Source organism: Carassius auratus, chromosome 38, assembly GCF_003368295.1.
Source record: "Carassius auratus strain Wakin chromosome 38, ASM336829v1, whole genome shotgun sequence".
Taxonomy (NCBI): Eukaryota; Metazoa; Chordata; class Actinopteri; order Cypriniformes; family Cyprinidae; genus Carassius; species Carassius auratus.
The window spans coordinates 1,108,338-1,173,045 of record NC_039280.1 but is presented as its reverse complement, the minus strand read 5'-3'; the positions used below and the strand labels follow the sequence as shown (position 1 = coordinate 1,173,045).

The 64,708-nt window shown below is 40.8% G+C and overlaps 2 protein-coding genes across 3 annotated transcripts; one reads left to right on the top strand and one right to left on the bottom strand.

The window, feature by feature from the left end:
- Window positions 1-3,536: 3,536 nt before the first annotated feature.
- LOC113056602 (protein yippee-like 5) lies at window positions 3,537-6,917 on the bottom strand. The gene is made up of 3 exons (XM_026223363.1): window positions 6,807-6,917; window positions 5,888-6,043; window positions 3,537-3,836 (listed from the first exon to the last, which is right to left on the bottom strand). Exons 2-3 carry the CDS (start codon window positions 6,026-6,028, stop codon window positions 3,612-3,614), a joined length of 366 nt encoding a protein of 121 aa, XP_026079148.1. The 5' UTR covers window positions 6,029-6,043; window positions 6,807-6,917; the 3' UTR covers window positions 3,537-3,611.
- Window positions 6,918-23,210: 16,293 nt separating this feature from the next.
- Window positions 23,211-40,098, top strand: LOC113056599 (kelch domain-containing protein 3). Of its 2 annotated transcripts, none has more exons than XM_026223359.1 (11): window positions 23,211-23,344; window positions 29,126-29,339; window positions 30,089-30,265; window positions 32,413-32,528; window positions 32,609-32,680; window positions 33,217-33,430; window positions 34,307-34,393; window positions 35,321-35,429; window positions 37,945-38,018; window positions 38,710-38,788; window positions 38,989-40,098. In XM_026223359.1, the coding sequence occupies exons 2-11, from the start codon at window positions 29,186-29,188 to the stop codon at window positions 39,053-39,055; spliced, it is 1,149 nt and encodes a 382-aa protein (XP_026079144.1). In that variant the 5' UTR covers window positions 23,211-23,344; window positions 29,126-29,185; the 3' UTR covers window positions 39,056-40,098. The 2 variants fall into 2 exon arrangements, with proteins under 2 accessions (XP_026079144.1, XP_026079145.1); XM_026223360.1 differs by having other exon boundaries at window positions 23,251-23,344; window positions 29,093-29,339.
- Window positions 40,099-64,708: the final 24,610 nt, after the last annotated feature.

Sequence of the window (64,708 nt, the reverse complement as noted above, 5' to 3'; positions counted from 1 at the left end):
AACTACAGATAGATTACTAACGACACTACAAGTCTCCAGCTGCTTAATTACACGAAGAATGGTAGGTTACATCAATAAATACAATTAAAATATTACTAAATAAATAAATAGGTCTCACTTTATATGTGACCCTAGAACACAATACCAGTCATAATGGTCAGTTTCTTAAATTGATATTTATCATCATTCACATAAATGTAAAACAAACACAAATCTGTATTTCAGATGTTTTCTTCCTGTAGTCTGAAAGAAGAGACGATATGGAGCAGAACACAGCAGAGCATGTGAAGCAGTGGTTGTGTGTTGGTTTGAGTGAGTGTGTGTGTGTGTGTATGTATGTGTGTGCGTATGTGAGTCTGTGTGTGAGTGCGCGTGTGTGTGTGTGTATGTATGTGTGTGTGTGTGTGTGTGAGTGTGCGTGTGTGTGTGAGTCTGTGTGTGCGTGCGTGCGTGTGTGTGTGTGTGTGTGTTCAGAGCTCTGTTCTGCTGTATGTGATCAGGGTTGGGATGACGGTCAGTGTAAGAGGAGATCTTTCGGTCAAACACAGAAGATGACCAGTGTCCCCCCCGAGAGACAGATCCACACTCAGCTTTACTCCCGTCTGCTGGAGCTCTATGAGATCAGTGCAGTCAACACATCTGTTACTGTATTTACTAATCTTTGTTAGTTAATAAAAATACATCTGTCCATTGCTAGCTCATGTCAGCTCAGCTAAATGTGACTCTGGAGCACAAGACCAGTCTAAAGGGTCACGTTTTTGAAATTGAGATGTATACATCATCTGAAATCTGAGGGAGCAAAAAAAATATTATAATTGTGACTCATACAATGTATTGTTGTCTATTTCTACAAATATCCCTGTGCTACTGATGACTGCTTCTGTGCTGCAGGGACACATGTAATATTAATAAAAACAGCTTTGGACTTTAATAAGGTATTACTAAATGCACAAAAGTTAACATTAAAATGAATGAATACTTCTGAAGTGTTTTGAAGTGAAGCTCATGGTAAAGTGTTACTGATTTCTTGAAATACTGGGAAGGAAGAAAAATTCCACTTTAGGCAATGATTTATTCTTCAAGTCAGACATCAAATATAACACAGTGAACCTCATGAATACAATAATGAACAGAAGCGGCTTCAATCAAACGACAGAGAGAAGAAGAAGAAACGCTCTTGCTGGTACTTCAGAAGCAAACACCGAACACAAACGAGAGGAGTTTGAGAGGAATTAGCTCAGAGAAACCATACAATAAAGTTCAGCAGAACTGAGGAGAAATAAAGACCCAAAGAATCCACAAAGTCTTGAAGAAATCACCAACACAAGAATAAGATTACTGCCACACTCCTCTCCAACAGAACACAGGAAGATAGTTTCTAAAAGTGTAGAAATACAAGAGTAGAGTGATCTAATACACACTGTGTGTGAAGAAAACAGATCGAGTGAACATGTGCTAAAGTCTGCTCCAACACAAACACCAGCTCTTCAGTCTGAAACCCTGAATCTGTGTGAACCTTTGTGAACCTGTGTGAATCTGTGTGAACTCTGTGTGAACTCTGTGTGAACCTGTGTGAATCTGTGAGAACCTGTGCGAACCTGTGTGAATCTGTGAGAACCTGTGTGAATCTGTGTGAACTCTGTGTGAACTCTGTGTGAACCTGTGTGAATCTGTGAGAACCTGTGCGAACCTGTGTGAATCTGTGTGAACCTGTGTGAACCTGTGAGAACCTGTGCGAACCTGTGTGAATCTGTGTGAACCTGTGAGAACCTGTGTGAACCTGTGTGAATCTGTGTGAACCTGTGTGAATCTGTGTGAACCTGTGAGAACCTGTGAGAACCTGTGTGAATCTGTGTGAATCTGTGTGAACCTGTGAGAACCTCTGTGTGAACCTGTGTGAATCTGTGTGAATCTGTGTGAATCTGTGTGAATCTGTGTGAACCTGTGAGAACCTCTGTGTGAACCTGTGTGAATCTGTGTGAATCTGTGTGAACTCTGTGTGAACCTGTGTGAATCTGTGTGAATCTGTGTGAACCTGTGTGAATCTGTGAGAACCTCTGTGTGAACCTGTGTGAATCTGTGTGAATCTGTGTGAACCTGTGAGAACCTGTGTGTGAACCTGTGTGAATCTGTGTGAATCTGTGTGAACCTGTGTGAACCTGTGTGAACCTGTGTGAATCTGTGTGAACTCTGTGTGAACCTGTGTGAATCTGTGTGAACCTGTGTGAACCTGTGAGAACCTCTGTGTGAACCTGTGTGAACCTGTGTGAATCTGTGTGAACCTGTGTGAACCTGTGTGAACCTGTGTGAATCTGTGTGAACTCTGTGTGAACCTGTGTGAACCTGTGTGAATCTGTGTGAACCTGTGTGAACCTGTGAGAACCTCTGTGTGAACCTGTGTGAACCTGTGTGAATCTGTGTGAATCTGTGTGAACCTGTGTGAACCTGTGTGAATCTGTGTGAACCTGTGTGAACCTGTGTGAATCTGTGTGAACCTGTGTGAACCTGTGTGAACCTGTGTGAATCTGTGTGAACCTGTGTGAACCTGTGTGAATCTGTGTGAACCTGTGTGAACCTGTGTGAACCTGTGTGAATCTGTGTGAACTCTGTGTGAACCTGTGTGAATCTGTGTGAACCTGTGTGAACCTGTGTGAACCTGTGTGAACCTCTGTGTGAACCTGTGTGAACCTGTGTGAACCTCTGTGTGAACCTGTGAGAACCTGTGTGAACCTGTGTGAATCTGTGTGAACCTCTGTGTGAACCTGTGTGAATCTGTGTGAATCTGTGTGAACCTCTGTGTGAATCTGGGTGAACCTGTGTGAATCTCTGTGAACCTCTGTGTGAATCTGTGTGAACCTGTGTGAATCTGTGTGAATCTGTGTGAATCTGTGAGGTCACACGACTGAAACCACAGATGACTAACGGAGGATAGAGAAGGGATCACAACTCTCCTCAACATTTAAGGAAACAAACAGAGAAATCTACGTCATTTCATCAGGTGCATTCATTAACCCTTGGTCTCCCGGTGAAGATGGAGATCTTATGTATGGAGTTAGATTAGTGCAGAAGTCATGGATCCTTCATGATGTGTGTCTGTCTGCTGCTGGTGATGTGGTTTAGTGTCCGTTCTTCAGTTCAATGCTGTGCCTTACATTCTGTAATATCCAGATAAACACACAGAATTAGCTTTTCCCAAAAAGAGTTTTCTAAAACTTGTGCAGCAATCAATCTATAGTCATCATCATAATATTCAGAGTTTTAGAAACATGTTGATAAACTTATTATTGAGCCAGTTCTGTTTATTTATATGGATATCCAAAGAGAACTGAGAGCACAGACTTCTGAAGTACGGACAAAAACAACAGCATTAACAGCTGACCTCCACAAAGCAGTCTACACTTCTGGCACAAACAGAACTCCATACTTACAGAGGAAACATGTCAAACACGGGAAAGAAGCCATGAACATATGCATTTCTGTCAAATAATCTGAACTGCCATCCGCTGGTGTGCAGATGATCTGGTCGTTACGTGCCGTGTTTGTTTGTTTGTGCATCTGAAGCTCTCGTCCTGCTGTGCGTGTTCATTAGTGAATCTCTGACGTGAGAGAGATTAGGAGGCGTCTGACGGGACGTGCTCCTCGAAGCCCTCGCTCTCTCGCACCAGCGCTCGCTCCAGGATCACACGACCCTCCTTGTAGCGCTGGCTGTCCTCGGTGGCGAACTCGTAGATCCAGCCCAGCTTGCTGTTGCAGTTCTTACAGCTGACGTCTCGCACCATGTGTCTGCCGGTCAGCATCACACGGTCCTGCACCTCGCTGTACTGCAGATTCACCACCTGAGACACATCACAGACCCCAGCATCAGCACCAGACCCTCACCAACACACTACACCTCCTGCGTTTCTGAGACGGTCTTACTGTGGTCAAGTGTTCCATATTCTTTTATAAAGTCTTCTTTTCAGTCAAATTCTTACATTTAATCCATGAATTACAATCATACGACATTTGGGCCGTTAGCAAGCAAATGAAATCAGCAACAACTAAATTCATCATCAAGTGATATTTAGATGTTTACACACTGTTTAATGAAGGACAGGAATGTATTTGACCTGCAGTTACATATGCATTACTACTGTTTTGATATATTAAACAAAACGTGAATACTGATATTTATTTAATTAAAAGATCCATGTACATTTATTCTTTTTGCAGACACTTCTATGGTGAGGTGATCTGCCTCCAGCCGCACAAACACTGTGTGACTTCATCCTGATCTGAGCTGATCTCTGACTGGTGCGACTGGTTTCTGAGTGTGTGTGTGTGTGTGTGTGTAAGAGACGAGTGTGTCCTGAGGCTGTGGGACGTGTGTCCCTCGTGAGGGTGTATCACAGCTAAAGACACGGTCCTAAACCCCGAGCCCTGTCCCTCACCGCACCTGAGCCACAACACAACCTTCACCATTTCATCTCTGACACTGCAACAACACTAAAAGAGGGAAATAAACCATTGTCCATTATTTTACAATTAGTAATAAACACGCCACTAAATGGACACTGGCATACATCTGCACTATACACACTCCTGCACAGTGTTCAGTTCACACACACACACACACACACACACTGAAACACACACACATCCTAACCGTATATCTGCTCTGAGCCAACTCTCATGTGCACAAGCACTTTATTATTAAACTAGAACATTTCTTACATTCCTACAATTTGACATTTCCACCTCATGTATCTCGTCTGCCTTGTTATATTTAATCCGCTCTTGAATCTGATCCTGAATATACTTGATCTTCTGTATACGGTGTATGTGGAAGAACTTTAACCAGAGGCCTATTCATTGTGTAATATCTAAATGTTTTAAATAATGTTCAGTGAGATGTAAGCTCATTTAATCATTTATTATCCGTGCATGAGTTGTGCAGTAATGAGCTATGATTAATGTTGAGCTTTGACTTTACATCTCTATGATCTGCTCGTACAGAGTTGGTTTCTTGATGAAATCACACAGTGTATGCCCGGCCTTACATGAACCACTTTAAATGTGAAATGAAAGCATCCAGCAGGTGGCAGCAAACCACTGTTAATTAGTGAGTCATTGTGATTGAACTGAATCATTTAAACAGTTGATTCATTCAGGAACAAATCACGTCATGTTGTTGCAAAAACAGGCAATGTTTCATCTAAAACATAAGTCTCTTAATATGAATTGTTGTTTATTGGAGTGTTGTATAAAATCAATATCACATTTGTAATCATGCTGGGTTAGGATGAGTATTTATAGAATAAATAAACCGAGTCTTGTTTCCTGACTCCGCCCACCAGTTGATGACGTCAGCTCCAGTGGTGCAGAGGTCCTTGAGATTGACCCCGGGTTCAAATCATTCAAATCTGCCTTTTGGCAAACTTTTGTTTGGGCTCTTCAAATACCAAAATCACATCAGAAAAGCATTTATTTTCAATGAAACTCAAGGAAATAACCAGAAAGCTGAAAATACAGAATTTGGTAGGGTTAGAAAGAGGATAAGGTGTCATACATTTAATAATCTGAAATAAAATTAAAAATGTACACTCAAGTTATTGTATACTGTTTTATAATGTACTACAATACTGAGGAGCAGATAATTGCCACTATTTGCACTAAGTAGTATAAAAAGCAGAAACCCCTGGTATTTTAACAGTATAGACAGAATCTATTTGTGCTTCCACGTATACATTTTCTGCCCCATATCTTGTATTCTGTGATCTTTCTAAATGTATTTTAATAAACTGAATCGTACAGTGAAAGAACGAGTGCACTCTGTAGGGTGTTTAGTAATAAAGACCTAATCTCACATCGTTGAAAGAACAGTTTGTCTATCACGGATGATATAGACCTTGTTGAAGAGGAAGGCTCGTCCGGTGGCTCCGGTGAAGCGTGTGGAGATCAGCTCGGAGCGGTTCGTCAGGATTGTGTCACAGTTAGCACAGGAGAAGAGACGCGTCCCGCCGATGTGATCCAAGAAGATACGGCCCATGATACACACACACACCTGAGAGAGAGAGAGAGAGAGACACCTGTGAGAGACACACACACCTGTGAGAGAGAGACACACACACACACACACACACCTGAGAGAGAGAGAGAGAGAGAGACACCTGAGTGATGGAGAGACACCTGTGAGAGACACACAAACACACACACACACACACGTGAGAGAGACACACACACACACACACACACACCTGAGAGAGAGAGAGAGAGACACCTGTGAGAGACACAGACACACACACACACAGATGTGAGAGACAGACACACACACACACACACACACACACTCTCTCTCTCTCTCTCTCTCTCACACACACACACACACACACACACACACTCTCTCTCTCTCTCTCACACACACACACACACACACACAAACACACACACACACACACACACACACACACACACACACTCTCTCTCTCTCTCTCTCTCTCTCTCACACACACACACACACACACACACACACTCTCTCTCTCTCTCTCTCTCTCTCTCTCTCTCTCTCACACACACACACACACACACACACACACACACTCTCTCTCTCTCTCTCTCTCTCTCACACACACACACACACACACACACACACACACTCTCTCTCTCTCTCTCTCTCTCTCTCTCTCTCTCACACACACACACACACTCTCTCTCTCTCTCTCTCACACACACACACACACACACACATCTTGTAAAGCGCTCATGACAAATGAAGGTCGAATCGAAGCAAAGCTCGGTTAACCGGTCAGTATAAGATCAACTCTTACCAGTCGCTTCCGATCGACTGTTTGTTTATTTCTGTTCAGCTCGAGCTCGCGCTGCTGTGTTTTCTTCCTGCACTTCCTCCAGACTTTATATCAACATCCGGCCCGGTGACGTGCGCGAGGACGCCCGTGCGTGCTAGTGCAGGTGTCCTGACAACCATAGGTCCGTACGTTTTGTAAATACCACAGAGAGTTCTACATATCATCTGAATCTAATGTTTTGCTACATTTTTATTTATTTTTTTAAATCGAGGAATCAGAGTTTTAAATGTTTTCATTTCCGGTTAATAATCTCTGCTGCTGCTGTTACACTCACAGTCACGAACAGCTTGAATCATCTGGACTTTTTGAGTCAAATATTTTGGCAAAATTATTTTTATTTTATATTATTTCTTAACATATCAGACAATATCTGCCTTCATTTTGCATGCATCTTGTTTTTACTCTAGCTTATAAACTATTTGTTGCTCTTTTTGTTGTGTTGTTTTTTATCCTCATTTGTAAGTCGCTTTGGATAAAAGCGTCTGCTAAATGAATAAATGTAAATGTAAACTTATCAAATTATGGCTTCGTTTCCTTACATGAATATAGAAATATTCAAATAAACACCTGTATGATGCAGTATTAGTATTAGAATTTAATTTGGGGTCCTGAAATACCCTGAACACTGCACAGAGGTTAAGATGACCATTGCTAAAAAAATAAAATAAAAATTGAAACTCATCCTATTTTGTTTTAATTTTCCCTTAATAATTATACAGTTACTGATGCTATGGACTGTGGGATTACTAACAGACTATTAAAAAAAACCTCTCTAAAAAAACTGTCTCTTAACCTCTTTTCTCTTTATTAAAAGTTGATCTAGACAAGTACATGATAGAATCAAATGTTTTTAAAATCCACTCGAAAGGCCTGATCTCAAATGAAACGCGCTTCGGAGTCCCGATCTGAATCAAGTCTTTTGTGCTTTCCAGGTTTGCGTGGAAAAGTTGCGGAGGCGTTAAATCACGCGTCAAAACAAAAGTTTGTGGTGCAGAGCAGTACGTCGAGATGGTGACTTATATTAAAAGCTTATCGGCAACTATAGACATTAATCAAATTTATTTGTATTGTTAGATGTATCAAATCAAATGTTGTACATTATACATTTAATGTAGCACATGGTAGCAGTTATGCTAACAGTCGAGCAGGTTAGTGAAGCGGTGTTTTTATACTTTTGCCATCACCCTTTTATACTGCTCTCTTTCTGGCTTAAGTCACACTAAATTAACAAAGACATTTAAAGTTATCAATAAAATCCACAACAATGTAGGAAATACGAGCAGTTGAACAAATCTGTTGTTCAAGCAGAATTCAAATTATTTTATAATGGTTTGTAGGTTATTTAACTTTGAATTGATGTTCTACTGGTATATTATTGCATAAATGTGATAGTAACTTTCCAAATGAATGAGTTGTTTTTATTAAAGTGTTATGTTTAACACAAAATAATACATGTATTGTTGTTTGCTTTATGTTAATTAAGTGCTCTTGCTGAGCAGTGGCATAGCCACAGGTGTGCCAGGGTGTGCCTGTGCCACCCACAGTGGCAGCTGGCACACCTAAAAATAGATGCAGAATTATTTTTTATAGTCTCAATAAAAAATGTTTACTAAACTTGGGCTATTGTTGTTTACTTAGAATATATATATATTTTTTGTTAGCGACTCGGTTGATTCAGATCGGCACTTCGGAGCATGTTCGGGACTCGGTTGATTCAGATCGGGACTTCGGAGGCTGTTCGCTACTTGGATGATTCAGATCGGCACTTCGGAGCATGTTCGCGACTCGGTTGATTCAGATCGGCACTTCGGAGCATGTTCGCGACTCGGTTGATTCAGATCGGCACTTCGGAGCATGTTCGCGACTCGGTTGATTCAGATCGGCACTTCGGAGCATGTTCGCGACTCGGTTGATTCAGATCGGCACTTCGGAGCGTGTTCGCGACTCGGTTGATTCAGATCGGCACTTCGGAGAATGTTTGAGATTTTTTTAAATTCAGATCTGGACATCGAAGCAGGAAGTGTTTGTCAAACAGTTAATTGGTGATAAATGAATATTTGGACTTGAGGCTTTTTTTTACCTGTCGATTCAGCATGTACATGGACCCACACACAAAGGTGGACACACTCTAGACGGGTGCGCGCACAGCGTTTGAGCCCAATACATGCGTCCCACAAATTGAGACTGTGTCACGCATAATCAATGCTTGCTCAAAGAGAGTTGGTCGCTATATCCGGAGTCACCAACCCGTCGATCGCGGTCGACAAGTCGATCTTGGAAGCATTTTAAGTCGATCGCGAAGATTTTTCAAAATCTGAGAAAAAAAGGTGCGAGTCTCCGGTGCGAGCCTCCGCTGACTGCGCGCGCACCTCCCGAAACAGATGAAACATTTATACTTGACACAACTGTTTTAGACTGAAAACCAGACCATAGGCCTACAACTGATTAGACGCGGGTGCCGGTGTGATGAGATGTACTAATATCCGTATGTTCGGGGATGATTGTTTTAGGCCTGTAATTGATTGATTATTGAGGTAAGCAAGGTTCGCTGAAAAAAACCCAAACCGTTCGGTTCACCACACAAGGTTCGGCACGCGCTTCAACTTAAATCTGACGAAGCATCTGTAATATCATCTGTAATATGGCTTGCTATAAATGGCACGTAATAAATGTTTCTGTTGATGCATGCGCATTCTGGCTTCCCAGACATTACAAAAACATAAAAAAAACCCCTGGACAAATCATTCACTCTTGTTCAACGAGAATGCTGTATATGAGCAGTAATTTATTCCGTCATCACCTGGGTGCTGATATCTGTGTTTAAACTAAACTCATTTAAGCTTTGTCAGTTGTGGGGAAGTCGTGGTCTAATGGTTAGAGGGTTGGACTCCCAATCGAAGGGTTGTGGGTTCTAGTCTCGGGCCGGACGGAATTGTGGGTGGGGGGAGTGCATGAACAGTTCTCTCTCCATCTTCAATACCACGACTTGGGTGCCCTTGAGCAAGGCATCGAACCCCCAACTGCTCCCCGGGCGCCGCAGCATAAATGGCTGCCCACTGCTCTGGGTGTGTGCTCACAGTGTGTGTGTGTTCACTGCTCTGTGTGTGTGCATTTCGGATGGGTTAAATGCAGAGCACAAATTCTGAGTATGGGTCACCATACTTGGCTGAATGTCACTTTCACTTCACTTAAACATTTAAGAGGCAGCAAGTTCGCGCGTGCAGTGAGAAAATTTGTGCATGCGCTCATCCGAAGCGCGCAAACCTGCGCCTCGGCACGCGCGCAAATATAAGATCTATATTGAGCAACTACAATTCATTTTAATCCTATAAATATATATTATAATTTATTTAAAGTGAATAAATTTTAATGAAAAATAAACAAAATGAAAAAGCTAAAGTTCAAAATTATCTTATTTGGAAGAAAATTATAACATTTAACACTAACTACATTTTGACACAACCTGCAAATTAACACTATAAGAGTATGGTTGGACGGAAGCAGTGTGACAAAAATACAATCCCATAATTTTGCACAGTAATCTGACAATAAATGTGGCACACCCAGATTTTCATATGCACACCCAGAGTCTCTTTTCTGGCTACACTACTGTTGCTGTGTCATGGGAAAAATAAAGGAGCTGGAAAAAACACCTGCCAGTGACATCAGCATCATCTACACACATGCTAGTGACATCTGTATCATCTACACACATGCTAGTGACGTCAGCATCATCTACTCACCTGCTAGTGACGTCAGCATCATCTACTCACCTGCTAGTGACATCAGCATCATCTACACACATGCCAGTGACGTCAGCATCATCTACACACCTGCTAGTGACATCAGCATCATCTACACACATGCCAGTGACGTCAGCATCATCTACACACCTGCTAGTGACATCAGCATCATCTACACACATGCCAGTGACGTCAGCATCATCTACACACCTGCTAGTGACATCAGCATCATCTACTCACCTGCTAGTGACATCAGCATCATCTACTCACCTGCTAGTGACATCAGCATCATCTACACACCTGCTAGTGACGTCAGCATCATCTACACACCTGCTAGTGACATCAGCATCATCTACACACATGCCAGTGACGTCAGCATCATCTACACACCTGCTAGTGACATCAGCATCATCTACTCACCTGCTAGTGACATCAGCATCATCTACACACCTGCTAGTGACATCAGCATCATCTACACACCTGCTGGTGACATCAGCATCATCTACACACCTGCTAGTGACATCAGCATCATCTACACACCTGCTAGTGACATCAGCATCATCTACACATGCTAGTGACATCTGAATCATCTACTCACCTGCTAGTGACATCAGCGTCATCTACACACCTGCTAGTGACATCAGCATCATCTACACACCTGCTAGTGACGTCAGCATCATCTACTCACCTGCTAGTGACATCAGCATCATCTACACACCTGCTAGTGACGTCAGCATCATCTACACACCTGCTGGTGACATCAGCATCATCTACACACCTGCTAGTGACATCAGCATCATCTACACACCTGCTAGTGACATCAGCATCATCTACACATGCTAGTGACATCTGAATCATCTACTCACCTGCTAGTGACATCAGCGTCATCTACACACCTGCTAGTGACATCAGCATCATCTACACACCTGCTAGTGACGTCAGCATCATCTACTCACCTGCTAGTGACATCAGCATCATCTACACACCTGCTAGTGACATCAGCATCATCTACTCACCTGCTAGTGACATCAGCATCATCTACACACCTGCTAGTGACATCAGCATCATCTACTCACCTGCTAGTGACATCAGCATCATCTACTCACCTGCTAGTGACATCATGCTCCTCGTCACCTTCTAGTGACATCAGCATCATCTACACATGCTAGTGACATCTGCATCATCTACTCACCTGCTAGTGACGTCAGCATCATCTACTCACCTGCTAGTGACATCAGCATCATCTACACACCTGCTAGTGACATCAGCATCATCTACACATGCTAGTGACATCAGCATCATCTACTCACCTGCTAGTGACATCAGCATCATCTACACACCTGCTAGTGACATCTGCATCATCTACTCACCTGCTAGTGACATCAGCATCATCTACTCACCTGCTAGTGACATCAGCATCATCTACTCACCTGCTAGTGACATCAGCATCATCTACACATGCTAGTGACATCTGCATCATCTACTCACCTGCTAGTGACGTCAGCATCATCTACACATGCTAGTGACATCAGCATCATCTACTCACCTGCTAGTGACATCAGCATCATCTACACACCTGCTAGTGACATCAGCATCATCTACTCACCTGCTAGTGACATCATGCTCCTCGTCACCTTCTAGTGACATCAGCATCATCTACACATGCTAGTGACATCTGCATCATCTACTCACCTGCTAGTGACGTCAGCATCATCTACTCACCTGCTAGTGACATCAGCATCATCTACACACCTGCTAGTGACATCAGCATCATCTACACATGCTAGTGACATCAGCATCATCTACTCACCTGCTAGTGACATCAGCATCATCTACACACCTGCTAGTGACATCTGCATCATCTACTCACCTGCTAGTGACATCAGCATCATCTACTCACCTGCTAGTGACGTCAGCATCATCTACACACATGCTAGTGACATCAGCATCATCTACACACATGCTAGTGACATCTGCATCATCTACTCACCTGCTAGTGACATCAGCATCATCTACTCACCTGCTAGTGACGTCAGCATCATCTACACACCTGCTAGTGACGTCAGCATCATCTACACACATGCTAGTGACGTCAGCATCATCTACTCACCTGCTAGTGACGTCAGCATCATCTACACACCTGCTAGTGACATCAGCATCATCTACTCACCTGCTAGTGACGTCAGCATCATCTACACACCTGCTAGTGACGTCAGCATCATCTACTCACCTGCTAGTGACGTCAGCATCATCTACACACATGCTAGTGACATCAGCATCATCTACACACATGCTAGTGACATCAGCATCATCTACACATGCTAGTGACATCTGCATCATCTACTCACCTGCTAGTGACATCAGCGTCATCTACACACCTACTAGTGACGTCAGCATCATCTACACACCTGCTAGTGACGTCAGCATCATCTACTCACCTGCTAGTGACATCAGCATCATCTACACACCTGCTAGTGACATCAGCATCATCTACTCACCTGCTAGTGACATCAGCATCATCTACACACCTGCTAGTGACATCAGCATCATCTACTCACCTGCTAGTGACATCAGCATCATCTACTCACCTGCTAGTGACATCATGCTCCTCGTCACCTTCTAGTGACATCAGCATCATCTACACACATGCTAGTGACATCTGCATCATCTACTCACCTGCTAGTGACGTCAGCATCATCTACTCACCTGCTAGTGACATCAGCATCATCTACACACCTGCTAGTGACATCAGCATCATCTACACATGCTAGTGACATCAGCATCATCTACTCACCTGCTAGTGACATCAGCATCATCTACACACCTGCTAGTGACATCTGCATCATCTACTCACCTGCTAGTGACATCAGCATCATCTACTCACCTGCTAGTGACATCAGCATCATCTACTCACCTGCTAGTGACATCAGCATCATCTACACACCTGCTAGTGACATCAGCATCATCTACTCACCTGCTAGTGACATCAGCATCATCTACTCACCTGCTAGTGACATCATGCTCCTCGTCACCTTCTAGTGACATCAGCATCGTCTACACACATGCTAGTGACATCTGCATCATCTACTCACCTGCTAGTGACGTCAGCATCATCTACTCACCTGCTAGTGACATCAGCATCATCTACATACCTGCTAGTGACATCAGCATCATCTACACATGCTAGTGACATCAGCATCATCTACTCACCTGCTAGTGACATCAGCATCATCTACACACCTGCTAGTGACATCTGCATCATCTACTCACCTGCTAGTGACATCAGCATCATCTACTCACCTGCTAGTGACATCAGCATCATCTACTCACCTGCTAGTGACATCAGCATCATCTACACACCTGCTAGTGACATCAGCATCATCTACACACCTGCTAGTGACGTCAGCATCATCTACACACATGCTAGTGACGTCAGCATCATCTACACACCTGCTAGTGACGTCAGCATCATCTACTCACCTGCTAGTGACGTCAGCATCATCTACACACATGCTAGTGACATCAGCATCATCTACACACATGCTAGTGACATCTGCATCATCTACTCACCTGCTAGTGACGTCAGCATCATCTACTCACCTGCTAGTGACGTCAGCATCATCTACACACCTGCTAGTGACGTCAGCATCATCTATTCACCTGCTAGTGACGTCAGCATCATCTACACACCTGCTAGTGACGTCAGCATCATCTACTCACCTGCTAGTGACGTCAGCATCATCTACACACATGCTAGTGACGTCAGCATCATCTACTCACCTGCTAGTGACGTCAGCATCATCTACACACATGCTAGTGACGTCAGCATCATCTACACACATGCTAGTGACGTCTGCATCATCTACTCACCTGCTAGTGACGTCAGCATCATCTACTCACCTGCTAGTGACGTCAGCATCATCTACACACCTGCTAGTGACGTCAGCATCATCTACACACATGCTAGTGACGTCAGCATCATCTACACACCTGCTTGTGACGTCAGCATCATCTACACACCTGCTAGTGACGTCAGCATCATCTACACACCTGCTAGTGACGTCAGCATCATCTACACACCTGCTAGTGACGTCAGCACCATCTACACACCTGCTAGTGACGTCAGCATCATCTACACACCTGCTAGTGACGTCAGCATCATCTACACACCTGCTGGTGACATCAGCACCATCTACACACCTGCTGGTGACGTCATCATCATCTACACACCTGCTGGTGACATCAGCACCATCTACACACCTGCTGGTGACGTCAGCATCATCTACACACCTGCTGGTGACATCAGCACCATCTACACACCTGCTGGTGACATCAGCATCATCTACACACCTGCTAGTGACATCAGCATCATCTACACACATGCTAGTGACATCAGCATCATCTACACACCTGCTAGTGACATCAGCATCATCTACACACCTGCTAGTGACATCAGCATCATCTACACACATGCTAGTGACATCAGCATCATCTACTCACCTGCTAGTGACATCAGCACCATCTACACACCTGCTGGTGACATCAGCATCATCTACACACCTGCTAGTGACATCAGCATCATCTACACACCTGCTACTGACATCAGCATCATCTACACACATGCTAGTGACATCAGCATCATCTACTCACCTGCTAGTGACATCATGCTCCTCCTCACCTTCTAGTGACATCAGCTTCATCTACACACCTGCTAGTGACATCAACATCATCTACACACCGGCCAGTGACATCAGCATCATCTACACACCTGCTAGTGACGTCAGCATCATCTACACACCTGCTTGTGACGTCAGCATCATCTACACACCTGCTAGTGACATCAGCATCATCTACACACCTGCTGGTGACATCAGCACCATCTACACACCTGCTGGTGACATCAGCATCATCTACACACCTGCTGGTGACATCAGCATCATCTACACACCTGCTGGTGACGTCATCATCATCTACACACCTGCTGGTGACATCAGCACCATCTACACACCTGCTGGTGACATCAGCACCATCTACACACCTGCTAGTGACATCAGCATCATCTACACACCTGCTAGTGACAACAACATCATCTACACACCGGCCAGTGACATCAGCATCATCTACACACCGGCCAGTGACGTCAGCATCATCTACACACCTGCTGGTGACGTCATCATCATCTACACACCTGCTAGTGACATCAGCACCATCTACACACCTGCTTGTGACGTCAGCATCATCTACACACCTGCTGGTGACGTCATCATCATCTACACACCTGCTGGTGACATCAGCACCATCTACACACCTGCTAGTGACATCAGCATCATCTACACACCTGCTAGTGACATCATGCTCCTCTTCACCTGCTAGTAACTTGTCTTCTTTGTGATCAGCAAATTTTGCTATCTTCCAGTAAGTTTAAGCTTTTGTTACCTTCTCAGCCAGGGTTTTAACCAACATTATACATATAATCTTTCACATACTTCTCAGTGTGCTTTTTTTTGCTGAATTTAATGCTTAGATTTTAGGGGGAAAATTTAAGTCAGGATTTTTTTTATAACAATCTAACAATCTATCACCAACCCCTCCTGACATATCTTTCCAGTTTGGGGTAGGTATGTTGCAACAATATAACATAAATAACAATAAAATATAATTAATTGAAGCATGACTTATTGTTTTTTCTTGTAATAGAACACTATAGAACTACATTCACTATAGAACAGGAACATCATTTGTTGGTAAATTCTTCATGCCTTTTTTGTTGCTAGCAAAAAATTAATGTAAATGCCAAAGTAGAATTCATCAACTTTAGCCGTGATCTCTGTGATCAGCTCATCATCTCTCCATACCCTCTCCACATGGAAGTCACCTCTTGTACTTGTCACAAGATCACACCAGGTTAACTAAGCCAGTAACCATCAGCTGACCAGGGAATGACAATTGTGTGTTTCTTTCTCAGTTTTGCAAGGTCCCCAATAAACTCAACGTGGGATGCCTCTCCGATCTCTTTCACATCAGGGCACTTAACCTCTACCAGGACACAGGGAGGTTCTTCATTTGGGTCCACCACTTTGCCATCTGCACCAAGGGGTGGAGCATCAGGGTGGATGATGAGACCAGATGGAAGAACGTTAATGTCAAAGGTCTCCTCATAGCAGTGAAGAACCTCTGGCTCCAGTTTTAATCCTCTACACATCGCTCTCTAGAGACCCCGACAGATGTTCACACACTGTTTAATGCAAGATATAAATGCATTTAACCTGCAATTACAAATACATAATGTTTTGATGTTTTAATCCCAAAATGTTGAATACTGATATTTGCAATGATAAAAGAAAGTGCTTTAAGAGGCGAAATTAGAAACACCAATATCTAGACAATCATGAATTGTAACATCACTTCCTTTAATGTTTTTACTATACAGTTGATATGGAATTTGTTTAAATGTTAAATTTGTAAAAAAAAAAAAAAAAAAGTATTACATGTTTATATGAAATGCTTATACAAAATAAATATGTAGTTAACTTTAAAGTATATTTATATTTCTTGCTTTCATACATGGTCATATGAAAAATTTGCCGTACTTAAGTGATAGATTTCTGCCATTTACTGGAAAACATTTAAAATTACAATTTTAAACAAAAGCACTATATGAAGATTCTGAGTGATTTTATTACACTAATATACAATCAGACATCCCAATTTCTGTAAAGTCTTTAAGTGTCATGTCATTTAGATGAATTAGAATTTAATTTAGGGTCCTGAAATACCCTGAACACTGCACAGAGGTTAAGATGACCATTGCTACATTAATAAAATAAAAATGGAAACTCATCCTATTTTGTTTTAATTTTCCCTTACTAAATTATACAGTTACTGATGCTATGGACTGTGGGATTACTAACTTTATTAAAACTTGATCTAGTAGCCTACATGATAGAATCAAATGCTTTGCAAATCCGCTCCGAAGCCTCAGATTGTGGTTAATCTTGCAGATCATGACTTATATCTACTCTTCCTCTCCCTGCAGTTTGTTAATATAAAGATTCCTCCTTTGAACTCCCACCTCTCCTGTGGGTTTTATTGTTCTGGGTCTGAATTTGGGCTCCTGGGGTCTCAAAAAAGAAACATTTTCAGTGTCCAAGGTGAACGTTATGACAACACCAGTGTTTTGCTAGTTACTAAGAAATAGTAACTAGTTACAGTTACTAGTTACTTAATTAAAAAAGTAACTCAATTACTTTGTTGATTACTTACACCAAAAAAGTAATGCATTACTGTTAAAAGTAACTTTTTAGTTACTTTTTTAAAGAACTTTCTTTAATGTTCCCATTAATGTGCTTTTATGCGTTATGGTCTATACAAACACAAAGTAAAACAGAAGGTAAATTTTAAACACTATTTTGATTAAGTCAGACCAGCACAAACTGAATATTGTATATCACAAGGATTTCTGAAATAAATAACAAAACACCTGAATAACCTTTTTTTATATAGCGCTTTAAACAAAATACATTGCATCAAAGCACTGAACAACATTCATTTGGAAAACAGTGTGTCAATAATGCAAAATGATAGTTAAAGGCAGTTCATCATTGAATTCAGTGATGTCATCTCTGTTCAGTTTAAATAGTGTCTGTGCATTTATTTGCAATCAAGTCAACGATATCGCTGTAGATGAAGTGACCCCAACTAAGCAAGCCAGAGGCGACAGCGGCAAGGAACCGAAACTCCATCGGTGACAGAATGGAGAAAAAACCTTGGGAGAAACCAGGCTCAGTTGGGGGGTCAGTTCTCCTCTGACCAGACGAAACCAGTAGTTCAATTCCAGACTGCAGCAAAGTCAGATTGTGCAGAAGAATCATCTGTTTCCTGTGGTCTTGTCCTGGTGCTCCTCTGAGACAAGGTCTTTACAGGGGATCTGTATCTGGGGCTCTAGTTGTCCTGGTCTCCGCTGTCTTTCAGGGCAGTAGAGGTCCTTTCTAGGTGCTGATCCACCATCTGGTCTGGATACGTACTGGATCCGGGTGACTGCAGTGACCCTCTGATCTGGACACAGACTGGATCTGGTGGCCACGGTGACCTCGGAACAAGAGAGAAACAGACAAATATTAGCGTAGATGCCATTCTTCTAATGATGTAGCAAGTACATCAGGTGTTATGTGAAGTGTTTCCGGTTCCGGTTTACCTAATTAATGCAGCCTAAAAATCCTTTAACGGATTTGGATATTAAAAGCATATTAGTATGTTATGTGTAAGCCAGGTTAAAGAGATGGGTCTTTAATCTAGATTTAAACTGCAAGAGTGTGTCTGCCTCCCGAACAATGTTAGGTAGGTTATTCCAGAGTTTAGGCGCCAAATAGGAAAAGGATCTGCTGCCCGCAGTTGATTTTGATATTCTAGGTATTATCAAATTGCCTGAGTTTTGTGAACGTAGCTGACGTAGAGGAGTATAATGTAAAAGGAGCTCATTCAAATACTGAGGTGCTAAACCATTCAGGGCTTTATAAGTAATAAGCAATATTTTAAAATCTATACGATGTAAGAATCAAAAACTTAAGTGGCTTCTACATCATAAAAGCTGTTGTGTTGAGCCCTTAAAAATGCTCCTTTCACAGCTTAAGTATGAAAACGATCAACAATGGACAACATAACACAGAACATTTTGAAATAAAGAAATGAAAGCAATCTGAATTATTCAGAATCAATTTCAAGAAACATACATACATACATATATTACTACAGGAGCGAGGTGAGCCGCCTGGCCGGGTGCTGCAGTGACAACAATCTCTCTCTGAATGTGGAGAAGATGAAGGAGATTGTTGTAGACTTCAGGAGAGCACACACTCAGCACGTTCCTCTGACCATCAACGGTGTGACTGTGGAGAGAGTGAGCAGCACCAAGTTCCTGGGTGTGCACATCACAGAGGACCTCTCCTGGACTGAAAACACCGCAGCACTGGCCAAGAAATCACAACAGCGTCTCTACTTCCTCCGCAAACTGAGGAGAGGCACAGCCCCGCCCCCCATCATGTACACCTTCTACAGAGGCACCATCGAGAGCATCCTGACGAGCTGCATCACTGTGTGGTACAGCGCCTGCAAAGCGAACACGCTATGAACTCCCGAATTGACTCAAATGATTGGCGAACCTGCTCCGAACTCTCGACTGATTCAAATGATCCGCAAATTCGCTCCGAACTCCCAAATTTACTAAAATGATTCGCGATCCCTAAACTGACTCAAATAATTCGCTAACCTGCTCCAAACTTCCAAAATGACTCAAATGTTTCGTGAACCCGCTCCGAACTCCCAAACCGACTCAAATGATTCGCGATCCCGTTACTTGAATAACTGGAAACAGCCCACAGTGCATCTTTGTGTTTACGGACAATGCACCATATACGGTAACGGAGTTAATTTATTTAAAAAGTAATGCATACAGTATTAGTTACTGTCAACCAATTACTAATAACACCTTAGCCTACTGCCCAACACTGGTTAACATACATGGAAAAATAAACGACTGTTTTGTGTTTTACTGAATGAGTGTGTGTAATGTGCATTATAGAACAAAATGTCAAGCATCGTTTTTTACATTATTTGACTCATTAATTGAATAAAATAGAAAATCTAGAGGGAAGCGGCGGGGAATTAATCTTTATTAGTCAGGTTTTGTCTTTACAACTAAACCACTCTATTCCCAGAGAAAGACAGAACTGAAAACTTAAATAAAATGTGTTTCTTGAGCTTAGATTGATTCAGAGGATTTTCTATTTTATATATATATATGTGTGTGTGTGTGTGTGTGTACGTGTATATATTATACTTAAGGAGCTCAATAATTAAACACAGTTTGGAATTCATGTCCACAATATTTTTGTGTTGTCTTAATTTGATTAATAATTATTACACAAATAGTATTTTAAAATTATATTTAACAATTTACTCTTTAATTTACTATTAATTTATTCTTCATTTTTGTCTATTCTGTATTATTCCACCCTTGATATTACATATTCTTCTTGCTATTATTAACCTATTGTTGTTCAGTTATTTATTATGGTATTATTCATATTATACATAGAATTTTATAAATCTATTATATCACATACCGGTATGTTATTGTACCATTGTACTCGCTTTTCATATTCACTTTACTTTAAGTTGTACTACATATACTTTTTAATATAACATATCACATTACTATATTTCTACTGTGCACTGTATCAGTGATATGTTTATCTTCACTGGATCCATCCTCATCAGTTACATGTTATTATTTGTTGTGGAGTTCATCTGTAGGCTATAGTGCTAGCAAAATGAAAAGCAAACTCAAGTGTGACACTTTTTGATTTGTATTTACTTGTTTTATTAAATTTTTTCAACGATAGTAAATTATTAGTGTTTAAAGATGTATTATTTAGATTTTATCCCAGAATTCCAAAGGGAATGAGCTGTGTTCTGACCAGGCTTGGGAGGGTTACTTTAAAAATGTATTCCGTTACTAATTACTTCATAAAAAAAGTATTCAGTAACGTAATCCAAGTACCACAATAAGAAAGTAATGTAACTGATTACTTTTGGATTACTTCTGGATTACTTCAAGGTCAAATATATATATTTTTTAAAACAACAACATTTATTAATTAAGAATTTCACGGCCCTGAATTAATATATATGTAAAGGACTATACAGACATCTAGAGCATGGTATTGGTATTACAGATTATTTTGTTTTATTTTGAAGAAAATATAATAAGAAAGAATTTTAAGGAAATGTTTCTTCAACAGGAAAATAGAGAATGCAAATTCATTTTATTTTTCCAAGCAAATATAATAAGAACACAATTTTTTGATAATGGAAAATGTTTCTTCAAAAGGAAAATAGAGAATACAAATATATATTTTTGTATCTTTGCAAATATAAAACTAATTTTTAAAAGTACAAATGCTTCTTTAGGTTGGCTGTCGAATCGATGAAGAAAGTGTTTTCTTTGCTGGAAGGCACAGTTTGCTCTGTTCAACGTTGTTTGCAATTTCTTCTTTTTAAACAAAATAGCAGCGGAATTTCCATGAAATGAACGCGTTTTTGCAGCAGTGATTCAATCTGCGTCTGAGGAGATTGTAGACAGCTGTTATTTGCGCATGCTCCAGCGGGTGGCACACGTGACTCGTGAGTCGTTAATCAAGCTGCGCTTAATATAGGGTTATTATGCCAAAATACTGATTTATTTAGTTTTCAGTGAAACCATTGTAATCCTGAAAGTATTCCCCCTTTTTCAAAATGTAACTATAATCTGATTACTACGTTTTTTGACGTAATTGTAACGGATTACAGTTACTGGATTTTTGTATCCTGATTACGTAACGCCGTTACATGTGTTCCGTTACTCCCCAACCCTGGTTCTGACCGGAGACACAAGAAAGAGAGAAAAAAAGAAAGAGAAATGTTGGGATTGAACACAGAGAAAGCAATAAAACAACTACATATCATGTAATGTACGTTCCAATTACATTACATGAATATGTCACAGTTATACTAAATTAACAGATTTAAACCAACGAAACAAGTGAGATAAATGTGAGCTTTCAATTAATAATTTTCCAAACCTAACTAAAAAACTGGAGGCAAAGTTTTTTTAACTGCACGTAGATCACAAACCTCTGAAATCGGTTGATAAATGTGAATGTTATCGTGTTTTTATTCAGTAAAACCGCAGCTCACCCGTTTACTTTCATTTGTTTTAAGGCAGTCTTGCCCTCACGAACATGGCGGACGCGATGACGTATCGCGGCAACGGCTCAAAGCGGCCAATGAGGCGTCTAGGTATTTATATGTCTATGCTGACAACAGCTGTCTGAAAAATATATAAATTATCAGCTGTCTGGATGTTCATAAAAAACTTGTTGAACAGTATTTTAAAAATATTAGAACATATTTTTATTTTTGAATAACGTCAACAACAGCAATTATATATTCAAGGCTTTAATTGTTTGTTTTGTGTTTTTGTGCATATGCTGTTATGTCTAGAATTTTGTATTTTTGTATTTTTAATATTGCTAGCCTGTACATGAGCTTGAGACAGAGTCTTAATAATTATTTATAATTTCATGAGTTATGTCTTTTTTTTTTTTTTTTTTTTTTTTTTAAATACATTTTGGGCATTTTCGCCTGTATTATGAAGGACAGATCGGAGCTGACAGGAAGTCGGATAAGAATTGATCACGAGGCTGTCAGCGCCGAATAATTAATTATTATTTCTAATTTGCACTGTGTTATGTTTGGCTTGTCTTTCCAATCTTTCTTTTGGTCTGCAATTAATATTATGTGCTCATCTATTGTTTAAAAACACTTATTCCACGCACAGCCAGTAAAATAATAACTGAAAACGTTTTAGAGATGAACAGAAATGTTAATAACTGGTTACTTTTTTGTTATTGATTGATTTAAACCATGCTGCTATTTGTATGTATTTATTGTCACATTTTACCGTCATGTTGTGACAAATTTAATGTGTGTTTGTGTGTGTGTGTAAATGCGTTTTATCTATTTGTGAGCGTGTGTGTGTTTGTCAGTGTGTGTGTGTGTGTGTTTGTGTGTGTGTGTGTGTGTGTGTCAGTGTGCGTGTGTGTCAGTGTGTGTATGTTTGTGTGTGTGTGTGTGTGTGTGTGTGTGTGTGTAAAGACAGTGTTGCTCCAGCAGAGGGCGCAGCGCGGGTTCATTATTTTGATCATTAGCACTCGGAAGGTAAGAGGAGACTCTGTTCAATATCATTAGTTTTTATTAACATTAAACATTCACATTCCTGTCTAATGGCTTTATTTACACGCCTTCAGCTCGAGGCTGATCTGTATCGTTATATATCCGTGTTTTAATCGCTTCGTTTGCGCTGCTGAAGGGTTTTATCTGCTTTAGCTCGGTTAGCTGGACAGGCTAATAATGACCCTCGATCACGGACAGATTAATTATTATCTTTCCTACGAATGTCACGTTTTGATTTCATGTCACAATAGCAGAGCAGTTGTAATGAAACTGATGTTTTGATCTGATGCTTTGAGCTGTTTGTGTACAGAAGTTGTGTTGACAGCTAGCTAATCGAGCTAACAGCACTTGACAGGAGATTTATTCGTTGTTTTGATATTTTATATAATTAAAATCATAGAGTCTTACTGAATAAATGAATAAATAATGTACAGTTATGTGTATCCAGAATGAAAGCAGGCACAATTTTAGTTTGTTCTGCCATGATTTCTAATGTCTTAACAAAAATACATTTCTTGATTTAAAGCAGACGTGTGTGTGTGTGTGTGTGTGTGTGTGTGTGTGAGAGAGAGAAGCAGACTGTGATTAGTCTGTTTTATAGATCACATCTAAACTGTTGAAATTCTGCAGTAAAGAGAGTTAGCTCTGTTAACCCTTCATGAAATCAAATATCATTGTTTTAACCTGCAGTGATTGGCCATGTCTCTATATTTAACCTGTCATTTAAAGGTCAAAGGTCGTTCTCTGGATGTGTCCCAACCCTAGTTAGTCGGCCCCTACATAGGCAGCAGTTGTGGAGCTGATGGTCATGTTCTCAGTAGGTTCCTTCATCCTGATGCTTCTCGTGTTGGCAGCTCGCTGTGTTTCGAGACGCAGCCGTGTGTCATTCGAGAAGCTGATGATAGACTGTTGTGTTTCTCTAAATATATTCTGGCATGTGCCTCTAGAGATATGATTATATATTTATACTCTGCAGAGCTGCTCAAACTCTGATAGACGAGACGCGCATTGTGTTTGTGATCCTCTGTTCCTCACACACACACACACACACACACACACACACACACATACATCAGGCCTCTGCTAACATGAGCTGGAAATGTGTTCATCCTCAGCTCATCCGAGATCAGGAGGAGTGTGTGTCTTCATCAGGTTTAGAGAAATGTAGCACTGCATCAGTGTCTCATCAATGGATGCTCTGCAGTGAATGGGTGCCGTCAGAATGAGAGTCTGATAAAAACATCCCAATAATCCACAGCACTCCAGTCCATCAGTGAACATCTGGAGAAGACAAAACCTGAAACACATCCAGCATTAAGATGATTTTAACTCAAACACATAGAGTCTATAATCCAGAATAACACTTCCTCCAGTGAAAAAGTGTTCTGGTCTGAATCAGGAGAGAAATCTGCACAGATCAAGCAGCGTTTAAACAGATCTAAACTAATCTGTGAGAGACAACAGCAGATGCACTTTCTCACTGGAGGATGTGTTATTATGGATTATAGACTTTTATTATTTTATTATTATAGTATTTTAGCCAGACAATCTAACATCGAACACCATAATCATAACTTAAACTGGCTGATCAGGAACTAATGAATAAATGCATGACACGCTGATTTGAGCACAAGTAGAAAATAGAAAAGTTTGAGCTAGAAGGACATTAAAGTCAAGTCCGAGTTCATTCTATTGTGTCAGTAGTTCTCTGTGTCGGTGAGGGATGTAATGATTCACTCAACTCATGATTCGATTTAAATCACAAATTTGATTTCACTTTTTGATTTCTCATGTTTTTACAAAATGAGATTGAAGTAATTACAGTAAATGAGATGGTGTCCTTTTATTTGACTACTGCTGCATGTTTCTTTGTGAAATTGAAATATAACTAAACTATTGTAGAGACTTCTATTAATGAATGAACACTTTAAATGAAAAGTAACGTCATGAACTTCAGAAAGCGACTCTGTTTTAAACTGATGAGAACAAAGTTCTGTTGCATCTGTTTCACCTGAAGTAATGGCAGACGTCAGAATACTAGCTCTGGTTCCATTCATTCGATAAAGATTTTTGTGAATAAAGTGCAAGTTGTTAACAAGGGAGTCAGGGTTCATTTCAAGGCATAGATGTCTAATTATAACAATTAATAATTCCCTTCCCATTAAGAAATATTAGCAATGATATTGGCAAAATAACTTGCTTTATAGTACTTTACAGCTTTTTGATATATTTGATCAGACTCTTCCTCAGCATTTGTAGGGAAATATGCAGTTTGTCTTTGCTCCACTTTCTTTCTTGCTCTTCTACATTCCTGTCATAGGGCTCTAGTGTGTTCATTCAAATACGGGTGGACATTGGTTCTTTTTTCTTTTGTTTTATATAGAGCAATACATTCCATGATGTAAGAGCAGACAGAGTTGAAAGTTGAATTGAATTCTACTGGATTCTCAGAGGGGAGCAGGTGTGGCAATATAGGCCTGTAAAAACTCTGATTTCGTGAAAAGAGAAATAATATGAGAATATGTAACAGACAATGAAGAAGCTCCACATATACTTGGAAGATTTACATTAAATATTACAATGATCTAAAAAAACAATTATTCATGACATCAAGTTTCTGTCTGCATGTCAGTAGTTCTCTCTGATTGGTCGTTCTCTCTCTCTGTGTGTCAGTAGTTCTCTCTGATTGGTCGTTCCCTCTCTCTGTGTCGGTAGTTCTCTCTGATTGGTCGTTCTCTCTCTGTGTGTCAGTAGTTCTCTCTGATTGGTCATTCCCTCTCTGTGTGTTAGTAGTTCTCTCTGATTGGTCGTTCTGTCTCTCTGTGTGTCAGTAGTTCTCCTTGATTGGTCGTTCCGTCTCTGTGTGTCAGTAGTTCTCTCTGATTGGATGTTCTGTCTCTCTGTGTCAGTAGTTCTCTCTGATTGGTCATTCCCTCTCTGTGTGTCAGTAGTTCTCTCTGATTGGTCGTTCTCTCTCTGTGTGTCAGTAGTTCTCCCTGATTGGTCGTTCCGTCTCTGTGTGTCAGCTGTTCTCTCTGATTGGATGTTCTGTCTCTCTGTGTCAGTAGTTCTCTCTGATTGGTTATTACCTCTCTTTTGTGTCAGTAGTTCTCTCTGATTGGTTGTTCACTCTTTGTGTGTCAGTAGTTCTCTCTGATTGGATGTTCTGTCTCTCTGTGTCAGTAGTTCTCTCTGATTGGTTATTACCTCTCTTTTGTGTCAGTAGTTATCTCCGATTGGTCGTTCTCTCTCTCTGTGTCAGTAGTTCTCTCTGATTGGTCGTTCTCTCTCTGTGTGTCGTTAGTTCTCTCTGATTGGTCGTTCCCTCTCTGTGTGTCAGTAGTTCTCTCTGATTGGTCGTTCCCTCTCTGTGTGTCAGTAGTTCTCTCTGATTGGTCGTTCCGTCTCTGTGTCAGTAGTTCTCTCTGATTGGCCGTTCCCTCTCTGTGTGTCAGTAGGTCTCTCTGATTGGTCGTTCCCTCTCTGTGTGTCAGTAGTTCTCTCTGATTGGTCGTTCTGTCTTTCTGTGTCAGTAGTTCTCTCTGATTGGATGTTCTGTCTCTCTGTGTCAGTAGTTCTCTCTGATTGGTTATTACCTCTCTTTTGTGTCAGTAGTTATCTCTGATTGGTCGTTCTCTCTCTCTGTGTCAGTAGTTCTCTCTGATTGGTTATTCCCTCTCTTTTGTGTCAGTAGTTCTCTCTGATTGGTCGTTCTGTCTCTGTGTCAGTAGTTCTCTCTGATTGGTCGTTCTCTCTCTGTGTCGGTAGTTCTCTCTGATTGGTCGTTCCCTCTCTGTGTGTCGGTAGTTCTCTCTGATTGGTCGTTCCCTCTCTGTGTGTCGGTAGTTCTCTCTGATTGGTCGTTCCCTCTCTGTGTGTCGTTAGTTCTCTCTGATTGGTCGTTCCCTCTCTGTGTGTCAGTAGTTCTCTCTGATTGGTCGTTCCCTCTCTGTGTGTCAGTAGTTCTCTCTGATTGGTCGTTCCGTCTCTGTGTCAGTAGTTCTCTCTGATTGGTCGTTCCCTCTCTGTGTGTCAGTAGTTCTCTCTGATTGGTCGTTCCCTCTCTGTGTGTCAGTAGTTCTCTCTGATTGGTCGTTCCCTCTCTGTGTGTCAGTAGTTCTCTCTGATTGGTCGTACCCTCTCTTGTGTGTCAGTAGTTCTCTCTGATTGGTCGTTCTGTCTTTCTGTGTCAGTAGTTCTCTCTGATTGGATGTTCTGTCTCTCTGTGTCAGTAGTTCTCTCTGATTGGTTATTACCTCTCTTTTGTGTCAGTAGTTATCTCCGATTGGTCGTTCTCTCTCTCTGTGTCAGTAGTTCTCTCTGATTGGTTATTCCCTCTCTTTTGTGTCAGTAGTTCTCTCTGATTGGTCGTTCTGTCTCTGTGTCAGTAGTTCTCTCTGATTGGTCGTTCCCTCTCTGTGTGTCGGTAGTTCTCTCTGATTGGTCGTTCCCTCTCTGTGTGTCGTTAGTTCTCTCTGATTGGTCGTTCCCTCTCTGTGTGTCAGTAGTTCTCTCTGATTGGTCGTTCCCTCTCTGTGTGTCAGTAGTTCTCTCTGATTGGTCGTTCCGTCTCTGTGTCAGTAGTTCTCTCTGATTGGTCGTTCCCTCTCTGTGTGTCAGTAGTTCTCTCTGATTGGTCGTTCCCTCTCTGTGTGTCAGTAGTTCTCTCTGATTGGTCGTTCCCTCTCTGTGTGTCAGTAGTTCTCTCTGATTGGTCGTACCCTCTCTTGTGTGTCAGTAGTTCTCTCTGATTGGTCGTTCCCTCTCTTGTGTGTCAGTAGTTCCCTCTGATTGGTCGTTCCCTCTCTGTGTGTCAGTAGTTCTCTTTGATTGGTTATTACCTCTCTTTTGTGTCAGTAGTTATCTCCGATTGGTCGTTCTCTCTCTTTTGTGTCAGTAGTTCTCTCTGATTAAATTTTCTGTCTCTCTTTGTCAGTAGTTCTCTCTGATTGGTCATTCCCTCTCTCTGTGTGTCAGTAGTTCTCTCTGATTGGTCGTTCCGTCTCTGTGTGTCAGTAGTTCTCTCTGATTGGATTTTCTGTCTCTCTTTGTCAGTAGTTCTCTCTGATTGGTTATTACCTCTCTGTGTCAGTAGTTCTCTCCGATTGGTCATTCCCTCTCTCTGTGTGTCAGTAGTTCTCTTTGATTGGATTTTCTGTCTCTCTTTGTCAGTAGTTCTCTCTGATTGGTTATTACCTCTCTCTGTGTGTCAGTAGTTCTCTCTGATTGGTCGTTCCGTCTCTGTGTGTCAGTAGTTCTCTCTGATTGTATTTTCTGTCTCTCTTTGTCAGTAGTTCTCTCTGATTGGTTATTACCTCTCTCTGTGTGTCAGTAGTTCTCTCTGATTGGTCGTTCTCTCTCTCTCTGTGTGTCAGTAGTTCTCTCTGATTGGATTTTCTGTCTCTCTTTGTCAGTAGTTCTCTCTGATTGGTCATTCCGTCTCTGTGTGTCAGTAGTTCTGTTTGATTGGATTTTCTGTCTCTCTTTGTCAGTAGTTCTCTCTGATTGGTTATTACTTCTCTCTGTGTGTCAGTAGTTCTCTCCGATTGGTCATTCCCTCTCTCTGTGTGTCAGTAGTTCTCTCTGATTGGTCATTCTCTCTCTCTGTGTGTCAGTAGTTCTCTCTGATTGGTCATTCTCTCTCTCTGTGTGTCAGTAGTTCTCTCTGATTGGTCATTCTCTCTCTTGTGTGTCAGTAGTTCTCTCTGATGGGTCGTTCTCTCTGTGTGTCAGTGTTTGTCTCTAACAGCTGCTCCTCCTCCTCAGCTGTGATGTCTGCTCAGGCGTGATGGTTTAGTGCAGCGGTCAGCCGTGGCCGAGCGTGGGATGTTACGCTGGACGGTGCACCTGGAGGGCGGCCCGCGGAGGGTCAACCATGCGGCGGTGGCAGTCGGACACAAGGTCTATTCCTTCGGAGGATACTGCTCTGGAGAAGACTACGAGACTCTGAGACAGATCGATGTGCACGTCTTCAACACGGGTTAGTTTGCTTAACCGCCCTTAACCAGCTGCTGCAAACCTGCATGTAAATGTGAGGTGAACTGATGCTCCGATTCAAACGAGCTCCACACAACAGTCAAATTCAGATGAAAATCATCTGCTTTATGGAGGATATACACACAGATTAATATACTGATGACGAATGAAAGAAAAACAATATCAGCTGTTTCTAATGTTAGTTTTCTGGATTATACTGTATTAGGTTGAATGTGCCATAACTAGTTTGATGACATTATCAACTTTTCATGTTCTGATTAATTGCTAATGCTTTTATCACTTTATATGGTATTATCATGTTGAAACGTAGTTGCAATTTTTTTTCATCCAAATACAATATAACAGTTTTTTTTTTTATATATTTCTCAGTTTACAATATAAAAACAATTTTTTAATTCTACATTACATAGCATCAGAGTATACAAACATGAAAATATATTCATATGAATGGATATTAAGTTATACAGGCATGAGTCAAAGGGTTCATATCAGGTCCAAAAAATGGGTTCTGTTTTTCAAACTGTATGTTAAATATTCTATATGCAGTTTTGTTGTTCATGAAATTTTTAAAATAATTCAATTGTTGGAGGATGTTCCTTTTTCCAGTTTTTTAGAATAAATTTATTAGATATACTAGAGATCAGACTTTAATGCAGTGTAAGTCTGTTTGGATGAAAGCGTCTGTTGAATGAATGTGTGTGTGTGTGTGTGTGTGTGTGTGTGTTCTCTCAGTGTCTCTGCGCTGGACGAAGCTGCCGCCGGTGCGGACCGGAGGACGGGAACACGCTCGGGAAGTGCCCTACATGCGTTACGGACACACGGCCGTGCTGGTGGACGAGACGGTGCTGATCTGGGGCGGGAGGAACGACACCGAGGGCGCCTGTAACGTCCTGTACGCCTTCGATGTCTGTAGGTGTCTGACAGAACGAATGCCCTCAGGTTTACCTTCATGTTTTAAGCCTTGTGTGCGGGAAATCCTTCACCTGACCCAGCCAAACATGGCCTGCACTTTAAAAATGCTTGTGAATCCCTTATTATGCTATATTATCACTAGATCTTACATTCAGTCTTTTATCAGCTTGTTTTTGGTCAGTCACCACAGGTTTTGTGATTATTTTTTAAGCTGATGCTCCACAGTTTGAGTGAACATTGCCAAATGCTTTTTTTTACTCAAAAACTGAGGAGCATCAGCTTAAAAAATAAGCACAAAACCTGTGGTGACTGACAGAAAAAAGGTTGATAAAAATACTGGGCCTAATTGTAAGATTTGGTGATAATATGTGACCCTGCAGTACAAAACCAATCATCAGTAGCACCGGTATATAAATATATCATAAATATATAAACATTTAATGCTTGATTAGTAATATGCATTGCTAAGAACTTCATTTGAACAACTTTAAAGATGATTTTCTCAATATTTAGATTTTTTTGATCCCTCAGTTTCCAGATTTTCCAATAGTTGTTTCCCGAAGCGTCTCGGAGACACAGTTCTTCTGGATGGAGTCTGTCTCAGTGTGTTCTGTTTCTTCATGTGACTCACACAGACTGATGAGGATCAGATCAAACATCTCACTGCATTATTACAGTTAACTGAGATTCCCTACTGACACACTACAACAAAAGATGGAAATAACTGACTTCAGACCAGTTTAGCTGCTGATAATACTAGTGTTCAGATCAGTTTGGTCCCCACTATATCTCTAAAGCATTTATTTATTGAATGTTTTGATATTTGGACATAATCAGTGTTTTATTAATTAATTCCAGGACACTAAGGGGGCTTTACACCTGCCTCATTTAGTTCGGTTGAATCGTACCAGAGTTCGTTTCCCCCTTTGGTGCGGTTGGTTTGGGCAGGTGTGAAAGCAGCGATCACACTCGGGTGCGCACCAAAAGCGGTCCAAACAAGCGTACTGAGACCTGCTTGAAAGCGAACTCTGGTGCGGTTCGTTTGTGGTGAGAACGTGATCCGACCTCGAACAGACCCAACTGCAAAAAGTACTGACCATTTTTGGACTAAACCAGCTGCCGTAGTCAGCTGCGCTGTGCATTATGGGATGAGGAAGTGTTTGTTGACAGTTTGCACTTTAGCATCAGCTCGTGGACAACCTTGGAGTAGTGAGGAGGTGTGGAGCCTCATAGAAATGATCAGATGACCATGAGCATGTCAGAGTTAAGGAGAAGTAATGCACACCTCCGCTTGAAGTTACGAGCGATGTCCTCTCGCCGTTTGCACTGCATTAGAATATTGTTTTCAAGCCGCATCCGCGCTTCATTATAGAAATGAATTTTATGCATATTGTGGTGTATACAGACAATAGATTATGGCCAGGGACAAAACCAGCCGGCGCAGTCGTCTCTCCATAGTTGTGTTGTCTCAGTGTTGTTTGCTGGCTTTTTCTCTTATGCTGGAATTTTCCCGCACGTAAATTCTGACCAATCGAAGAGCAGTTAGGAAATACGTCATGGCCAATGAGTGATGTGGATGTTGTCATGTGACTGCATTTTGGTTCGTTTGGTTTGGTTCGGACCAAAGCAATCAGTGTGGTGTGAAAAGGAACCTTAAAAGCTGAAAAATGCTAAAATGTATAATTATTTGCCCTTGGTTCGGACCAAATGAACCGAACTAGAGATGTGAAAGCACCCTAAAGCTGACCTCATGAAGTGAACCATGTTCAGTTTATTCTTCTCACCACAAACATGATTTTGATCTAAATTGAGGTCCCCACGGGTAAACAAGCTAATAAATTACACAGAATGAAGTTTCTTGAAAATCTAAAAATGCAGAAAGTTTCCTGTGAGGGTTAGGGTTAGGTGTAGGGTTGGTGTAGGGCGATAGAAAATACGGTCTGTACAGTATAAAAACCATTACACCTATGGAGAGTCCCCACAAGGATAGCTGACCAGACATGTGTGTGTGTGTGTCTCTGTGTGTGTGTGTGTGTCTCTGTGTGTGTGTGTCTGTGTGTGTGTGTCTCTGTGTGTGTCTCTGTGTGTGTGTGTCTGTGTGTGTGTCTCTGTGTGTGTGTGTGTGTGTGTGTGTGTGTCCTCAGGTCAGCACCGCTGGTTCACTCCTAAGATCTCCGGGTCAGTCCCAGGAGCCAGAGATGGACACTCGGCCTGTGTTCTGGGGAAGGCCATGTACATCTTCGGAGGATACGAGCAGCTGGTGTGTAGCTGTGGCGATGGAGTGATTATAATCAGCTAAAGAGTGTGTGATGAAGAGTCTGACTGTGTGTGTGTTCTCAGGCCGACTGCTTCTCCAACGAGATTCACAAGCTGGACACCAGCAGCATGTGCTGGTCACTAGTGAGCACCCGGGTGAGTGTGAGTCCCTTATTAGACAGATGCATCATGACATCATCACTGTGCTGCAGCAGAGCATCATGGGATATAAGGTCTGCCTTATGCAAACAAATACAAAAATGCAAAAACATCTTAAAATTGTGTTTTTGCCAGCTGCAGCAGAGCCGTTTTCTGTGTGTTTTGGTGAATAAATATACATTTAGATTTCTTTCACTTCCAATCACATAACTTCACTGCTGACCAGGCATTACCTGAGGTTTTAGCTCAGATGAGGGGTATTAGATGGTCGTATAATTCACTGTTTAAGAAGGGATCTGTGTATTGAGACGCAGCTGGTGTGTGTGTGTGTGTGTGTGTGTGGTCTTCTGTCACTAGATGGCGTCATAGAGTTTCTTCAGGCCCTGATCTGTGTCTGTAGAGCAGCATATAGTGGACTGTGATTCTCCTTCACTGTAATGACAGCAGACAGCAGTGTGTGTGAGAGAGAGAGAGTGTGTGTGTTCAGTGCCGCATCAGTGTGTGTATCTGAGGTGTGTGTGTTGGTCTCTCAGGGCACTGCGGCTCGATGGAGAGACTTCCACTCTGCTACTATCATCGGCACCAAGATGTTTGTGTTTGGAGGAAGAGCGGATCGATTCGGTCCTTTCCACTCCAACAACGAGATCTACTGCAATAAAATCAAGATCTTTGACACGGAGACCAACTGCTGGTTAAACACACCGTCTACACAGCTGCTGCCCGAGGGACGCCGGAGCCATTCTGCCTGTGAGCAACACACACACACACACACACTCACGCACTCTCAAACACACTCACACTCACACACTCACGCACTCTCACACACACATACACTCACACACACACACACTCACACTCACGCACACACTCGAACACACGCACTCACACACTCGAACACACAGACACACGCACACATGCACGCACACACTCACACACTCACACACACATGCACACACACACACACACACACTCACGCACACACTCACGCACTCTCAAACACACACACACTCACACTCACACACTCACGCACTCTCAAACACACACACACTCACACTCACACACTCACGCACTCTCAAACACACACACACTCACACTCACACACTCACGCACTCTCAAACACACACACACTCACACACTCACACACTCACGCACGCACACACACACACACACACACGCACACACACACACACACACGCACACTCACACACACGCACTCACACACTCGAACACACAGGCACACAGACACGCACACACTCACGCACACACTCACACACTTACACACACGCACTCACACACACACACACACACACACACACACACACACACACACACACACACACACAGACAGACAGACAGACAGAGATACACATACACACACACACACACACACACAGACAGACAGTCAGAGATACACACACACTGAGACAGACTGACAGAGATACACACACATACACAAACACACTCTCTCACACACAGACACACACACACACACACACACACACACAGACAGACAGACAGAGATACACACACATAGACACACTCACACACCTACACACACACACACACACACGAAACTGTGTATATGTGTTGTTTATCTCTGATTTCCTCTGTTTCTCTCTGAAGTTGCCTATAATGGAGAGTTGTATATATTCGGAGGTTATAATGCTCGTCTGGACCGACACTTCAATGACCTCTGGAAGTTCAATCCAGGTGACTCTGTTCAGTCTCAGCTGTTCATTACTCGTACGTTTGTCTCATTTCAGTCAATTAGGACCCGAGCACCGATGCTGTCTTCTTCTCCTAAATGATTTGTGTTTGAGGTCCTAAACATCCAAAACATGGATGTTCCAAAACTCATGAAACGTAGCACACACACGTCAGAAACGTGCATCTGATGTGGGTTTCAGAAGTGGCAGAACGGCTCAGTAGCGCCACCTGTACACATTCAACAGAGGGCGTCTCCAGCTACGTTTAACATACATGTAGGAAAATGGGTACACACGTGTAACACACCATTACCTACCAAAAAGTCTCTTGGTACAAAATCCAAAACCCAACAGGAAGTCAGTTATTTTGAATTTCTTGTATGATTTTTGTGCAGTTTTTGCCATTTCCAAGCCTCATTCTTTGACGACCTCCACCTACACATCTAATTTGGTGAGGTTTAGCATAAGGCCTTAGTGACATTAAACAGTGAAGCTGTAGAGTTTTCATCAAAGGGCGTGACCCTGGCGGTCTGACAAACTTTGTTTCGCCATGAAACAGGAGGTTGCTGGAACTCAGGCAAGAAATGTCTGATCTGCCCCAAACTTCACATGTTTAATAAGAGTCCTGGTCTGAAGACATCTACATGCCATTCATTCAGTTATAATCACAGCGCCCCCAGCTGGCAGCAGGAAGTTTGGCACATTTGAATGACTTGGACATATTCCTGCTATGTTTGCCACTTTAAATGCATATTGCCCACTGTTCACTGTTTCCCAGGAGCCACCGGTGCGAGGGCCTTTCATCGCTGCTTGCAGCTTTAATGATAGTAATGTCCTGATCAGAGTCTGTGTGTTTGAGTTCATTCAGCAGTTTGAGCAGATGCTGATGCTGTTCATCTTCTAGCTCTGACGTCTGTGTTCTTGTGTTCAGAGGCGTTCTCCTGGAAGAAGGTGGAGCCCAAGGGCAAAGGCCCGTGTCCCAGACGCAGACAGTGCTGCTGCATGGTGGGAGATCGCATCATCCTCTTCGGAGGAACCAGGTGAGGAAACAAACATGCACAGGTGATGCACAGGTGACGCACAGACTTCTGGTGCTGAGCTGCAGATCAGTCTGAATATAGAGACGCAGGATAAAAAGTCAAAATTCTAGAAAAACAATGTGACAGTGTGAGAAAACTTGGGGTCATTATTGATTCATGGCTTCACTTTGATAAACAGATTAACTCAGGGATCAGACTCAGACGACGTCACGTCTGCAGCTAGACATCGCTCCGGTGCTGCACTCTCTTCACTGGTTACCAGTCAAGTTTAGGATTGATTTCAAGATTTTACTGGTTGTTTTTAAAGCTTTACATAATTTGTCTCCAAACTATATTTTCAATCTTATAGAGCCCTACATTTCAGTTAGGTCTTTAAGATCGACGAATCAAACTGTTGCTAGTTACTCCTCGGTCCAGACAGAAGTCAAAAGGTGATTGTGCTTTCTCAGTAGCAGACCCTAAACTGTGGAACAATCTCCCTCTTTATATTCGACAAGCTCCATCACTGGAGGTCTTTAGGTCTCAGCTGAAGACTTATCGGTTTAGCTTGGCTTTTTAAGTAGTTCTTGTTTAATTCTGTACTTGTAAATTTGTATGTCTACTTTGTTTTTATTTTACACTTCACAGCACTTCTCCAGGTTTTATAAAATCCTTTCAGAACTCGTCGTGCCGCTTCGGCCGCTCGTCTGTGCGCCGCTAGTCCAGAGATTTGGGACGGGCGCCGGATGTAAACAGGAGCGTGACAGATTGGCATGCTGGGACAACAGCTTGAGACACCTCTGTTCTGTTCTGTTTGTGATTGAGGATTTATTTGAGCGTTGTTTGTGCGCTTGTCTCACTGCGGCACTCTGCTTTCATGGCATTCTGGCTTTATTATCCAGTCATGATGTCACTTCCTCTATGATGTCTTAAGCCACATCAGATGCGGATCAGCGGCTCTTCAAGTTCATGTCTGTCTTTCATGGTAACGCGACCTTGGCTGATGAATGCTCTGATGCTGGTCTTATGTAAAGCTGTGCGTGTGTGGCGTGTGGGAGAAGAGCTTGATGTTATTGTGTGAATGAAAGTGTTCAGAAAGGACAGATCCTCTATAGAATGCAGGCGAAACAAGCCTGTGCTTTAAGATGAAAGTAGCCGTGATAAAAGAACTGAATCCTTCCGCTTCATGAGTGTGTTTCAGTCAGAAACCATTTTCTCTGACATCTCTCTTTTGATTGGTTACTCAGAGATCTGGTAGTTTCTGATTGGTCCCCAGACTTTAATCTTAGCTGACTTTACTCTCGACGATAGTTGTGACCTCATCAACAGGATCAGCCATATATTAGATATATTAGTTCAGGTCTTTTAAAGCATTGAATGTTATTGTAACTTGTGCGTGTGTGTGCCTCCTGTGGTGTGTGTTTGTACACGGCTCTAGTCAGTCGTACAGATTTCAGCTCAATTCGTCGCTGGCTAGCGAAACGCACTTAAGACGATCTGCAGACGCTCTTACGCATCTCAGCAACATGTGAAAGAGGATCCCAAAGTGATCCATCGATTCTGAGCTATCTGTCACATTGAGATTGTCTCCATTGCTCCCCGTGAGTCTCTGTGAATCTCAAGTGTGATGAAACGCCTGTATTATAATTCTCCATAATGAATGTGTGACTGACGTTTAGCTGTCCATCAATCGGCCGCTTCACACTGTGCTTAATCCGGATCTCACTCCTATTTTGAGTGTTTAATCCAGGAATATCTCATTAATAGATGGTATGTTGTTAGTATTGGAAACCAATCTTCATCTGAAACCTATTTAAAGTCTGGTGTTCCCCAGGGCTCGATTCTTGGTCCAGTACTGTTTTCCCTTTATATGCTTCCTCTAGGATCTATTTTTAACACACATAGGGTCTCTTTTCGTCTGTATGCAGATGACACACAAGTCTACATCCCCTTGAAGCACGATTACAAGCAGGGCTCTAAAGTATTTTTTAGATTGTCTGGATGAACTATAACTTTGGCTTGTAAGTAATTTCTTAACCCAAACATCTGTAGTTTTCTCAGTTCCCTTGTTTACAGCAGAGAGATAAGGGCTTTTCTCTGATAATTTGTGCTGATTGTTGTTCTCACACCGGCAGATATCAGCTTGTTTCTGGTGTCTATGTTTAACCCAGACTCCATTAGCATCTCTCAGACATTATTAACTGCTGTCTGAGATCCAGACCTGAGACTCTGATACAGATTCAATCTCATGATCACGCTATAGGGTCTTATTTGGCACTCAGTGAGGTTATTGGCTCTTTAGCTCTGCAGTGATGTTTTCTACCATTGAGGCGTTAGGGTTAGGTCTTAATGTGCCTGTGCTCCGCAGATGAGCCACTCCACAGGAAGTCATAGCGCATGATGAGTTCCTAACCAACATCTGTCAGGGAATGAGTTCAGCTCAATCAGCAGCTCATACTGCTCTGTTCTCTAAAACAATAGAACTGAGAATATAGAAATAAATGAGTCGTCATCATGGAGTTATCTTGTGTTTCAGTCCGTGTCCGGAGCAGGGGATGGGAGACGAGTTTAACCTCATGGACCACTCGGACCTGTACATCCTGGACTTCAGTGAGTCTGACCGCCTCTCAGTGTGATGTCACGGCCTCATTATCATAACGAGTGCTTCTTCTCATTAGCTGAAGAGTTCACATCATGTGGCCCTTACATTACAGAAGCTAAAATAAAAATGTTTAATTTTTTCCCAAATTTTGTTCAATATTTTTCTGGTCTCCATTTTAACGGTTAAATTACATTTTAGTAATCAAAAAGCATGTACTCATTTGGAATTATGAAACTTACACAGTTTACAACAATTTATTAAACATGAAACAAAAATGTGGAACTTTTGAAATACTTTTTATTTTTCTGAAACTTTGTGGATTCCGTTTTAATGGTTTTATTCAGTTTAATTGATGTATAATAAAAAATCATGTCTAATCTATGGTAAAGGGTTAACCTAACCCTAACTTTAAGAACTTAATAGTTTATTACAGTAGTTATGAGGTTTACACGCAGTGCTTCAGCATTCACACACTCGTCCGTATCGGTTGATGCTGTGCACAGCTCTACTCTTCATCTGTTCGTCCAGCATGTGCCTAACTCTGTCAGACTGTGTGTTTCACGGTAATGATGTTGTGATGCGGTGGATCCTCTCTCTGTCTGAAGACGCAGCGCAGGACTCATCCGCTCCTGACACACTGAAGCTCACTCTCATGATCTGTAGCTAGCAGTGACTACTGTGTGTGTGCTTCTGTGTTAGGTCCTAATCTGAAGACTTTATGCAAACTAGCAGTTATTCAGTACAGTCTGGAGCAGTCGGGCCTCCCTCATGACATCAGGTGAGAGTCAGAGCCTCCACACACACACACACACACACACACACACACACACACACACACACACACACACACACACACACACACACACACACACACACACACACACACACACACACTCTGTGACGGCTCCTGCTGTGTGTTCTCCGTGGTCTGTTGCTCTGATGAGTGTGTGTGTGTGTGTGTGTGTGTGTGTTCTTCAGGTGGGAGCTGACCGCTATGACCACTAACAGTAACATCAGTCGGCCCATCTTCTCCTCTCACGGCTGACAGCTGAACCTGACAGACTCCCGCTCCACAGATGATCCACTTCCACCCGTTCGGATGCGGACTGCAGATTCTGAACACGATTGCTGCCGAGGAGAAACCGATCGTCTCAATCTTAAATCAGTCCAGTTATTCATCAGTGTTCCTGTGTTTTAATGAAGTTTTGGAGTGAGATGAAGATCATTTATCCTGTAATCTGTAATTGCTCTGCTTGTGTTCAGATCGCTCCGTCGGGTTTAAATACAAGACTTTGGTTGTGGTTCCACATGTGCTTTTACACATCGCCCGCAGAGATGATCTTCAGAGAAGACTGGACTGGTTTTCTGTTCCTCAGTGCTTCTGACAATAAACCTGACTCCACAACCAATAGAAACAGAAATAATCTTCTGCATGCGTGCGTTCTGTCATACTGCGATCGCTGACAGACGGTCTTAGATCTCACAGAGCTGGGAGAAGCAAATGATGTTGAAAAGTTTTCAGAAAAGGTTTGAATGTTTTCTCATTTACTCACAGAAGAATCAACACCCATCAAATCCTCTGCTGTTTCTGGGCCACTTTCTCCAGATTCACCTCTTTCACAGTCGGGCTTTCCAGACACGTCTTAAACATCAGATCCATTGCTGCTGTTTCCTAACACCTCTTTCTGTTTCATCTGAATCTTTCCTGTTCTACAGAATATTGAAGTTGAGAGGTTATTGATTCTGATGGTGCCAAATCTCCAGGTGAAGCTCTCACAGACGTCATGTAATCTCCATGCTGCTTTCATGAGCTAACAGACACAAGCTACGAGAGGAACAAACTATTCTTTCAGTTCTGATTGGCCATTTACTTCTCTAGTGTAAATGCTGGATTCAGAGTCTTTGTTTTAATCATGTTCGGCTCTCGATGTGTGAAGGAACGTTAGGAAACATCTCTGAGCCTCAAGTGTGATTCCTGGCTGGTGGATGAATCTTTTTCCACGAGTTACGTTATAAACGGGTTTTTAGTGGGATCTTGAATTTCCTAAACAATAAAACTGATGATAATTTTGCTTATTGTCTGCTTAACTGTGCAGTGTGAAGTGTTGGAACGTGTGTGTGTGTGTGTGTGATATAAAGAGCACATTGAGAATTGTTTTTCTGTAACGCCACCAATTTAAACACAGTTTTGAGAAGATGTGATTAAATAAAAAATATTTTTAAATGAACTTTTAATTCTCCAGAATGAAACATTTCTTTATTAATCTTTATTAATTAGTTTAGCTTTTATGCAATATTAATCTGATACTTTAGTGTATTACACAGATGCTCATTATGTACAATGCATTCTATTCATCTTCACTAATAATAGTAAACAAAATCAAAATGCTTAATAATATTCAAACATCTCTTGTTAAATCTGAACTTGGTTGTGTGTTTTAATGCATTATCGGGTTTATGCTGTGGTTGCATGAGATCATGTGACCCAAGAGCCCAAAACTAGTCATGAGGGTCATTTTAAAATAGAGATGTATGATTGAAGCTGAATATATTCTCCACGTCTCTTGAGCTCTGGAGGCTCCAGCAGCATCTTCACCAATGAAGCGTGATGGATTCGGCGGATCCCTCGGTGGACGTCACCTCAGTGGGCTTCTACTGAGCAAAGGTTGTGAAGCTGAAGGTGAAGTGCTGGAGGATCTGCGGCGGGACGAGACAGCTGTCGGGCTCGTGTTCACATCTCATGACGACATCACCGCTCTCTCCTCCAGACACAAACAGAGCTTTGACCTCCAGCGCTGCTCTGCTCAAACACAAGCCACTGTGATGGGTTCTGCTGACCTCTGACCTCTAACCCTGATGTCAGGTCTCATGTTCAGCGCTTCTGCTCCTCGGTTAGTGAGCGATCAGACGTGTGTTCTGTGCAGTGATGATGAAGATCTTGAGCATCAGTGATGGAGCCAGACGGGGTCCACCCAAGTAATAAACACAATACTATTTCATTTCCTTTGTTTAATCACAATGATAAATAAAATATATGTGACATTTAAAAATAAATACATATATAAATATATATTGACTGATGTTTCATAGACGTTCAGTTGTTATGCTTTCAGATTTCTTGCCATTTGTATGCATGGAATTTCACAGTATTTTTCTCCTAAAGTCCTTCACTACTTTAAACTCTATAATTGACTCAGGCCTCTTTTTTTCCCTGCTGAGGGACCCTTGCTGTACAGCGAGGCGCAGCGGGCAGAGATCGGGACACTGGCCAGCAGCTTCGACACCTACAGCAGGACAGGACCCGATCCGGCCCCGGGGCCCTCTGCTGGAGCAGACTGTCATTGACTGCATCCTCACAGACTGCAGCCGGGGCCGGGGCCCGATGGAGCCACTCCCTGTGTGTACGCCGCTCACACACTTTGACCATCAGCCCTGCCGAACTCAAGGCCTTGACCCACACTAGTGACCAGTGTCCGGCAGCATCCCAGGGGGGAAACAGTACACTTCCATACTGTACTTACAGTGCTCTATTCTCACACACTCATTTTGTACTTAATGTGGCAAAGTAGATAATCTCCCTCCCCTGGTACTTAGAAACGGCCTATCAGGGCTCAGTCATTGCTTTATAAAGGCTGTGATTAGGCTACCTGGGATGCGTCATTGTTGGCCCCGCCCATCCGGTACGTGTGCGCTCCCGCCTAACAAAGGTATGTTTGTAGCTGGTCTGGCTAATGCTGCAATGAGCTCTTGGACATCGGCTAACTATATTAATTTATTGTAGCTGGAGTCGCCTTTTTGCAGCTTGAATAGCCAATTATTCCTGGCTTCGCTGTGGTTTTTAGGCTGTTTTTGCCAACTGGTTAGACTGATTTCATTCAAGTAATCTTCTGAGACTTGTGCTGTGAGCAACTGTATGAGGTGTGTGTAACGCTGTAGTCAATACCTGGTATGTATAGATACACATGTATATGCATTTCTTTTTAATGAACACTTGATTGTGTTTTAAATTTAACTAATGGGTTGTTTTTAGTAGGACAAAGTTTTGGGAACGTCCGTCTGTTTGCGGGTGGGGAAGATCGCCTCCTGCATAATAGCAGATTAAAGACGGCGTTGCTGTTTTGCTGTTTAATTAAGTTTTGTTGTGCTCGTATCATTGTATGGTTTTTGGTTATTGTTTGTTTTCGTTACAATTGATTTTTGTTTGATTTTTGATTTTGTAGTGATTGTTAACTTTTGCTTTAAATATATATTTCTTTCCTTTTCATTTCAGTTTTCTTTAAGTGACCATTGTTCATTTTTTACATTTTTGTTGTGTGTTTTGGTAATTGTTTCAGTCAATCAGGCTTTAGATTAATTTCGTTTTGTACATTTGAGTAATTTGTGTTCTTTGTGTTTTAGGCCCCTGAGTCGGGTGGCTAGCTGTCCTAGTATCCTGGTGGTGTTTGGAGCACGGAGTGTGGATTGTCATTTGTAGTCACTCACCTCACTGTGTTTGTGTGTGTGTGCTTTACGAATAGCCACTTTTGCAGCTAGCCTACCCTGCTAGGGGTAAGCCTTCGTAAAACTGTATGCCTGGTCGAATCATATCTTTGCCTGATCTTTTAAAAGGTGTATTTTCTACTTTGTGAATTTAATAAATATTTTATACGCTAGTGCCTCTGTCTCTGCCTCCTATGGTAACGAACCTGTGGGTCTAAATTCCATTAAGTATTTAGTTCCCCTCACTTTAGAGGGGTGGCGTAGTCGGTAGTTATATCATAATTAATTAACTTCAAGTTGCCACATTAATATACTAAAAACTATTCTTTAGTGCTTAAGATACACATATATCATCTAAGTGTGCTATTTTGGGACACCATGAATATGAACTAAAACACAAGTACAAAATTAGTGTGCAAAAATACAGCAATTTAACTATATTATGGAAGTGCACTTTTTTAACCTTGGACTAGTTAGTTCAAGTGATAATATTACTTTTGCAGTAACTAGTAGTTTAACTAATTACTGTTGCCAGAAAGTTAGAAGTAATAATATTACTATTGAAAAGACTATCTAGAAATGAGTAATATATTACATATTTTGAGTAACTAGCCCCACACTGTTAGTAATGACATACTGGAGATCTGATGAGGAACCGCTTTCTCCTTGGTTTTCCAGATTTGTAGAACATTCCAGCAAACAGACGTTCTGTTTTTATGGATGAATGTAATGTTGTGTGAAAGTTTCTCATGTGGCATCACTGAAACTCTATGGAATTACATTTAGTTCAATAATAATGAACGTAACGTTTCGTTTGTTGTTTTGTCACAAACCTCTCGTGGGGGCGGGGTTAACAGTGATCTACTCTGATTGGATAGTGAGCTTTTGATTGACAGGTGCTCTCTGACCGGGAAGTACAGACGTCACTCAGTGGCACGCGCCGCGCATATTGGAAAGCTCTCGCGGTGATTAAGGGGTCGTTCACATATCGCGCCTAAAAACGCGTGGAAAACGCTTGGCACGACACTTTCTCCTCTTTTCCAAAGCGCTCGGGCAGTTGCGCCCCTGGGGCGTCTGTCGTTGCTAAGCAACCATGACGCACGCCAGGGGTGGTTCTTGGGTGAGTGGAGATCCGGGGCTTAGCCCAGAAAAATCCATGTATGTGACTTTTTATTTTAATAAATCAAAAAGATTAACCTTGTTTAAAATATACAACATCAATAAAAACAAATTTAAAACAATTTATTTAAAGTATTGAGGAAAATACATTTGCTTTTTGAAAACAAAAATTAAGAATTGCAAAACAAATGAAGCAATGATTTTGCAATACATATTTTCCATGGTCATATCTATTAATTTATTTGCAACGCTGCTTTTATTTTGCGTGTCAGTCTAGTTTGAGCTTGCAATACCATTTTTCCTTTGCGCTTCACTTTTCTGCACGTCTCTCTTTGTGGCACTGTTTTGACATGGGGTCAATTCGGGAGTTCGTAGCGGGATCGCGAATCATTTGAGTCAGTTCGGGAGTTCGTAGCGGGATCGCGAATCATTTGAGTCAGTTCGGGAGTTCGTAGCGGGATCGCGAATCATTTGAGTCAGTTCGGGAGTTCGTAGTGGGTTCGCGAATCATTTGAGTCAGTTCGGGAGTTCGTAGTGGGTTCGCGAATCATTTGAGTCAATTTGGGGATCGCGAATCATTTGAATAAGTTCAATACAAAAACAATAAAAAAACAAAAGACAAATTTAAAACGTTTTATTTAAAGTTTATCCCTTGTATCCTGACACATATGCTGATGTCGTGTCTCTACTTTTTTTGTCTCTGTTTTCTTTTATTTTCCAATCAAGCCTGACTGGCTACACTCGTCTTGGTAGAACAGGGATAAGAAGCAAACATTAAACAGTGCACTGACATACTCTTACTCTACAAACATATACTGGTCAAAGGACTTTATCTCTGTGTTTATGTATACTTAAAGCCAAGTATAATTATAAATGCAGGGCTCTATACACTTATATTTTTGAAGGAGCACTTACACAGCACTTACAAATTGCATAAATAATCTTATGAGGCTAATGTATTAAACATAAAATTTGGAATACAGAAATATGAAATTATGAAAAAAAATTAGAATGGTAGTACTTTGTCACTAGGTGGCGGTATGCCACTGCCTTAATGAGTGAGTCGGTGAGTCATTTAATCAATGGATTCATTTGAAACGGATGATTCATTCGGAAAAAATGTGAGTGTCTGTGTGTGTGTGTGTGTGTCCTAAAGACTGTGCTGAGCAACCGTTAACTGTTAGATGTTCAAAATGTAACGTTAAATCAGACACAATTTAAAACCGAAAAATAAATATAATACTATGATTAAAAGTTACAGATACCTGAAGCTGTTGTATCTTGGCGTTCAAGTGTTTTGGCTGGGGGGGTTTACTTCCATTTTTGAAGAAGAAGAAGATTAATTTTGAAATATCCATTTTAATTTTCAAATAAATTTATCTAGTAAAATACTACACGCCAACAAACCGCCTGCCTCCAAAAGATCTCATTTCATTGGCTGAAGAGTACAGACGCTCATCGATGGTTGGCCAGTTTACATGTCAGTCAGAAGCACTAGACTCAGTGGGCGGTTTTCGTCGGGTTTGAATGAAGAAAGAAAGTGACGTGACATTCAGCCAAGTATGGTGACCCATACTCAGAATTTGTGCTCTGCATTTAACCCATCCGAAGTGCACACACACAGAGCAGTGAACACACACCCGGAGCAGTGGGCAGCCATTTATGCTGCGGCGCCCGGGGAGCAGTTGGGGTTTCAATGCCTTGCTCAAGGGCACCTAAGTCGTGGTATTGAAGGTGAAGAGAGAACTGTACATGCACTCCCCCCACCCACAATTCCTGCCGGCCCGGGACTCGAACTCACAACCTTTCGATTGGGAGTCCAACTCTCTTCCCACCAACTTCCCACCAACAACGACAACGCTTAACTCACTTGGGTAAATTTACAGACACTGTGGACGTGAGAGTCAAGTGATATTTATTTATTTATTTAAATTCTAATATAAATTACTTTATTGGCCATGAAAACTCATTAATGGCATGGTGGTAATAAAAACATTTGGGTCTGTACTGAAAACATTCGGGGCTCCAGCCCCCTTAGCCCACCCCTAACACCGCCCCTGACGCACGCGCTCTCTCCATGAGACGCAGAAATTTCAGCAACGGATAATAAATGGATTTGCAGCTCTAAAAATCGCTTGCAGTAGCTCTGCCACTAAATTTATTTCAAAATGGCAATCCATATACAGCTATGATCAGCTGTTCCTTCATCTTGGCTGAGCTTTCAACGTTGTTACGGGAAAGGATGAAGCTGGTTGGTTAGTTCTTGTCACATGACCCGCGGTGCGCTTGCGGCATTCTAAAAAGTTGAAACGTTTTTAAGATGCGGTGCGGACGCACCTAACCGAGTTCTTTAATCAAGTTCTGAAGAAACTGTACACTATTTTGGTCATATCACTACACTCAGAAACTTTGGGATAACATTGGTGTGTTTGTCAAGTGTACAATTTTGCCAGGCTTCTCAGTACATGAAAAACATTATATTTGGGTATCATGACTCTGACCCCACAAACAAAAATATCAGTTTTGTTATTAATTTTAATATTTTTTTCCCCTAAACATATTTCACATTCACAAATGCAAATTCTCCAACTGTAAACCTGTCTTCTCTGTTTTTCTAAAAGAAATGGAAAACTACATCGAACTGAATCGTTTTAAACGGTTCGCGTCTCCAATACGCATTAATCCACAAATGACTTAAACTGTTAATTTGTTTAATGTGGCTGACACTCCCTCTGAGTTCAAACAAACCAATATCCAGGAGTAATTCATTTACTCAAACAGTGACTGACTGAACTGCTGTGAAGATGAACACGGAGCCGATCCAGATAACGAACAGACTGACTCGTTCACGAGTGAAGAACCGGTTGCATCGGTGTTCGGATCACCAGTAGTTCTTTCAGACAGTTCGATTCAATAAACCAGTTGAAGAAAATGGTTCACCGGTTCTTTTGCGTTCAAAGTAATGGCGTTGTTGGCGATGATTCAAGCCTTCGGTTTACCCGCGGTCATAACACTAGCACAGAATCAGTTCAGAATCAATCACCAAAAGAATCAGTTCAGTTCAGATGCTCTGTGTGTCGGTCTGCTTCACGCTGAATCACACATGCGCAGTATCATCAGCTCCTCGGTTCACGAATCGGACGCGTCTGACAGAAACGGTTCTTCACTCGTGAACGAGTCAATGTTTTGTTCCTTATCTGCCTCGACTCGGTGTTCATCTTCAGTTCTCTCTTCACAGCAGTTCAGTCAGTCACTGTTTGAGTGCATGAATTACTCCGGGATATTGGTTTGTTTGAACTCAGAGGAAGTGTCAGCCACATTAAACAAGTTAACAGCTTAAGTCATTTGTGGATTAATGCGTATTGGAGACGCGAACCATTTAAAATGATTCAGTTCGATTTGGTGAACTGGTTCAAAAAGATCCGGTTACATCGAATGATTCATTCGCGAACCGGATATCACAAACTGCTTTGATTTGAACTCTCTCTCACACAGACACGGAAGAGAAGACAATGCTGAATAAAGTCTTAGTTTTTGCTATTTTTGGACCAAAATGTATTTTTGATTCTTCAAAAAATTCTAACGGACCCTCTGATGTCACATGGACTACTTTGATGATGTTTTTCTTACCTTTCTGGACATGGACAGTAGACCGTACACACAGCTTCAATGGAGGGACTGAGAGCTCTCGGACTAAATCTAAAATATCTTAAACTGTGTTCTGAAGATAAACGGAGGTCTCACGGGTTTGGAACGACATGAAGGTGAGTTATTAATGACATAATTTTGCAAATTGGGCGAACTAACCCTTTAAGCTGTGAAAGGAACATTTTTTAGGGCTCAACACAACAGCTTTTATGATGCAGAAGCCACTTTAGTTTTTGATTCTGAATATATTATTCAGGTGTTTTGTTATTTATTTCAGAAATCCTTGTGATATACAATATTCAGTTTGTGCTGGTCTGACTTAATCAAAATAGTGTTTATAAATTACCTTCTGTTTTACTTTGTTTTTATAACGCATAAAAGCGCATTAATGGGAACATTAAAGAAAGTAAACTGAAAGGGTTTTATATACAGCAGTCAACAGGCGACCTTAATAATAAATACTTTTATTAATTTGATGATTGGCTTGAGCTAGAAAGAACTACTGAAAATAAATAAAATGTGCAAAAGGATTTTGAAAAAATACCCTTAGAAAGAGCTACTGCATTACTGCATTCAAACTTCCAAACTGACTCAAATGATTCGCGAACCCAAAACTGACTCAAATGATTCGCGAACCCGCTACGAACTCCCGAACTGACTCAAATGATTCGCCATCCCACTACGAACTCCCGAACTGATTCAAGTGATTCGCGATCCCCAAACTGACTCAAATGATTCGCGAACCCTCTTTGAACTCCCGAACCGACTCAAATGATTCGCGAACCCGCTACGAACTCCCGAACTGATTCAAATGATCCTGCTCTGAACTCCCGAACTGACTTAAATGATTCGCGAACCCGCTACAAACTCTCGAATTGATTCAAATGATCCGCAAAGCAGCTCCGACCTCCCGAACTGACTCAAATGATTCGCGATCCCCAAATTGACTCAAATGATTCGCGAACCCGCTACGAACTCCCAAACTGACTCAGATGATTCGAGAACCCGCTCCGAACTCTCGATTTGATTCAAATGATCCGCGAATCCGCTCTGAACTCCCTACTGACTCCAAATGATTTGCGATCCCGCTCTGAACTCCCAAACTGGTTCAAATGATTCACGCTCCATACTCCGAACTAGGAAGAATTAGGAAGCGTGCATTGTGAAGGGTGCTCTGAAAAGCTTCAGCGCAGGCAAAGGTTTAAAACCTCTATTAAAACAGATGTCTAAAAATGAACTTACCAATATGCTAAAAGCACCTTCTGGGCGCATGGAGAGGTGGCAGTACGCTCAAGAGCCATATTTGGAAGTGGCGGTACTGAGTACCCACTTAAAGCACTACATACAGGTGAAACATTTTTTAAAACATGCAGCCCATCTCTCTGTGTAGTCACCGGCTTTCAGTCAGCTCCTTAGCAAGATAACATAGATTTCATTTTTAAACAGCATATATATATATATATATATATATATATATATATATATATATATATATATATATATATATACACACACACACACACACACACACACATATATGTATGTATCTCGAAATTGATTCTAAATAATTCCGATTGCTTTCATTTATTTCAAAATGTTTTGTGTTATGTTGTCCATTGTTGATAGTTTTCATACTTAAGCTGTGAAAGGAACATTTTTTAGGGCTCAACACAACAGCTTTTATGATGCAGAAGCCACTTTAGTTTTTGATTCTGAATATATTATTCAGGTGTTTTGTTATTTATTTCAGAAATCCTTGTGATATACAATATTCAGTTTGTGCTGGTCTGACTTAATCAAAATAGTGTTTAAAAATTACTTTCTGTTATACTTTGTGTTTCTAACGCATAAAAGCGCATTAATGGGAACATTAAAGAAAGTTCTTTAAAAAAGTAACTAAAACATTACTTTTAACAGTAAGGCATTACTTTTTGGTGTAAGTAATCAAGTAATCAAAGTAATTTAGTTACTTTTTGAATTAAGTAACTAGTAACTGTAACTAGATACTATTTCTTAGAAACTAGCACAACACTGATGTTAACACATATGAATGTTTGAGTGTGTGTGTGTGTGTGTGTGAGGTTTACCTTGCACAACAAAATCTCAAAGTATAGTTATGTTTATCACAGACCAGAATATCAGATGGTCCCCTCAAAAAACTTTATATTAATCAAAATTAATAATCATTATAACAACATCACAATGAGTTTATCATGATATTGCAGCTGGACTCATTGTGAGTTCCTGTGTTTTTCATTTCTAGGCTGTTTACATCATGTAGTTTTTGTGTAAAGACACACGCAGTACATTATCAGCATTAAACAGCCTGTGCAAAGCTTTTTAAATGCAGTCTATAGTATTAGAATATGAGCTGGTCATTCTGTCGATTCATTCAGGGCTGCTCTGGGTTTAGTACAAACACAACACAAGTCTAGGGAGGAATAGTCTCGTCTCTTGGAAATGAAGAGAACAGCTTTCCTCAGCTTTCCTTAAGACTGTCCTTGTCTTGTTTGCAACTGGCTAAAAGGGAAGAAAAAAAGAATACATAGAATCAGTTCACAGTTTTATGAAAAGCAAAGAAATCCTTATAATCAAGTGATGATAAACTTAATCTGTAACACTTTTGAATAACGGTCCATTAGTTAATATTAGTCAACTACTTTAGTTAACATGATCTAAGCAAGAACAATCCTTCTACAGCATTTATTAATTTTAGTTGATGTTCATTTCAACATTTACTAATGCATTATTTAAATCAAAAGCTTGTTAACATTAGTTAATGCACTCTGAATTAGCATGAACTAACAATGAAAAACTGTATTTTCATTAACTAACATGAACAAAGATGAATAAATACAGTAATGTATTGTTCATTGTTTGTTCAGGTTCGTTAATGAATTAACTAACATTAACTAAAGGACTAGTATTCTAAAGTGTTACCACTCAATCTTTGTAAATAAGTAACGGTAGTGAAATTAAAGAGAGAAGCTTTAGTGTAGGAGCCATGTAATGGGAAAATAATGTGACCTAATGTTGATGGGAGTGTCATTCATTAAGTGGGGTTAAAACACCTGTGGGGTGTGCTGGAGGAAGGGAAGAATGGGGGTGCTGGAGCACATATTTTATTGACCGTTACAAGCCTGTACAAATAAAACAACATTTAAGTTTTTAAGGAAACGCGTCACGAAAGTTATTCCTCCACTCAGCTCCTTAGCGGTCTGTGGATTGTTCATTTTGCGCCGCTACAAGTTAGTCAACAAAATTGTTTGTTTGAGAGCGTGAAAGCGTTTAGACTGGACGGAAAGGAATTACACGCTTGTTTTAACAAGAAGGATCATTGCACATTGGACTTCCAAAGCAACGGGGCCGATGTCTTTGGATTCGTTCGCTGCTAATAATCATCACAACTGGACGTTCAAGGCAGCAGGATCGACAGCTTGGAGATGTTTGGTTTGCCGCTCTTGAACTGGTAGGACATTGGGTTCTCACGTATTTGCTTGTGTTTGATGATTTGAAACTGTTTGCAGTTCGTTTACGATTGTTGCAGCGCTGTTGGAGTGTGCTTGATGAATCGTTGTTTAGACTGCTGGGCTTTTGCGAATCTATTGGGGTTGAAATATGCGTTGTTTTGGATTGTGCTGGCTTGGTTTTAGAAGTGTCTTATGCTGTATTTAGCCGCACTGTTAGGTGAATCGTTGTTTAGACTGCTCTGCTCTTGTGAGTCTATCGAAGTTGTGATGCATATCCAGTGATATGTGGTGTTTGAATTGTTCGCTTGCATGTCGTATTTAGACGCGCTGTGTGCGTGCTTCAATCATGAGTGAGACTGAAACCGGTGCAGATGTTGAACTTGAACCGGACAAATGTAGAAGAAAAGTTCCACTCACAGCAAAGGCTTTGACTTATAAACTTGAGCAACTTCAGAAAGAACGAAAAAGAAACGTAAATGTGATTTTAAAATTTCTATAGCAGCCATCAAAGAACTCCCGCTGAAAAATGAGAACGTCTCAGCTGTACACTCTAAACTTGAAGTAAAGGATCAAGTCAATGTAGTGCTACCACAAGAAGTTCAACAACTTCTTCGGCACGCATTAAGGCAGAGGCTGACATTGCAGCCTTGCTGGATGATTTGAATACTCATTTGAAATGATAAGAAATTAATTATTTAAAAAAGATCTAAATCTAAACTTTAAATGTGAAATTAAAATGGCCAGTATGTGTCAGCAAGTCACTGTTAATAAGTGACTGAACCGATTCATTTAAACAGTTGATTCATTCAGGAACGGAAAACTGTCATGTTGCTCAGAGACGCAAAACTGTGCTTTGGTGGCTGTGTTTGGAATTATTTTCTGTTGTAGAAATAGAGCTAAAAAAGGCAATATGGTGTCTAAAAAAGTCTCTTAATTAACTTGTTTACTGAACTGTTATATATTAGGGCTGTCAAATGATTAAAATTTTTAATCAAATTAATCAGAATTTTCAGTGGATTAATCAGGATTAATCACTATTTGCCACTACACCTGAATCCTAACCATTTTTTTTCTGAAATGCATACCAAAAGATAAATAACAGGACACAGATACATAATTTTCATGTATTGTTTCATCATGTGGTTCTTTTTTTTTCTGAATTTCAAATGTTTAACATTTACTTAATCTAATTTACCTGAGCACTATATCAAACCATGCCATTTAACTACAGATAGTGTAAGAGTTTTAGGTGAACCAGTGGTTAAATATAGCCACATATTTATGAAATTATGCATAGAGAAACTCGAAAGAATGAACTCAAACAAAAACATGTGCCACAATCACATAAGCAGCAGTCTGGGCACTCTTGTTTTTGGGAGGTGTTCATTTGCTCTGCCACAATACTTTAGGATAGATATTTTGACGTTCTGAAGGCTTCAAGTGCCAGTAAAACCAAGTAAAAATGCATATGCTTTCCCAAACAGCTGTAATTTTCGCTGCATTGCATGTAGGCGTTCTGCGCATGCGCAGTGTGAAACACAGGACGCTATAACACAGTGATCCTCAAATCTGGCTCGCGAGATCCACTTTCCTGCGAAGTTTAGCTCTAACCCTAATCAAAAACGCATGAGTTTGCTAATCAGTGTCTTTAGGATCATTAGTAAACCACAGGCAGGTGTGTTTAATTGGAGTCTGCGCTAAACTCTGCAGGAAACTCGCGAGCCAGATGAGGATCACTGCTATAACAGGAAGAAGAAGCTCCAGCGTATCAACTACCAAAGTCGTCTCTGTTTATCGAGCTTGGCATGAATGTATTTGAGAGTAACTGGGGTAAAACCTTAAGCTTCTTCTGTGTTTTCGTCGCAGCGCTCGCCGCTGTTTTTTACTATCTTGAGAATTCAGAGATCGACGAGACTTTCCTAACCGGAATAATTTGTCACACTGCGCATGCATGAAATGCGTTAAAAAATTTGACGTAATTAACGACAAACAACTAATTAACGCCGTTAACGCGCTATTTTTGACAGCCCTAATATATATATATGTGTATGTTAATGATGATTTTTGGATGAAAAGATGGCATTCTTTGTGATTTTGATTTAATATATGAAATTATATAAATATGTAAATTTTCTGCCCCTATATCTTCAATTTTGTGATCATTCTAAATGCATTTTAGGAGACTGAATCATACAGCGAAAGAACGCACTATAAATGTGCGCGCACATCATTAAAACATAAAATATGATATTATCGCAGACGATATAGCACACTCCTCACCACTGTCTTTTTGGCTAATTTGTGCAAAACCTCTTGCTAAAATCTCAAAGCTTCATTTTAACCACCAATGCAACGATGCAATTATTTAGCTTACCTCTACATTCTTGCGAAGGGTTGATGTCTTGTCGAGATTTTATAACCTGCTAGCTTGGTCTTCCTAGGCAAGTACAGCTTACACTGCATAATAGAGCATACATATGGCCAGGGGTTCACTTCATTTCCTTCGAGTTAGACTTCAGAATATGACTGGGTTTCGTTTTCAGCGGTGTCTGCACCACTAACGCCTGTTTTGTCCGTCTGCATCTTTCTTGTGATTTTAGCGCCAGTTTGCACTCCTGCCCATTATTTACCTACGTAGTTTCCAGGGAGTGATATATATATATATATATATTTTTTTTTTACTCCGTAATGAATGTGTTTTAAAATGTAGCGAAGTACAATACTTCAATCAAAATATACTTAAGTAAAAGTAAAATTACAGATTTAAAAAGTTACTTTAAAAAGTATTAGTACACAAAAAAGCTACTCAATTACAGTAACGCGAGTAAATGTAATTCATTACTTTCCACCTGTGGAGGTATATGGGAAAGAAGGATTAGGTCTGTAAGGAAAGTACTTAATACCACCTTAACACAAACTCTCGACGAAGAAGCCCTTCATGCAGTTCTATGTGAAGCTGAGGCTATAATTAATGGACGTCCCATTACTAAGGAATCTTCTGACGCCAATGATTTGGAAGCACTGACACCTAATCATCTGCTGCTGTTAAAGACTACTCCATCATTACCTCAAGGGATCTTTCAAAAGGATGAGATATATGCTCGTCGTTGATGGAAACAGGTGCAATATATATCAGATCTGTTCTGGAAACGATGGATAAAGGAGTACTTGCCTCAATTGCAAGAGCGGCAAAAATGGTCATCTCCATCCCGCAACTTCAGGTGATATTGTGCTTTTGGTTGATGACTCAGCACCACGTAATTCATGGATAACGGGGAAAGTCAAACATTTCCAGATAATCAAGTGAGACCTCAAACTGTTTGATCAGACCAGTGACAAAAATCTGCCTTCTGCAAGAGGTGGATATTTGATATTTTCCTGAAATGGAATTACTTTTAACACAGAGACGGACTTATTACACGTATTACATTGACATGCCACATATTTCTCACTTCACATTGATGGTAAACTCACTCCGTGCTGACAGTCTTTTATGGACTTTAAGGACTAACTCAGTACTGAAGAATTGATGTATTGTAAATGTGTAAACATTTATGATTGATGTAAAGAAGAAAAAGTTCAACGTTCTTTTGTATTTTGAGATCTTGTATTTATAAATGTCTCCTACTGGTATTTAATAGAATTATTAATTTATAATAATTAGGGGCTGGTATGTAGGAGCCATGTAATGGGAAAATCATGTGACCTAATGTTGATGGGAGTGTCATTCATTAAGTGGGGTTAAAAACATCTGTGGGGTGTGCAGGAGGAAGGGAAGAATGGGGGTGCTGGAGCACATATTTTGTTGACCGTTACAAGCCTGTACAAAGCTGTGCAAATAAAACAACATTTAAGCTTTTAAGGAAACGCGTCACGAAAGTTATTTCTCCACTCAGCTCCTTAAACCTGTATATTGTGCTCATAACACCATTTAGTTTATTATATAAATGACAATATAAGTTAAAACGTAATAAGAGTTCATTTAAACTTTGAATTCTTATAAAGTCTCAGCTTTCACTGCTAACTATGTTAGCGATATCGCTATCTATTATTAATAGTCTGACACTGGTGGTTAATTAAGCTGTCAACATAATGTTAAAAATGACCAAAGAACAGCTGACTCTTACCTGTGAAAGATAACATCCTGAGATCTGTTTTTATTATCGTGTGACGGTTTGTAGGTGTTCAATCTGTCGAGGAGTCAGGTGTGTTTTCTTCTGTCCTGATGTGAGAGTTGCCCGCTCCAATATGGCGGCGACGTTGACCTGCGGTCGAGCGGCCAATGACGTGTCTAGGTATTTATGTCTATAGGTGAAACGAGGCTTGATTCTGGCGATTACGTTTTGGTTTCACCAGCAACTAAAGCAAACTCTGAGGTGTGGAAAAGTTTTTACCGCACTGAAGCCATCTACAGTGGATTTAATCATTTTCCTCCACAAAAACATGTAGGCTTAGCCTAATCTCTGTGAGTAAAGGTTTTTCAAATGATAACCATGTATTCATTGAGTCTTAAATACAGTGGACTGAGTATTTACGCTAATGTTGGCATTATTCTTTTATTAAATGTCAGCTGCTGGCGAAGCAAATCCAGCGGAGCCTTTATCTTAATTTCGTCATTGCCCATCTTAATTTAAAATTTATCTTAATTTAATTTGTTAAAGACTCGTTTTTATTGTTGTGTTGGTCTATTTATAGGCTAAAGGAGCCTATGCCTATTTAGAGTGCTGAGATGGTAAGATGTCACAGAGGACTTATTTTATTTCTTTATTCCAACTTCCAAGTGTGTAGTCTACGTTAGTTATTAATAAATTATGTTGAAACATGAAATGACTCATTTTTGACAAAGGCAAAAGAGCTGTGTGCCTGCGGTGCTTTCACACTTGGTTCACTTCGGTTGCTCCCCCCTGCCCCCGCTGGACTGTATATTTGATAATTGGATAATATTTGATAATACTGGATAATATTTGAGTCCGAACCATGGTTCGCTTGCGTCATCAAGCCAGCAGCTGTTTACCCCGTTGCTTGGTAACGACAGCGCAGGAGAAGGCGGCAAATGCATAACATTACTCTCTGCACTTTTATCTATTACGTTTTTGAACTGTTTGTTTTGTTGATAAAGCTTTGGTAAATAACGGAATTTACTGAAAATGCTCTAAAGAACGTTTAGGTGAACATAAATGAGTTGTACAGCTCTCTGCTTGCAGCGCGTCAGTCACGCTCATCAGGAAAGTGAGTAAAACGCACACATTTTCATCAAATAATTTGTCCTTAAAAGCGGTTCACTTCTGCGATTTGGTACGATTGCATTCACATGAGCAGCGAACCGTACCAGAGTTCACATAAAGCGTACCCCAGACTACTGTTATTAAGCAGACTCGCGTACGGTTCTCAGGTGTGCATCCGAGTACGGAAGACATCATTCACAACATCCAAACGAACCGAATTCTGACGTCAATCGACCTCGGGTGCGCACCAAAAGTGCTAGTGTGAAAGCACTCTTAAATGATGTCGGGCTGTAAATGGGTTCGAGCTTTTAAAAAGCTGTCAATCAAAATGTACTTGTCGGGCTCGGGTCCTGTCGGGCCGACTACAGCTCTACTGCGAAGCAAAAGCTGTGGCATTGCATTCAGAATCCACGATCAGCGAAAATGAATCTCTGAAAATCATTAACAAAAATGAAGCATATTTGAAGAGCCTGTTACATTTGTGCAACTGTGTTAATTTTTTTCATTATCTTTTTTTTTTGTCTTTTGTAATGGCATATTTTTGATAGTTTCAGTTTTATAAAGTTTCGTTCATTTTTATTGAAACAAATGTAATTCCATAAAACTCGGCCTTATATTTGCAGTCTCTGTAAAAAACATGTACAAAACAGTTTATTTATATATTCTTGTTCTTAATTCTATTTTTGTACAGTATGTAATATCAATAAAACTGCTATGAGAACTGAAACTGTTGTCTGTTAAGTCATTTTCATCCTGAAACCATGCATACTGTACACACAGCGTAAATGTGTTTAAATTCTTCCTATTCTTCAATCTCTTAACTTTTACTCAAAAGAGTTTTGTATCTCACTGGTTCTGTGGAGAGCAGTGAATCAAATTTGTTCTGTTGTGTGATTGGCTGTTCGCCGCTGATGTCATGTGCACCTGCTCCACAAACTCAGGATCAAGTTGACCGAGAGATTTGAGGATCAGCATCATGGCACCAGCAGAGCAGCAGAATGGAGTGATTTGGTTTTGTCAACTCAAAACTAATCCTGTGACTTTGAATTTGTTCATCTACCATCATGGCACAGGCCTCAGGTCAGTCGTTCGTTACTGGACTCCTGCTGTGATCAAACTTCGTCTCATTACAGCACACGGCCACCAGGCGGCGCTACTGACCCGCGTTCAGCTCATATTCCTGCAGAGACTCCAGACTTCACAGCCGTAAAGATGAGACAGTCTGGTTCTGACTGTGAGGAAACACACCAGCACGCTTCTGTGTGTGTGTGTGTGTGTGTGTGTGTGAAGACGTTTACCCACCATGCACTACATCAGTTGTGAATCGTTCGTCATGAGAACATTGTGTAGCTGGTTTGTGATACAGCTGTGGCTTCGCTGTGGTTTGTTTCAGTGATTTTGCTCTGTGTCATTCCTGTGGTAGAAGCACTGTAAGTGACTCCAGTGAATCAGAATCACACAGAACATGTGCCTCGGTGAATGTGCATCTCCTGCGGCAGACTCGGGGTTAAATCAGAGTACATCTCTCAATGTCACAGTGTAATCACACAAACAAGCTATGAATTAATAATTTCCATCAACCCAGGCTGGTTTAATGTTGATGTTGGGTCAGTGTCTGCTCTGGTTATGTTCACACATCAGATCAGAGACGCGCAGCTGGTGTTTTCCTGATTTAACACACCTGATTCAGATCAGTGCATGCAGTCGGTTTCATTCTTCAAAAAATCACACCATGCCATGCAATTTGTGTTATTTCTCTGGGGATTTCAGTTTTACTTGTTCGAAGTCCTGACTTTACATTTACACATTTGGCAGAAACTTTTAGCCAAAGTGACTTACTTCAGCCTATAATTATTATTGTGTTCCCTGGGAATTGAACCCACAACCTCTTGCAGTGCTAATAAAATGCTCTATCATTGAGCCACATTTTTTAAAAATAACAGATGAATTAATGTTTGCATTTGCATTGTACGACAAATGTAAGTGTTTATAAAGCATTTAAAAGTAAATGGAGCAGTTTATTCATGCCTCTTTAGCACAACAGGAAGTGCAGGGGACTTTTAATTTGATTTATGTGAAAGGAGGAAATGCAGGTCAGGGCAACATTTTGGATTAATAAAGTAAAAAGACAACGGCTTGTAGGCCTCTGGAGTTAGCAAGAGTTACTTCCTTCTGCATGAACAACATAATGTGAATATTTATTTTCTGAAGGAAATATTGTGACTTGATTGGATTATATTTGTCTCGTGTTTAGGGTTTGGTGGTTTTCACTGTTAACGTGGAGATTATATGTGAATATGGGAATATCTAATTCCAGTAGTGATACAGTAGCCAGAGTTAAACTCTTTTTCGTTCTCTGGACTCAAGACTGTTGTTTTGGTTGTCTTCAATGTCCCAGATTTCAAGGGAGGAAAAACCCTTTTCTGGGTTAAATAAATAGAACCAAAATAGACAAACTCCGCCTCCACTGAGCCACATGCTGCGCTGTGATTGGCTGTCTGTGAAATCAGAAACAAGCTGGAATCTGCAGGAGCAGGAATTACAGAATGCAAATATAGAGATATTTATATTAAACGGCTTCCTTGATGAGAACGGATTATCTGACAGACACACACACACACGCGCACACAGACAGACAGTCAGTCAGACACACACACACACACACACACACACACGCGCAGACAGACAGTCAGTCAGACACACACAGTCAGACACACACACACACACACACACACACACACGCGCACACAGACAGACAGTCAGTCAGTCAGTCAGACACACACACACACACACACACACAGAGACAGACAGTCTCTCTCACACACACACACACACACACACACACAGACAGACAGACACACACACACACACACACTCGTGTGGTGAGAGCTGAAGGTCGTGGCTGTAGTTTCTCCAGGTCAGACAGTGTTGATCCAGGGTTAGCTGTAGATGTTGTTTACTGCTCAGGTCGATCTGTAGGGTGCTTCACAAGAGAAACTGATGACGTTTAATGAGTAAAGACTGCTCCTCGATCTTCTCCAGTAATCTGCTCGTGGGTTTGTCCTTGAGAGAGCCGTCAGTGCTGCAGAGAAGCTTCACAGAAGCAGAGACGCTGTGTTTCTGTGAGTAATGACACAATCCCCCTAGAGTCCTTTGGGTTGATTTCGCTTCTGTTTTATTTGGATTCTGCCCCACAGTGTAGCTATTTATTCAGATGTAATGTAAATTATACAGTATTGTTCAAAATAATAGCAGTACAATGTGACTAACCAGAATAATCAAGGTTTTTCGTATATTTTTTTATTGCTACGTGGCAAACAAGTTACCAGTAGGTTCAGTAGATTGTCAGAAAACAAATGAGACCCAGCATTCATGATATGCACGCTCTTAAGGCTGTGCAATTGGGCAATTAGTTGAATTAGTTGAAAGGGGTGTGTTCAAAAAAATAGCAGTGTGGCATTCAATCACTGAGGTCATCAATTTTGTGAAGAAACAGGTGTGAATCAGGTGGCCCCTATTTAAGGATGAAGCCAACACTTGTTGAACATGCATTTGAAAGCTGAGGAAAATGGGTCGTTCAAGACATTGTTCAGAAGAACAGCGTACTTTGATTAAAAAGTTGATTAGAGAGGGGAAAACCTATAAAGAGGTGCAAAAAATGATAGGCTGTTCAGCTAAAATGATCTCCAATGCCTTAAAATGGAGAGCAAAACCAGAGAGACGTGGAAGAAAACGGAAGACAACCATCAAAATGGATAGAAGAATAACCAGAATGGCAAAGGCTCAGCCAATGATCACCTCCAGGATGATCAAAGACAGTCTGGAGTTACCTGTAAGTACTGTGACAGTTAGAAGACGTCTGTGTGAAGCTAATCTATTTTCAAGAATCCCCCGCAAAGTCCCTCTGTTAAAAAAAAGGCATGTGCAGAAGAGGTTACAATTTGCCAAAGAACACATCAACTGGCCTAAAGAGAAATGGAGGAACATTTTGTGGACTGATGAGAGTAAAATTGTCCAAGGGCCACAGGCAGTTTGTGAGACGACCCCCAAACTCTGAATTCAAGCCACAGTACACAGTGAAGACAGTGAAGCATGGAGGTGCAAGCATCATGATATGGGCATGTTTCTCCTACTATGGTGTTGGGCCTATTTATCGCATACCAGGGATCATGGATCAGTTTGCATATGTTAAAATACTTGAAGAGGTCATGTTGCCCTATGCTGAAGAGGACATGCCCTTGAAATGGTTGTTTCAACAAGACAATGACCCAAAACACACTAGTAAACGGGCAAAGTCTTGGTTCCAAACCAACAAAATTAATGTTATGGAGTGGCCAGCCCAATCTCCAGACCTTAATCCAGTTGAGAACTTGTGGGGTGATATCAAAAATGCTGTTTCTGAAGCAAAACCAATAAATGTGAATGAATTGTGGAATGTTGTTAAAGAATCATGGAGTGGAATAACAGCTGAGAGGTGCCACAAGTTGGTTGACTCCATGCCACACAGATGTCAAGCAGTTTTAAAAAACTGTGGTCATACAACTAAATATTAGTTTAGTGATTCACAGGATTGCTAAATCCCAGAAAAAAAAAGTTTGTACAAAATAGTTTTGAGTTTGTACAGTCAAAGGTAGACACTGCTATTTTTTTGAACACACCCCTTTCAACTAATTTCCCAATTGCACAGCCTTAAGAGCGTACATATCATGAATGCTGGGTCTTGTTTGTTTTCTGACAATCTACTGAACCTACTGGTAACTTGTTTGCCACGTAGCAATAAAAAATATACTAAAAACCTTGATTATTCTGGTTAGTCACATTGTACTGCTATTATTTTGAACAAAACTGTATATAGTTGAAACATAAACACTATAAACTTGTGTTTTAGTTCCTGTCACTCCACAGCAAATCTTTACATTTAAGTTATTCAGAACAGATCAGGAATGAGAAAAGAAGTATAAAACAAACATAAGTTATAGTGGAATTCATTTATAAATAACATTTATTATAAGTGCCAGTCATAAACAAATGTATTTAAAGCAAATCTGAAACGGTCAAAGGTGGATCTCTTTGGCACAAATCCAGATTTGTGTGTCTTTGTGTCACTGGTGTACAATAAGGTCAGAGAAGAAATGGTGTTAGTTTCAGCGATCGTACAGTATGAAGCACTGCAGTGACTGGAGGATATTGAGTTAGCCGTGTGCTGAGACTCAGAGGCAGTCAATTAATGAAACTTAATTACACACAGTTTCTCCCTTCAGCATATCAGCTCATGTCAATCCAGACACACAGACATCATCAAACAGAAGAGCAGTGTTTGTCTGACTTCTGGATGATAAACTGGAGTTAATTTGACAAAGTACAGCAATCATCCAGCGCTGGCCGGGACAGACGCTCCGAGCGAATCTGACCTTTACCTGCAGCTCGTTCATCACAGCGGCGCCGAGCTGGATCCCAGCCGGAGGAGAGCGTTTCTGCTGTTATTAAACTGTCCTGGCTTCTCACACCAAACGCTCTGATGGGACGACGAGAAGCACCGCTTGAGTTTGGGGTTTTAATGAACTGATCTGGGAGCAGTGATTGACAGGGGTCATCTGAGCACATGTGAAGGATGTGTTTCTGAAGATGTTTGGTAGGAAACACCAGCATGAAGTGTGTATCATCACTCGAGATTCATTTCTTATCAATTCAGAAAGTAAAATTTGTTATTTTGCTGTCATTTGATTTAAAAATAAACTATTGGCAGTATAATCACATCATGAGTTAAAAAAAGATTGCTTTTAAAAACCCCCAGCTCATCTGGGAGCTGTTGTTAACGGCACAGTATCTGTCTGTCGTTGATGTTGTGTTTAGTTCATGTCTACAGTGTGTGTGTGTGTGTGTGTGTGTGTGTGTGTGTGTGAGGTAACTTAAAGGAACACTCCACTAGTTGAGCTTTATCCTCTTTCCGCTCCGTGTGTGGACATACAGTGAAATTAAATGTTGTGCCTCACAGGATTTCCTCACTCCTCTAGAGTTAATCAGTTGAGTTTTACAGTTTTCGAATCCATTCAGCCGATCTCTGGGTCGTAGCACCTTAGCTTAGCATAGATCATTGAATCTGATTAGACCGTTAGCATCTCACTCAAAAATGACCAAAGAGTTTCTATACGTTTCCTGTTTAAAGCTTGACTCTTCTGTAGTTTCATGACGTACTAAGACCGATGGAAAGGTCACGAGTGCAGCAGGTGCAGGGATATTATTATTTTCAGGCGCTGTGTAATATCACTGTACGACAGCAAAGATTATTACACCGGAACTAGACTATAGTTCCAGCCAGTGTTAATTTTGACACAAAATTTTAATTTAGTTTTAGTCTTAGTCTTTTGACTATAATTCTTTTTAGTTTTAGTCAAGTTTTAGTCATCTGATTTGTTTTAATTTTAGTCTTATTTTAGTCGACTAAAATAAGACTAAAATCAATAACAGATTTACTAGACAATTTTTTACAGCTGGTATAGGAAACAAACTTAACCAAAATATATAAAACACAAATTCAACTTTATTTCAACACAACTGTGTCTTTATTTCGATTCAAAAGCTTTTATGCAGCAACAAACACTGTCATGATAATGTAAACAATAACTAGCTGCCAATTGACCATCAATAAAAGAAAAATAACGTTAGGTCCAGGACCTTAAAGCTTACAGCTGAGCTGAACAATAAGTGCATACATTTAAAGTAAATATTTAATAAGTTGGGTGGATAAAAAAAAAGTAACAAGATTTTATAAGGTATTCATTTGTCTAGCAATATTGTATGTTTTAAATACTACAATATTGCTAGATTAGTATGTATAATGATAGGATGTGAACATTCATGTTTCACATGACTAATATAGAAATATTTGTGATACTGTCAACAAGTAGAACATTATAAAATATACTAAACATTAGTATTAAATCAAATGTATTTATCATGATATTACGTATTAGTATTGTGCTCTCATCTAACTTGATAGGGGCTATTTTAAAGTACTTTTCAGTTCGTAATATTTAATGCTACAACATCTACCCACTGCAGTCTTCCAATTTTGCTTAGCTCAATAAACAAAAGAACATCGTTGTGAAATTACATTCGAGAAAATGTCCAGGTGGCTCGTCTGTAAATGTCTTTTCAAATTAGTTGTGTTCTTGCCACGAATGAGCGCTCCGCGTGCTTTACACTTTGTTTTGTTTTGTTCGTCTTCAAACGTGAAGTGAGCTGTGGACATGTTGTCACTCTTTTAGACATCACCTCTTCGAATGCCGTCTTCCCGGGAGCTCATTTAAAAACTGAAAACCTTCGCTTCACGTCTCAATGAGTCAGGCTCTGATTGGTTCTCTTCTCTCATGCAGTCTGTTCTGTTTTGCCGGTTCTTTTGCTCATTCCTCGCATCTCTCCCGTCTGCTGATTTGATTTTCGTCACAGTCTATTTTCGTCTCGTCCTTTATTCGTTGACGATAATGTCAATCAATTTAGTCATAGTTTTAGTCTCCATCAGTGCCTTCTATTTTAGTTTTCGTTTCGTTTTCGTCCGCAAAAATATATTCGTGACGAAAATAATGACGAAAATATTTAGTCAACGAAATTAACACTGGGTTCAGCACTGAGAGAATTATTCTTCAGGTTAGATCAACTCACTAGGAATCTAATTGCATGTAAAAGTGAAAAAAAAATGTACCGGTTTTCTTTATTTTTAATTGTTTTGAAGATGCTGCATATCTCTATCACCAGATAAATTGTGTCTCATGAGTGATGAACACTGATCATGCATCAGTAAACGTCTCCAGGTGATCCGGCTGGACATCTCTGCAGGACACTGGGGTGTTTCTCAATCTGTGATTGGTGCTGACCCGCACGATCTGACCCAGTCCGGTAAAGCGGCTGATAAACACTCACTGATTGGAAATTGGCTCACTATGTTTAAGAGTTTTTGTTCCCCTACATAATAATTCATATACATTTATAGCTTTGTATCATTGCTTTTACAGTTCCATTTTCTTCTTTGAACTTGTGGTGATGTAGATCTAATTTCCTCTTTCATTGGAGTGAAATAAGCATCATTTTATTTCTTGAGGAGAGACAGGAGACAGAAATGGCAGCACAGTTATATTCTTGCCTTTTTGATAGTTGGTTGATATGTGAATGTGAAGTAACGGACTTGCCTGAATAGTTAACAGTATGGCACAGATCATATTGTTTTTGAAATATAATGTTGACAACCTATTTTGGAGTTAGCAGTCGTTCAGTCGATGGTGACCCGGCGTGCCATAAAGGGACTTTGGTAAATCACGCTTAACTATCCACAATTGCTGTGTGCCCTTTTCACCTTAATAATTGTTTTCAAACCACTTACAATGTTACTCTTGGTGTCAGATAATCACATCTATTGTGTGCTCAGCATTGATCCTGCAGAACTGTGTTGTTTGGTTCGTGTCGGGTTAGGGTTAGGGTTAGAAAGACAGTGAGCGTCTTCAACAACGCAAGACTTCCGTCTACAGGATACTGCATATAGTGTTCATACCGCTGATGTTCTCTCATGTAATCTCTCCAGCTGGACCAATTCCTGCGCTTTGAGATCTGCAATGTAAAAAACTAAACTGAAGTCATATATAAAACAATGATTACTGGAGTAGGTTTTACAAGAAAGCCCTATTTCAGTCTCGCTATACTTCGAAATGTAATTAATTCAGCGTGTAAGTCGCCATTTCTTTATATTTGTGAAACTCCGAATAA

Bases quoted from the DNA above. Each gene is read 5' to 3' on its own strand.
- LOC113056602 (XM_026223363.1), bottom strand. From the start codon at position 6,028: ATGGGCCGTATCTTCTTGGATCACATCGGCGGGACGCGTCTCTTCTCC. The intron at 3,837-5,887 runs GTCTATATCATC...GATGTGTCTCAG, and splicing joins GAGCCTTCCTCTTCAACAAG to GTGGTGAATCTGCAGTACAG.
- LOC113056599 (XM_026223359.1), top strand. From the start codon at position 29,186: ATGTTACGCTGGACGGTGCACCTGGAGGGCGGCCCGCGGAGGGTCAAC. The intron at 30,266-32,412 runs GTAGGTGTCTGA...GTGTGTCCTCAG, and splicing joins CCTGTACGCCTTCGATGTCT to GTCAGCACCGCTGGTTCACT. The intron at 33,431-34,306 runs GTGAGCAACACA...TTCTCTCTGAAG, and splicing joins ACGCCGGAGCCATTCTGCCT to TTGCCTATAATGGAGAGTTG.